This window comes from Salvia miltiorrhiza, chromosome 4 (assembly GCF_028751815.1).
Source record: "Salvia miltiorrhiza cultivar Shanhuang (shh) chromosome 4, IMPLAD_Smil_shh, whole genome shotgun sequence".
Taxonomy (NCBI): domain Eukaryota; kingdom Viridiplantae; phylum Streptophyta; class Magnoliopsida; order Lamiales; family Lamiaceae; genus Salvia; species Salvia miltiorrhiza.
In genome coordinates this window covers 36,564,483-36,635,591 of record NC_080390.1, presented here as the reverse complement: position 1 = coordinate 36,635,591, position 71,109 = coordinate 36,564,483, and the positions used below count along the sequence as shown (strand labels likewise).

At 42.5% G+C, this 71,109-nt stretch overlaps 4 protein-coding genes and 1 long non-coding RNA gene across 6 annotated transcripts in view; all 5 read left to right on the top strand.

Moving 5' to 3' along the window:
• Window positions 1-294, top strand: part of LOC131021407 (zinc finger BED domain-containing protein RICESLEEPER 2-like) — a 1,039-nt gene extending 745 nt beyond the window's left edge. Inside the window, exon 2 of the mRNA XM_057950593.1 lies at window positions 1-294. This exon is cut by the window's left edge and continues 188 nt beyond it. Coding sequence (XP_057806576.1) covers window positions 1-273 — 273 coding nt within the window. The 3' untranslated portion in view covers window positions 274-294.
• Window positions 295-16,502: 16,208 nt separating this feature from the next.
• LOC131023379 (uncharacterized) lies at window positions 16,503-19,357 on the top strand. Its single transcript, XM_057952918.1, has 3 exons — window positions 16,503-16,965; window positions 17,182-19,241; window positions 19,352-19,357. Exons 1-3 carry the CDS (start codon window positions 16,503-16,505, stop codon window positions 19,355-19,357), a joined length of 2,529 nt encoding a protein of 842 aa, XP_057808901.1.
• A 28,442-nt stretch (window positions 19,358-47,799) lies between these two features.
• LOC131021406 (zinc finger CCCH domain-containing protein 16) lies at window positions 47,800-52,207 on the top strand. 2 transcript variants are annotated; one of them, XM_057950591.1, is made up of 10 exons: window positions 47,800-48,311; window positions 48,963-49,173; window positions 49,342-49,439; window positions 49,541-49,636; window positions 50,186-50,279; window positions 50,414-50,616; window positions 50,719-50,822; window positions 50,899-51,121; window positions 51,441-51,501; window positions 51,879-52,207. In XM_057950591.1, the coding sequence occupies exons 1-10, from the start codon at window positions 48,268-48,270 to the stop codon at window positions 51,915-51,917; spliced, it is 1,173 nt and encodes a 390-aa protein (XP_057806574.1). In that variant the 5' UTR covers window positions 47,800-48,267; the 3' UTR covers window positions 51,918-52,207. The 2 variants fall into 2 exon arrangements, with proteins under 2 accessions (XP_057806574.1, XP_057806573.1); XM_057950590.1 differs by having other exon boundaries at window positions 47,803-48,311; window positions 51,441-52,207.
• A 5,540-nt stretch (window positions 52,208-57,747) lies between these two features.
• Window positions 57,748-59,199, top strand: LOC131021405 (uncharacterized). The gene is made up of 2 exons (XR_009100939.1): window positions 57,748-58,164; window positions 58,923-59,199. It is a non-coding gene; the product is annotated as an uncharacterized LOC131021405 (long non-coding RNA).
• A 5,225-nt stretch (window positions 59,200-64,424) lies between these two features.
• On the top strand, window positions 64,425-68,063 carry LOC131021404 (protein REPRESSOR OF SILENCING 3). The gene is made up of 4 exons (XM_057950589.1): window positions 64,425-64,729; window positions 65,648-65,869; window positions 66,063-66,527; window positions 66,626-68,063. The coding sequence occupies exons 1-4, from the start codon at window positions 64,535-64,537 to the stop codon at window positions 67,757-67,759; spliced, it is 2,016 nt and encodes a 671-aa protein (XP_057806572.1). The 5' UTR covers window positions 64,425-64,534; the 3' UTR covers window positions 67,760-68,063.
• Window positions 68,064-71,109: the final 3,046 nt, after the last annotated feature.

Sequence of the window (71,109 nt, the reverse complement as noted above, 5' to 3'; positions counted from 1 at the left end):
GCTGCATTGTTGGATCCGAGACAGAAGATAACACATGTGGAAAAGTGCTTGAAGAAAGTTTATGCTCCGCAACGAGCAATTGAATTGTTGGGGGAGGTGCGCAACTCATTGAATGAGTTGTTTGAGTATTACAAGAAACAACTTGCTTCAACTGATGAAGCACTTGCGAATGCACCTACTTCGGTTCAAATTGAACCTCGAGTTAGTAGTGCTCGAAGTCATGTTGATGTTATTTCTGATGATAGTGAAGATGAAGATTCAGGCGATATGTAAGAGATTACTGTGTACTTTGCTGAAAAGAAATACAAGCACAAAACTATTGAGAGGGATCAGTTTGATATCCTACAGTGGTGGTCCAAAAATAGCCCGCGCTTCCCTATTCTATCCGAGATGGTGAGGGACATCATGGCTATCCCTATATCGAGCGTTGCTTCTGAGTCTGCATTTAGAACGGGTAGTCGTGTTTTATCTAAATTTAGAAGCTCGTTGACTGTTAATATGGTGGAGGCTTTGATATGCGCTGAGGATTGGCTCAAATCTAGTTCGTCAGATAAATTTCTCCAAGATGAAGAAGATGTGTCTGAGACTGAGTTAGAGAAGGAGTTTGAATCGGGTGAGTACTTTAATGTCTTATAAACTATAAAATTCAAATCATTACAATTTACAAATATGCTAATTATTCTTTTTGTTTAATTTTAAAAAATTAACAGTTTTCACACAACTTGGGATGAGTGGAGGACATGGAGTTCGTGGAGAAAGTAGTGGAGATGTTCCTAGTCAGACAAGCCGAAGTGTCTTACCGTGAATCCATTTCTTTGTTGTTTGTGTTGACTGTTGAACTTTAGACTTGTGTTACTTTATATTATGTTATGTTTGTTGCCTTGTTGGTGGAGTTTAGATTAATTTTATTAGACTTTTTTTTATGGATTGAAAGTAATTGACTTATTATTGTTGTTTTTGGGTTTTGGCTATAATGTGAGTTAATATTGTTGTTTAGGTTGGGAATTAATTTATTACTCCCTCCGTCCGCCAAAATTATGTAAAATTGCTTGGGCACGGGATTTAATAAAATTTGTGATGATTTTGATGTAGTGGAGAAAGGGTCCCACCACTTTATGAGATGTGTGGTTGAGATTGAATTTTGAGTGGGTTTTTTGTAAATAAAGAGTGTTAGTAAGGATAAAATATTAAAGAAGATGGTGGGACCATTGCCATAAAAGGAAAGTGACATAATCTTGGCGGACGCCAAATATAGTAATTTTTACATAATCTTGGCGGACGGAGGGAGTATCATTGTTCTTTTTTTTAATATAAATTACATGTGTCTATAAAAAAAATTTGTTATAAATTATCACAAGTTATGAATTGGTGCAGTGGATAAGTTCTCATAGGAGCACTTAAATTCATAGGAGCATTCGATTCAGCTGTCAACGGCCTCTACATCCAATTCACAAGTAAGTGATTCTAACTCCAATGTGCAACACTTAAATTCATATGAGCATGTTAGAAATTAATCGTTGTATGGTGAATTATGATATCCGAAAAACGATCCACGTGAGGCTACATCCTTCACAATGCAATGTGATTTTCGATGGCGCTCTGTCCCCAGAAGATGAGGAGACAATTGAAATCTTTTTGGCAAGCTATGAGGAGACGAGTAAGGAGCACGAATGTCCATTTGAGGAACCATACAAGGCTCCTGTTCCGCTTAGGGAATACATCCCTAAGGCTCCGTTTCCCCGTAGGCTGATGAAGAGGGGGGCGTTTAAACCGCAATGTGTTGTGAAGACGGTCGAGAAGGTGAACACCGATGCGCCCAAGCTAGAGATCGTCCATAGCAAAAATGAGAATGAAGCTGCAAATTCCGAGATGACATAGTACGGACGTGTAGTGGAAGAATCGAACCGGCGTGCACAGCCGCGACTCATTAAAAGCTGCAGGGTGACGAGAAGATAGGTGAGATAGAAGAAAAAATTCCATCGGCACAAGATGTGTGTACTGAGCTGCCAATGAAGCTACTACCGAAGAAGGAAGATTTTGGTAGCTTCATTATTAAGTGCGAGATTGGGGAAGAGCTCTTTCCCAAAGCTCTTTGTGATCTAGGGGCAAGTGTCAATGTGATGCCCATCTCTGTTTTCAAGCGCTTGGGAATTGGAGATCTCAAGCCAACATCAATGGAGATTCAAATGGCGGACAGGTCCAGAGTGAAGCCGAGAGGAAAGTTTGAGGATATTTTTGTGAAGGTTGACAAGCTCGTCTTCCCTACGGATTTCTTGGTCTTTGACATTCCTGAAGATGCGAATCCACCATTGATACTTGGTCGGTCATTCTTAGCTACGGGGCGAGCTATGATTGATCTGCCGCATGAAAGCATCATTTTTCGCGCAGTTGATGCGCATGGGTCTTCTGTCTCTATTCGTGTTGGGCGGTCTGTCACGCCCGTTGCATTTGATGTCCATTGAGATTTTGAGGTATCGTCGAGCTCTAGACGTTAAATTAAGCACTTGTTGGGAGGTAAGCCAACCGTTTCTTCTTTGTTTTGTTTTTCTTTCTTTTAGTTTCTTTTTGTTTCTTTGTTTTATTTGTTTTGGAGTTTTAGTGCAGTTGAGCTTGGAAGATGCGGGATATCGCACCTTGTTCATACCACCACCATGGAGCATGTATTTTTGTGAGTAGTGACACACATATCATCATCCCCCCAAACTTATTTTCGAACTTATGTTCTGTAATAAGTTTGGGGGAGGGGTGAGAGTAGATATGTGTATCACTTTTATCTTTTTGTTGGCATTATTGTTTTATCCTGCTTGGTTGTGGTGTGTGATTGTTTTGTTTTTGAGATGATTATTGCTTTTCTTTGATGATTTGAGCATAATTGGAACTAATTTGCATAATTCTAGAGTGATTTTGACCTCGACTTTTGGACATTGAATAAACCTGTGAGATTTTGAGCTATAACTGTTTATTATACACAGTTTGTTCTTTGTTGTGAGTTTTGTCATGCATGTGGTGATCTTCTACAACTTGCCATAGTTCTTGGTTGAGATTGTTTGTTGTGCCCAGGATTTTGAGATGATTTTAGGCTCTCTTTCGTAAGCCACGTTATATCCTAAGCACTTTCCTGAAAATATTATTCCTTTGTTAACCGTGTTTGAGCCTATTTAGCCTTTATTCTTTAATCGGATGATAGGGGTGATGGAGTTATGGGGATCGTTGTGTGGTGTTTGTAGTGGGTTGATTGAAAATAAGGGGTGAAACATGATATTAGTCATTCTTATAAGCTCTAAAAGAAGAAGAAAAAAAATTGTTGAAAAAAGAAAAGAAAAGAAAAGTGTGAAGTCGAGTGTATATTGAAAAATTTGTTAGAAAATCGACTTTGTGTGTTGGAAATAAGTGGAGAGCATAAAAGAGTGTTTAGTTCTATTTGTGATTATTAAATCCCTTGAGTTGTGTTGATTATGGTGACATAGTTGGGAGGAAGATGAAATTTATTCCATACTTGATTTGTGAAGTTATAAGGTGTTGGTGTTCTTAATTATTTTGAGTCACTTAGCCTATATTTCCCTACCTTAACCAATGTCCCTACATTATAACCCGAAGAAAAAGACCTTTTTGATCTTAGTCCTGACACACTTTTAGCGATGGAGATTGTAGACGATTGGCAAGCTTATGGTAAGTGATCTACATTGTATTGAATTTCGATGAGAGTATACACGTCCCATTCCATCAAATTGAGAGTTGAGTGATACATATACTTGTGAGATTCAATAGTTTGGAATGTTGAGGTTGATTTTACTATAGGTTGTGTTTATTGGTGAATTTTGTGCTTGATTATTGAGGATTTGAGAATTCTATTATTCTTTATCTTTCGAGGGCATCGATGAGCTAGAGTTCTTACCAATTCGTGTTATTGATTGTGTTCTTCTCATTATTTGAGGACAAACAATGGCTTAAGTTTGGGGGATTGATCGACCCAATTTACTCTTTCATTTACTTTCAATTGCTTTCAATACGATTTTTTTAAAAATTGTTCACTGACTTGAGCGTCGGAGGCCCTTCCATCGACACCCCCACCGGTGCTCCAAGAAGGACTCTAACATTGTTCGTGTTTCAGGTTGCTAGTGCCCATCGTACCGGACGACCCCGACATCCTTATCTGTAGTCGTTGGATTCATCCCCAACAACCACTAAATTAGAAATCTTGCTTCATTGACAATATATATATATATATATATATATATATATATATATATCAACTTCGAAATCTGGAGACATATTGACAAATCTGGATATATATATATATATATATATATATATATATATATATACCAATTACAAAATCTTGAGAGTTGAGAGGAGGGAGGTAGTTTATACTCCCTCCGTCCCAGAAATAATGGCCCGTTTCTTTTGGGCACGGAGATTAAGAAATATTGAATTAAGGAGATAAAGTGATAGGCTATGTATTTAAAGATGTTATTAGTAAGATTAAATGTTAGCTAATCTATAACAATTGAAGATCCGGCAACACCAGCCGGATCGACCTTCTTCTTCAATACTCCGGCAAAAATCCGGCAACTTCAGCCGGCATTTTCCCCTCACTATATCCGGCGAAAATCCGGCAACACCAGCCGTCGGACCGACCTTCTTCTTCAATACTCCGGCAAAAATCCGGCAACTTCAGCAGTCGGGCAAACCTTCTTTTTCAGTATTCCGGCAAAATTAGCAAACCCAAAAATCTAATCTTCAAATCAAAATCAGCAAAGCAGCAAACCCAAAAATCCCATCTTCAAAGCAAAATCAGCAGAGCAAAAAAGCAAACCCAAAAATCTCATCTTCAAAGCAAAATCCGCATAGCAAAAAAGCAAACCCAAAAATCCCATCTTCAAAGCAAAATCGCAAAGCCTAGCAACAAGCAACAGAGGCACGGCCGCTGACCTCTGTTGCATTCCCTTCCCCTGCTCCTTCTTCCTCCCCCGCTCTCCCTTCCCTTCTCCCTCGTCGGTAGTCGCCACCTCTGCAAACCCTAGCGAAGCCAAGGCTTCCGCCCTCATATCCCGTAACGGCGCCGCCTTCTATCGATCTCCGGTGACCGCAACAAAGGCACGACCGCTGACCTCGTTCTCCCCTCTTTTCACCTTCACCTCTTTCACCGCCTCGATTCGACGACAACAGGGAGGTCGCCGCCTGAACTTCCTGTACCCAGCCCAGCAACAACCAAGTCACCACCGGTGAGAGGGAGAGAAAAAAGATGCAGGGTAAGATGAGGTGGTGGAGAGATGGCAGATGGAGGCGGTGGAGTGAGAGAGAAATTGGAGTAGATGGGGTTTTGTTGGGCATAATTAATAACTTTAATTAAGTGTTAATTTTAGCCTAAAATGGAAACAGGCCATTATATATGGGACAACCCAAAAAGGAAAACAGGCCATTATTTATGGGACGGAGGGAGTAATACGTAGGGGCGGAGGTAGGTGCGACTCGTGAGTGACTAGGCGTGGACGGACGACGAGTGGCAAGTGATTGGACAGCGGAATCGTGGGGCGGCCGGACAGCGAGCGACGAGTGGCTATAATCGATGGAATCAACTTTCTTTGGGACTTAGGAATCAACTCAACTGAAGCTGAATTGTTAGGGGAATTAGGGTTTAGGTAGTGTTTGGGCCTTAAGGTTTAGGTACTGTTTGGGCCTTTTTTCAGATATGATATGTTGGCACATATCTGATTTGGCTATCCAAATTCCATATTTTAAGGATATTTTGTGGGTATTTCACGGGTAATTGGCTGGTATTTTTGCGGATATTTTTCACGGGTAAACGGATTTCGCAGGTATGGATAGTATGTATTCAAACCTGATGAGGAGTGATATGTGCAGAGTAGGGAAATGATGCAAATCAGAGGAATCGGCCCCACCAGCGGAACGAGTATGGCAGAAGAAGCGCACTCGTCAGAGGAATCATCCTCACCAGAGGAATCATTCTCACCAGAGGGATCCTATTCACCAGAGATATCTCACCCACCAGAGGAATGGCTCTTGCCAGAGGAATCATGTTCGCCAGAGGAGTCACCCTCACTAGAGAAGTCATCTCCACCAGAGAAACTACATCCGGCAGAGAAGCTGTTCTTGCCAGGGGAATGCTCTTCAACAGCGGAGTCACTGGAAAGCGTGGGGAAGTCTCCCGCGTGAAGGCAAAGTTACCATTCTACCCTCAAACACGCAAGGCGCATGCACCACAGACGAATTTACCGTTTTACCCTTCATTTGTAATCTATAAATAGGACATACGTGCTCTCTTGTACTCTACGTTATCTCTCATTTTCGAATACAGCAGCAAATTCTCTCTTGTGTTCTAGCATTCTAATTGTTTTCTTCGTCTTCTTCAGCTAATCAAACTAGGTATAACTTACAATTATTGCTTTAGCTTAGGTGTTGGTTTCTAGTTTCACCAACTGGCGCCGTCTGTGGGAAAGTAACTGAGTTGAGATGTGAGTTTATGGTCGCCGGCGCATGTAGATCTGAAATTCCAATCGGGTTTACGTGTGTCGGTACCGTTTGAGCCGATAATTCGGGCATCCAGATGATTTCGATCCATTAATTGCGCTTTTCGAGCTGACGTGCTTTTAATCTTCGGCGATCTGTGATTAGTTACGTTTTTTATGCATGGGGAAAGGTGGTGAAGGTTCTAAATCATGAATCGGGGGGATTTGTGGTTATTTACCGATTGATCGGTCTCAATTGTAGGCGAATGCAGGATTTCTTCATAGAATTGGAGTTTTATTTACAGATCTGATGTTTATACCGGGGGATTGTGGGATAAGTACTCTGTTTTTGGTGGTGTCGAGTTTTTGCTGTTGATTTGTGGGATTCACACCGATGAAAAGTTGTTTAGTACTCTGTTTCTGTCATGCTGGGGTTGCGCTACTGATTTGCGGCTGTCTTTCGCTTAAGGGTGTTAATTATCGATGTTTTACATGTTTTTACGGCTAATTTTCGTCTTCTATCGGTGGATTATGGGGTGGTACTCTATTTCTGTTATGATTAGGCTTGCGCTGTGGATTTGTGGGTGTTTTTCGTTTAAGGGTGATAATTATTGGTGTTTTCCACGTTTTCTTTGGCTAATCTTCGTGTCATACCCTGTTTTAACGTGCTATGCTAATAATCCAGCTGATTGCTGTGATAACTCTGTTGTTTTTGGGTGTTGTAGTTCTTTTAGCGCACGATCGTGGTAATTTTGGGTTATGATGTTCGTTTGTTTGCATAATTCTCATTATATATCATGCCTAACGTATTGCGCTAACAAGTTTCTTGGTGGTTACTCTGTTTATGTTTATCCTTGGGTCTCTTACTTTGGTTCTCTTGACACCCTGTTTCTTCTGCCGGATCTTAACACGAGTTCACGGGGAAAACTTCTGTTATTCGGGCTCTGTTGTTCCAATCTATGCCCTGGGTTTATTTCCCAGGGCATAGAGTTATCTTGAGGGGAATTTTCTAACGGCCCCTGGGCCGGTGTTCGGGATTTCTTATATCGGGATTTCAATCAGTAAAGGAGGATCTATCCATTTGTTGTCTAGATTTCTTCTCACTCTGTTTATATGTAGGTACCATGGGATCTTCTGATGCTCACCGCACCTTGGAGAAGGAGTTCGACTCTGCTGCTCTTACCACTGAGGTGCCTACCTCACTGTTCAACAGCCTGCAGGGCAACACCACCTTCACTGTGCCACCAGGTTTTCCGGCTATCCCAGCCACTCTGCTGACAGGGTTAACGGGTACTTTCCAGAGATCTGCTCTGGTGACACCAGGATCAGACATACTAGGATTGGTCCCCACATCTGGTGGTGGGCAACTCAACTTTGGGCTGACGGAACAGATGTTGGCGCTGCTTCACTACTCTACCGTGCGTCAGGCACTGGGGACTCCCCTGTTGTCCACCGCCCCCGCTGTAACTCCCTTGGTAGGAGCGACCAATCTGCAGGGCATTGAGGCCCCACCCCCTGCAGCTCAGGAGGCGAACAATCCGATAATCAACAAACAGGCTGCGGCAATTGGGGAACTACAGAAGCTACCCACCGAGAGTGCACAAGAAAGAAGGCCAGAGGGGAGCCGAGCTCAGCTCAATAGCGTTGTCATGAAGGAGAGGGTGGACGAGTCTGATAGTCAGTCCATCTCCCCCGTGTTTGAGGAGGAGAGGCCGAGGGAGAAAGAGCGACTGAAGGACCAGGTGTCGCAATTGAAACACCAGCTGGAAGATCTGGAAGAATCACTGAGGGAGAAATCCTGGAGGGACGATAGAGGACAGAGGTCAGGGAAATCGAACAGAGCAGAGAAGTCATATAGGGCAGAGAGGTCCCATCGTTCAGAGAAATCACGCTATGTAGAGAGGTCAGAGGAACGGGAGCTGGAATATTCTACTGGCAAGCCAGGGCACAGGGTTCACAAGCGTCACGCCCATGACGCATCAAAGAAAAGAAGGGAGCATGGTAGACATAAGGAGGATAAAAGGGCCAAAACGTCGAGGTTCCATCCCATCAACAACCGCAGTCCTTCCTCCGACGATATTCTAGCAGATACTCTACCCAGAAGCTACAAGCCTATTTCTCTGGATTATGATGGCACCACTGATCCAGAAGTCCACCTCAATCGGTTCGAGGGGTTGGTCACACTGCATATGTATACTGAGGGCATCAAGTGCCGCATCTTCTCCACTACTCTCACTGGACCAGCTCAGCTATGGTTCGGAACGCTTGCCCCCAATTCTATTTACTCCTTTGAGGATTTACAGACCCGCTTCTTACGTCAGTTCGCAAGCTCACGAAGGGTGGGGAAGTCAGCTCTGTCGCTGATGGATATCAAACAGGACCAAAATGAAACACTGAGAGAATATACTGCCAGATTTAACTTAGCCGCTCTGGAGGTGCCAGAGGCGGAATCACAAATCAAAAATTGTGCCTATGTCAGAGGGCTCAGGCCGGGGATCTTCTTTGACGAGCTACAGATTCGGCCAGCAAAGGATTTTGACGATATTATGGCCAGGTTGCCAGGCTATTTACAGTTGGAGGATGCCAGGATGGCGAGAAAAGCGGAAAACGATAAACATAAAGCCAAAAGAGCTGAGGATGCACCAGAAAGACATCGACACCAGGACAGAGCACCGTTCAAAGGGTTGCCTCCGAGGGTACTGCCACCCCAGGGAGGAATGCCGCCCCATCAACAGCGTACTGTGAATGAGGTCACGCGATTTACTGAGTACACGCCTTTGAACAAACCACAGGAGGAAATCTTCCATTTGATAAAAAACCAACCGTTCTTCCGGGCACCAGGGACTTACCGGGATGGGCCGCCGCAGGAGGGGCCCAACAATAAGTTGTGCGAGTATCACAATGCCTTTGGACATTATACCAAATTTTGTGGCCATCTTAAACACCAGTTGAAACTACTGGTTCGTCAGGGAAATCTTGATCAGTTCATTAACAGAGGAAATGAGGGCCAGAGGAGGAATGATCAGAGGGATCATAGGGACCAGAGGGATCATCGGGATCAGAGGGATCAGAGAAATAACCGGGATCATCGACAAGAACAAGGGAATAATAGGGATCGCAGACCTGATGACAATCGGGATAACCGCAGGGAAGAACTAGAAAGACAAGCACCTCCTCCCCCGTATAGGAGAGAAGTTCATATGATTTGCGGAGAAAACGGGACGCCCACGTCAAATAGGGCTAAGAAACAAGTTGTGAGAGCAGTAAAAACATGATACTATCCTAAAAGGGTCATGGAGATCACAAGCGCGACAGAAGAGCCAACGATCACCTTTGGGGCAGAGGATCTACGTACACTAATGTACCCGCACGATGATGCACTGGTTATTATGGCAGACATTGCCGGCTGTATCGTTCACCGTGTCTTCGTAGACTCGGGTAGCGCGGTGAACATCTTATATTGGGAGTGCCTTCAAAACATGGGAATCGACATTCATATTGAGCCAACAAATGCCCCCTTGTTTGGGTTTGGGGGAGAAATGGTCATGCCTTTGGGTTATGTGGAGTTACTGTTAAATCTCGGCACTACAGCTGCTAATAGCAAAACTAGGATGGTGCGGTTCTTGGTGGTTGATATGCCAAAGCCCTCCTACAATGTAATACTCGGTCGGCCTGCCCTGATGGCATTCAGAGCGGTGATCTCTATGTTTCACTTGAAAATGAAATTCCCCATCGAGAGGGGAGGAGTGGGAGAAGTCTGTGGTGATCAAACAGCATCAAAAGCCTGCCACGTACAAATGCTTACACACTCAGCGGGGCAGAAAATGGAAAGATGTGACAGAGGGATCGGATACGCGGAAGAGGGGAAAAGTGGGCGAAGTGCATGCCTCGGCAGAGGAACGCCAGGAATTGGCGGATTTATTGAAAGACAGGGACAGTTCAGAAAAAACCGCGCTGGTGTCCACCAGTGATGTTTGCAACATGATCGAATTGTTCCCAGGTGTTTAGCCCTATTTTGTGATGATTTTGTGAGTTTTCCTGCTGTGCATTCGAGCTCGTTTCGTACCTTTTTGCTCTATATTTCACGTGCTCGATGATCTTTTTGGATGTACTATTGTCGCGTGCAGGATTCGCGAGTTGCCGAGCATTTTGGCATTGTTTCGAGCATGTTTTGGAGTCAGGCTCACGGCCGCCGTGGAGACGGCGGCCGTGGCCCCACGGCGCGGGCCGTGCAACCTTGGAAGAAACTGCGAAGACCACCCACGGCGGCGCCGTCCCACGGCGGCCGCTGTCCACGGCGCCGCCGTCTCACGGCGGCCGCCGTCCCTGGCCAAATCCGGTAGTTACGTTTTCACCTTTAAAAGCCGATTTTTAGGGTTTTGAAGACTGACTTCGACCCCAGCAGCCTCCTAGGCGATTTCCACTTGTTTCCCCTTAGTTTTAGAGTAGTTTAAGCATCTACAAACATCTTTTAGACTTGATGATTGAAGATTATGTTTGTTTTCACTACATAGATTGAAGATTTGGATCGTACTCGCTGTAAGAACTTGGTTATTGCTTTCTTTACACTTGAATGCTAGTCTTTTCCCTTCGCGTAGATTAATGTTGCTTCGAGTTTAATTGATGAATTGTTTGTTCTTTAATCTCGCCTAGATAACCGTTGCTTTATGATTGATTGAACTATCTAATGCTTTCTCAATTGCTAGTTAGAACCCTAGGTTTATTAGTTCCCTGCGTTCTTTATCTGCTTCCTATTTTTCGCCTAGATAGATTTATATGCTTTCTGTTGATTCTGCACTAGATAATTTTACAAGCTTTATTTAATTACGCCTAGATTTAAAGAGAGAGTGCCAGACCCAGCTATCCGATTAGAGTGTTTAGGTTTTATTTCTGTACTTGTAGTAGCACAATTGAAGCCCTGCTAAGTCTTCCTTGAGAGACGACTTGAGTCACCTTACCACCCTAGGACGACCTCGTATAAATTCGAGTCCATCCGTTAGGTGTTTTTGGATGAGTCAAATTTTGGCGCCGTTGCCGGGGAAGGCTTTAGGCATTTGATTGTGTTGCATTATTTTCTGTGTTTATTTTGTTTCTTTCTTTTGACTCGGTTATTTTCTCCCTCCGGTGCGTTTGATTTGTTTGTTCGTGTTGTGTATGCAAGGACGTAGAAGCTTGAAGAGAAAGCTTGCACCTTACTACGACAACATTCATCGATCTCGTGAGGTTCTTTCAAGCCTGGAGAAGGAGTCCGAGTCCAGTTCGAGAACCCTTGTGGAATCACAGTCTCGAGAGGGAGACCGTGAATAGAGAATCGCTTCCAACCCCATTCTGGAAGCCGTGGAGGATACACCTCCGTTGCACTCGGAAGGAGAAGAAGAAGCTCGGCCTAATCCTGACAAAGAAACCATGGCGGAGCAGAATGTCCAATACATGGGGGATTTCTCCAGGCCGGTCATTGGGAACACTAGCACTTCAGCGATAGTGTTGCCCACGGCGGTCCGGAATTATAATCTGAAGCCTAACGACTCGAACTTGTTGCCGCTTTTCCATGGGATGCCGAGTGAGGACGCTTTACAGTTCATCTGTGATTTCTGCACTCAAGTGCAGACCTTCCCACTGTTGGAGCTCACCGACGATCAGTTGAGACTCAAGTGCTTACCTTATGCACTCAAGGACCGGGCTAGAACGTGGTTGCTGTCCCTGCCGCCGAACTCCATCACTACATGGGGAGAGGCGTGTGAGAAGTTCATGCTCAAGTACTACCCTAATCACAAGACTCAAGAGATTAGGAGCCAAATAATGAACTTCATGCAAGGAGCTGACGAGCCTCTCCACGAGGCTTGGGAGAGATTCCAAGAGCTCCTCCGCCAGTGCCCATAGCACCAGTTAGCACCCGTCATGTTGATGCAGTTCTTCTATGACGGATTGATTCAGACGGCACAGTTTATGGTGGACAGTACAGCAGGGGGCAACATTGCCCGGAAGACAGCTGATGAGCTCAAGGAGATCTTCGAAACACTTGCAGCGAGTTCTCAACAGAAATCAGTTAGAGGAAGGAGGGTTGAAGCCAATGCAGTAGCTCCCAACAATGAGCTTCAGAAGCAAGTAGCAGATTTGATGAGGCAAGGTCAGCACCTCAAGATGAACCAGGCAGAGGCCCCACCAGTTCACGCGCCACCAGCAGAAGGATGTGGAATATGTGGCGATTTTGGTCATGGAACCAACGCGTGCCATCGCATGGGGGAATTCACACCTGAAGGAGAAGCAGAGGTCTATGCTGCTCAGAGCTATCCGGGGAGGCCTCAATTTGAACAGAGGCCCGTGTTTAATCAAGGGCAACAAAATTCCAACTCGGGTTGGAGAGCTCAGCAGCAGAACTACACTCAAGCTTATCAGCAGCAGCAGCCCCCGCAGTATCAGCAGTATCAACAATTTCCTATGCAACAAGGGAATTTTCAGCAGCAGCAGCAGCAATACCAGAATGCTCCCCAACAGTTTCAGAAGCAAGCTCAACCGCAGAAGCCGTCTCTCGAGGACACCATGCAGTCTTTCATGGAGATGACCAAACAGAACATGGAGTCTCAGAGTGCTACCATCAAGCGCCTCGAGACTACAGTTGGGCAACTTACAGGGGCCTTGAATCAGCTGCAGCAAGAACAGCCAACCGGGAAGTTCCCAAACCAGGACCAACAGCCGCATCAAGCTCATGCCGTGGCGGTAATCGAGGAGAATGCCCCAATAACCATGGGGAGATGGAGAAGCAAAACCGTGGAGGCAATCAAGGCTACCCAATGCCCCAGTGAGCCACTGCCACCTGTCACTGATGCACTAGACCAACCACCACCTAAGCAAGGAGATCCAGGTAGCTTTATTTTTTATATTAGCTTAGGTGGGGTTGAAAAGGTGTTTGGAATGCTTGATTTGGGCGCGGCAGTCAATTTGATGCCGTTTGATATTTTTGAAAAATTGGGTAATAAAAGGCTGAAAGGCACGAATTTGAAGATAGAGCTAGCTGACGGCTCTATTAGTAGTCCACGGGGCCTTGTTGAGGATGTTGAGGTTGTTGTGAGGGGGATTAGTGTCTTGGTTGATTTTGTTGTCCTTGATGAGGGAAAAGGGATTAGAGGCGAGAATGGGCATCTCGTGCTGCTTGGCCGACCCTTTATGGCTACCACCCATACTCGCATCGATGTGGGTACGGGAACTGTAAGTATGGTGGGGGCAGGTAGAGCGGTAACTTTCTCTGTTTTTGATAAAAAACCTGCTACCCCCACACCCTTAATTCAAATATGCTCGTATGTTGAAACATTTGACGCCTTGGATGAGGATTGTATTGTGCAGGAATTCCTTAATAAGTTGCAGGAAGAGGACGAGATTGTGGAGGAATTCCTTGCTAACTTACAGGATGAGGCTGACATTGAGCAGGAATTTCGGGATAAGCTGCAAGAGGAAGATGATATAGAGCAAGGATTTCTGTGTGCTTTGCTATTGGAAGAGAAGTTGGATGAGGTTGGGTTACTCAATCTCGTTGGATGCGTGGATAGAGGGCCATCCCAGGATATGAGCATGGAGGACTCATTTGGAGGACCCGCAGCTGCAATTCAAGAAGATGTGTTTATAAGGGCGCTAAGGCAGCTGGAGCTTCAATCGGATTTTGGTTAAGGGGTTCTCTTAGTCGGGCTGGCGACTTAAAAACTAGCGCTGCATGGGAGGCAACCCATGTTTTCTTGCTTTTCCTTATTTCGTTTTTTTTCTTTCGTTTTGTTTATGTTGTGTTTTGTTGTTTCTGTTGTTTGGTGCAGGTCGTTACGTTGGAGACTGCTTGTTATGGATGAGAGAGAGGCAGACATGGTGGGACACTACAGACTCACCACGGGATCGGTATTTAGGGAAGTTTTCTCTTTCACCCCTCTTTTTGTTTGCACTGAGGACAGTGCCAGATTTTAAGCGTGGGGGGGGTGTTTGTTGGTATTTGTAAATCCTGTGGGTGTTTTCCTGTTGTGTTCTTGGGCTTTCTTGTGTTGGGGTGAATGGTCCCCTTATCTTGTCTTCTTGCTTGTTTTTAAGTGCATCGCATGTTGATAGTGATTCATTGGCGATTCTGGATTGTGTTTGTGTTGTTTGTTGTCCTTGTCTGTCATGATTGATTTGTTCCCAACATGGTGTAATTAGCTTAAGGTTTTGGTGCAACACCCTGTTGAGCAACTCTTGACGTAATTTGTCCGGTAGATGCTAGGGGGAGTGTTTTCAGTGCAATTTCTTAATATCTTTCTCTGTGCTGAATTGTTTGGTTGGTTGTTGAGTTCTGATAGCTTTGGGTCTCTGCTCCTCTAATGGTTTCATTATGAGCATGGGAAACCACACGAGAATATTTTGGATCACCTCCAAAAGTTCAATCTCGTGAATTATGGCCCATCTATTAAGAGTGAAAATAGCTTGACCCCAAAAAAAAGAGAAGTGAAATGTGAAAAATGAACGAATGTGAAAAAGGAATGAGATATGATTGTAAAGGAAATTGCATTAGGAAATTCACCCCTAGCGGAGAATCGGGTCTGATCGGATTGAGTTGTATCACCTTGTTGTTGCATTTTTAAACCTTAACTTTGAACATCTGATTGGGGACATTGATATCTTGAAGGACTTGGATTGGTTAGTGTTTGCTTGGTGAGAAGAATCGCTTATGGATTTTCTGTCGATGTTGTGACTGTTGCTTGAGGACAAGCAAGGATTTAACTGTGGGGGGGTTGTTTAGCCCTATTTTGTGATGATTTTGTGAGTTTTCCTGCTTGTGCATTCGAGCTCGTTTCGTACCTTTTTGCTCTATATTTCACGTGCTCGATGATCTTTTTGGATGTACTATTGTCGCGTGCAGGATTCGCGAGTTGCCGAGCATTTTGGCATTGTTTCGAGCATGTTTTGGAGTCAGGCTCACGGCCGCCGTGGAGACGGCGACCGCGGCCCCACGGCGCGGGCCGTGCAACCTTGGAAGAAACTGCGAAGACCACCCACAGCGGCGCCGTCCCACGGCGCCGCCGTCCCAAATCCGGCAGTTACGTTTTCACCTTTAAAAGCCGATTTTTAGGGTTTTGAAGACTGACTTCGACCCCAGCAGCCTCCTAGGCGATTTCCACTTGTTTCCCCTTAGTTTTAGAGTAGTTTAAGCATCTACAAACATCTTTTAGACTTGGTGATTGAAGATTATGTTTGTTTTCACTACATAGATTGAAGATTTGGATCGTACTCGCTGTAAGAACTTGGTTATTGCTTTCTTTACACTTGAATGCTAGTCTTTTCCCTTCGCGTAGATTAATGTTGCTTCGAGTTTAATTGATGAATTGTTTGTTCTTTAATCTCGCCTAGATAACCGTTGCTTTATGATTGATTGAACTATCTAATGCTTTCTCAATTGCTAGTTAGAACCCTAGGTTTATTAGTTCCCTGCGTTCTTTATCTGCTTCCTATTTTTCGCCTAGATAGATTTATATGCTTTCTGTTGATTCTGCACTAGATAATTTTACAAGCTTTATTTAATTACGCCTAGATTTAAAGAGAGAGTGCCAGACCCAGCTATCCGATTAGAGTGTTTAGGTTTTATTTCTGTACTTGTGAGTAGCACAATTGAAGCCCTGCTAAGTCTTCCTTGAGAGACGACTTGAGTCACCTTACCACCCTAGGACGACCTCGTATAAATTCGAGTCCATCCGTTAGGTGTTTTTGGATGAGTCACCAGGGAAAGAGGGTTTTCAGACCAAAATTGGGTCTTCCATGAGTGATCAAGTCAGAGACGAGCTCATTAATTGCTTGCGCCGAAATGCGGATGTGTTCGCATTTAGTACCGCCGATCTCAAGGGAATAGACAGAGGGTTGGCAGAGCATTGCCTCAACGTGGATCCTAAAGTTAAGCCAGTAAAATAGAGAACACGGAATTTTGGGGCCGAGAAGGACGTTGCAATCAGAGAGCAGGTCCAAGGACTGTTGGAAGCAGGGCACATTGAGGAGGTGCAATATCCAGAATGGATCTCGAATGCTGTGATGGTACCAAAGAAAACAAACATTTGGAGGATGTGTGTGGACTTCAGAGACTTGAACGCTGCTTGCCCAAAGGATCACTATCCTCTGCCGAGGATTGACCAGCTGGTGGATGCCACTTCGGGATGCGCCTTACTATCTATGATGGACGCGTATCAGGGATACCATCAAGTTAAAATGAACAGAGGAGACGTTGCCAAAACGGCCTTTGCCGTCTGTTGCGGGGTTTACGGCTGGAGGAGTATGCCGTTTGGCTTGAAAAATGCGAGAGCCACGTATCAGCGGATGATGGAAAAAGTCTTCAAGGAACAACTTTCCAAAAATATCTCAGTGTATGTGGATGACATGCTCGTGCGGAGTATCAGGGCAGAGGACCATGTATCTGACTTGGAAGAAATCTTTACTGTTATCAGAAAACACCGGCTCATGTTGAATCCAGCAAAATGCACTTTTGGGGTCACAACAGGCAAATTCTTGGGCTACAAGGTTACCCCTGCAGGGATCGAAGTTAACGCAGAGAAGGTCAAGGCCATCATGGAAATGACACCACCCAGAGGGATCAAGGAAGTGCAGACTCTGAATGGGCGCATCACTGCCCTGAGCAGATTTATCTCACGGTCGGTAGAGCGCAGTATGCCGTTTTTCAAAATCCTAAGGAAGGGAACTAAATTCTTGTGGACAGCGGAATGCCGAGCGGCATTTGAGGATCTTAAAGTGTATCTAGCGAAGCTCCCGACTCTGACCAAGCCGGTCCCGGGAGAAACATTGTATCTGTACATAGCAGTGGGGGAAGATGCAATCAGCTCTGTGCTTATCAGAGAGGAGGGAAGTCACCAGAAACCCATCTACTTCGTCAGCCGAATCATCCAGGGTCCTGAATTGAATTACACAGAGATAGAGAAGGCTGCTCTGGCAGTCATGGTCACGGCAAGAAAGTTGAGGCCTTACTTTTTATCACATCGGGTAGTGGTGCGCACTGCCCTACCTTTTAGACAAGTGTTGGGACGGCCGGATTTGTCGGGAAGAATGGTCAAATGGGCTGTGGAGTTGGGGGAATATGATGTGGAGTACGAGCCAAGAACGGCGATCAAAGCACAAGCTTTAGCGGATTTCATACAAGAAACAACTCGCCGTCCTTTGCCAGAGTTTTGGGTTGCTTTCGTGGACGGATCAGTAACGAAGGAGGGATGTGGAATTGGGGTGTACATTACCTCCCCAGGTTATGGGACATATCAGTTCGCCATCAAATTCACCTGCCGGCTGTCCAACAATGAGGCTGAATATGAGACTGTGGTCAGAGGGGCGCATATTCTGTCAGAACTCAAGGCCGAATGTGTCATCATCAATACAGACTCCCAGTTGGTAGCTCAACAGTTGTCAGGGGCCTATAATGTCAGAGATCAGTGGATGAAGGCGTATCATTGCAAGATCAGCGAGTTGAAAGGAAAGTTCATGGAATTTAAGATTGAGCAAATTTCCCGGGAGGAAAACACAAAAGCGGACTTATTGGCATGCATGGCCAGTGCAGTAGAGCAGACGTGGAGCGACGAGATTATTTTACTCTGTGATACCAGAGAGATGGGGACTTCACAGGTCTTCTCCGTAGAGATCAGAGACGACTGGCGGGCTCCAATTATACACTTCCTTAAGACAGGGGAGCGGTTGAACAGAGAAACTAATCAGAGGGCCCGATACGAAAATTATTGCTTGCTTAATGACCAACTCTACAAACGATCCTTTACTCAGCCTTTACTAAAATGCTTATCTCCAGAGGAAGCTAACTTTGCTTTAAACGAAGTTCATGCAGGTTGCTGTGGTGGTCACACGGGATTCCGGGACCTTGTTCGCAAAATCATTCGGGCAGGGTTCTACTGGCCTAACATCAACAAAGACGCTAGAGAGTTCGTCCGCAAGTGTGAGGCTTGCCAGAGACACGCCGGGAGAATCAACATTCCAGGGGAACCTATGGGCGTTATGTACGCTGCATGTCCATTTGACAAGTGGGGTATCGACATAGTCGGGAAGCTGCCCATGGCACCAGGGGGCAAATGCTTTCTGCTCGTAGCAGTGGACTACTTCTCTAAATGGGTCGAGGCTGAGGCTGTGGGGAAAATCGATGAGGTGACTGTGGAGCGCTTCATTTGGCGGAATATATGCTGCAGATTTGGCGTGCCCAGGATCATCGTGTCGGACAACGGAACCCAGTTTACTGGGCAGAGGATTGCGGATTTCTGTGATCGGATGGACATCACCCAACGATTCGTCTCGGTGGCTCATCCACAAGCGAACGGACAAGTGGAGTTGGCCAACAGGACAATATGCGAAGGGATTAAGAAGAAGCTGAATCAAAGTAGAGGCAAATGGGTCGAGGAGTTAGACACTGTACTTTGGGCTTACCGCACTAGCCCAAAGACAGCCACGGGCGAAGCACCATTCACTCTGGTGTATGGATCTAATGCGGTGATACCAGCGGAGGCAAGGTTGGAGTCATATCGGATTACAACCTACAACACTGAGCACAATGCCGAACTTCGCCGAGCAGAGTTGGATTTGGTGGAAGCACAGAGGGATGAAGCCCGGATCCGAGCGGCAAAGTACAAGAGTATTATCAAGGCAGGATACGACAAGAGGGTCAGAGCAAGAAAATTATCCAAGGGCGACTTGGTCCTTAAGCGAGCGGATGCATTAAAGGCAGTGGGCAAGTTCGAAGCTAATTGGGAAGGCCCGTTCATCATCACAGAGGTCTTGGGTGGAGGAGCGTACATATTGTCGGATCCAGACGGCAGAGCTCTCCCTAGACCGTGGAATATCAACACTCTCAAAAAGTTCTATGTATAATTGCTACTCAGCAGAAATGATGAAATTGTAGACCGAATACTCTTTTTCCCCACAGAGGTTTTAACGAGGTTCGGGGCCATGATATCAATAAAATTGGATACGTGGTTCTAGGGAATTTCCCGGTTTTGTCTCGTGCATTTTTCATTATCATTTTTTCACATTGCATATTTTACTTAACATGTTCATGCAGAAGCATTGCACATGTCACCAGAGGGGGGAGTAGGGTGTATACCCGTAATCCCCAATTTACAAATTCAAAATTGCTTCTAAGCAAGTAAAGGGAAAGCAGAGGGATCATGCTGCCACCAGAGCAGAGGGATGTTATCGTAAGCCGTGAAAGTTGGTCGTGCCATCCGGGCCTTCCATGCTCCGCGCAGAGGGATCACGCTGCCACCAGAGCAGAGGGATGCTATCGTAAGCCGCGAAAGTTGGTCGTGCCATCCGGGTCTTCCATGCTCCGCGCAGAGGGTTACTACTTAATCGTAAGCCACGAAAGTTGGTTGCGCCGGCCAGGCCCTCCATGCTCCGCGCAGAGGTTGCACATAATCGTAAGCCACGAAAGTTGGTTGCACCCCCCGGGTCCTCCATGCTCCGTGCAGAGGTTGCACTTAACCGTGAGCCACGAAAGTTGGTTGCACCCCCCGGGTCTTCCATGCTCCGTGCAGGGGGTTCTTTTAATCGTAAGCCGCGAAAGTTGGTCGTGCCATCCGGGCCTTCCATGCTCCGCGCAGAGGGTTACTACTTAATCGTAAGTCGCGAAAGTTGGTTGCACCGACCAGGCCCTCCATGCTCCGCGCAGAGGTTGCACATAATCGTAAGCCACGAAAGTTGGTTGCACCCCCCGGGTCCTCCATGCTCCGTGCAGAGGTTGCACTTAACCGTAAGCCACGAAAGTTGGTTGCACCCCCCGGGTCTTCCATGCTCCGTGCAGGGGGTTCTTTTAATCGTAAGCCGCGAAAGTTGGTCGTGCCATCCGGGCCTTCCATGCTCCGTGCAGAGGGTTACTACTTAATCGTAAGCCGCGAAAGATGGTTGCGCCGGCCAGGCCCTCCATGCTCCGCGCAGAGGTTGCACATAATCGTAAGCCACGAAAGTTGGTTGCACCCCCCGGGTCCTCCATGCTCCGTGCAGAGGTTGCACTTAACCGTAAGCCACAAAAGTTGGTTGCACCCCCCGGGTCTTCCATGCTCCGTGCAGGGGGTTCATTTAATCGTAAGCCGTGAAAGTTGGTTGCACCCCCCGGGTCTTCCATGCTCCGCGCAGAATGCTCAGAGCTTGGATGGAAAGCAGCAAAGGAATGCTTGGATGATGAGCAGCAGCAAAATCCTCGCTAGAGGAGTCAGCAAAATCCTCGCCAGAGGAGTCAGCAAAATCCTCGCCAGATGAGTCAGTCATCAAAATCCTCGCCAGAGGAGTCATGAAAATCCTCGCCAGAGGAGTCAGCCAAAATCCTCGCCAGAGGAGTCAGCTAAAATCCTCGCCAGAGGAGTCATCAAAATCCTCGCCAGAGGAGTCAGCCAAAATCCTCGCCAAATGAGTCAACAAAATCCTCGCCAGAAGGGTTGGCGAAATCCTCGAAACAAGAGTGGTAGAAATCCAGGGGAGGAAGATCAGAGAAACGTTTGGAGTCAGTACGGAGGGCCGAACTAAAAACGTTCCCAGCAGAGAGGTCATTCAGATTTCAACAAAGACAGAAATCAGCATCAACATCAAAAATGACATAAAGCATGAGGGAAAGCAGGATCAATACAGAAAATTTAAAGACGAGACAAGTAGGGAAGAAATTTCATTCAAAATGCCAAGGAGGCAGAGCTGTACATCAAACATTAGAAACAAGTACCAAGTTTTTTACAGACTAAAGAATTACAAAAATGTTCGTCAAAGTCAGAGGGGGGAGAATGGGGACATCAAGAGGGAGGAGCAGATGAATCTTTAGCAGGAACAAAGGAGACTGGAGCAGAGGTGACAATTGTGGGGACCTGGCTAGCAGAGGCTCCCTCTGTAAATACCGGCAGCATGCCAGTTTCCTTCATCTTCGGGAGACGGGACTCCATGTCCAGCAGCTTCACAGCTTCTCGTACATATGTGTTTTCGTCTCTATACAGGGTAAAAAGCTGATCCACCGCGGAGGAAGAGGAAGCAGATCCCCCCAGATCAGAGGGCAGGGGAGGTTCCATGCTGTATTGAGAAAATTTCCGGGTGCTGTTGCCAGTAGGATCCCGTAGCCGGTTCACGAAGCCCACCAGGGAAGCAGAGAAGGCAGGCATATACATGGGAGCAGAGGGCAACGAGTCAAACCCAACCCCAAAGGCAAAATAAGGAAGGGCCTTCTCCAGCACTGGATACCACCACCCCGGCTTCCCCGGGGAATTCTCAGGGATCCCCATCAGCTTGTTTATGTCCTCATCCTTGAGGTTCTCCATCAAGGCTCGCAGATCCAGAGTAGCAAGCTGCTCCGGAGATGCCCCCGCCATCTCTAACGCCTTCGTGGCGGATTGCTTTATCACGTAAGCAAAGAGGGGCCCGAAGTCTTCCAGATACTCGGGAGTCTGCTTGAAGGCCTCCAAGGTGCCCTCCAACATCACCCCCAGGAAGTGCTGGCCTTGTGGAGATAAAAAATACTCCAGACGTTGATCTCGCGCCCCTAGGACATAAGCACGGTTCTGAGCCTCCACAAGTGTTTTTCTCCAGCCACACCTGGCCTCCCTGTAGTCATTTTCGTACCCCGCCTTGAATCTGATAAGGCTCTCATGACTCTCCCTCGTCACCCTTGCCAGTTCGGAGGCCAGGGATGACTTTTCCACCTCTACTTGGGCCAGCTTGGCCTTCAACTCAGCAATTTCCGCCTCAGCTCCGCTCAGACGTTCCACTACCCCGGTGACGTCGTCATCACGCTTGGCTACTGCAGCCTGCTCTTTCTCTCTCTCTTTCTCCAACACATCATAATCGTGGATGCGCTGGATAGCTCCCCAGAGCCGAGACTCCACCTGCAAGGAAATAGAATGGATCATGTCAGAACAAAGAAATAATCTTCACCAAAGGAATGATTTTCTTCAGAGAAATGGGTTCCACCAGAACAGTCAAGAGGTTAATAACTTAAATTTTTAGATAAGAATACAAGCTGCAAGGTACCTGAAGAGCCAACTGGCCAAGCTGACTTGCCAGAGCCCCTCGTGTCAAGTTCTCTACTTTCTCCTTGTCCTTCGAGTGGACACGAGACGACAAGGCATCAATAAACCCCTGCCCCGACAAACTCGAAATTGGGCCAGGAATAGTATCCTCTGACTCATCAACAAGAGGGACCACAGCCTTGCCCTTGCCCTTTCCCCCAGCAGAAGGGAGGACTTTCGAACCACCAGCAGACTTCTTTGCTGGATCCGCGGACTTGCTGGCCTTTTTCAGGCTCTCTTGTCTCTCACTCTCACCCACAGAGATCAGGGAGCCCCTTTTCCTCTTCTTTGTGGACCCGGGAGTGGCAACCTCGGGGACCGAATCGGGAGAGGCAGCTTCATCAATAATGTCCACAACTTGGACATCTTTTCCACCAGCACCAGAAGCGTCACCAGTACTGGGGCAGTTGGCGCCTATGAATAAGGCCACCAACATCAACCTCCTCCGGGCTGAATGTGCGCAAGGCCTCCGTGTCTTTCTCTGGGACCTCTACCATAGAGAGAGTGGTAACCATCTCGGACCCAGTTGGTTGCTCCGTCGGGCCCGTTCGGGAAGCAGAGCCCCCCGAGCCGTGTTCCCCGCTGCGAGCGGGAGAAGCAACGACATCCAAATTGACCCCGCACTGTTTCCTCCAAGACATGTCTGCAAATAAAAATTCTACACTATTAGAAGCCGGGTAACAAAAGCTAATATATTTTCTAACTCATATTTTTTACCTATTGATTTCTTTGGATATAGGGGAAATAGGCCATTATATGCCAGAGCCGAATTGTTCTCGGCAAGATATCTACAAGGGAGGGGCTCGGCGTTGTTCATGATGTTAAGGTGGGCTATGACACTCAGATCAAATGCAGTGGGGACATCGGGAGTGGCGGGTTTATAGGTGGTCCGCGGGTTATGCCATTCCAGTTCCAAGGCACCATAGTCGCGCCAGGAACCAACAAGGGTGCGCACGTAACAGTAGTTAAATAAAAAAATTTTATCAAAGGAATTTAAGGAAGAAAGGAAGGTAGTGGGATATTTCTGAAGACCGGCAAAGCTATACAGAGGACTGCCCTGCATACGAAGAGACTGGATCTGACAAAACAATTTGGCAGTATCTCCGACACCATGGGCGCGGCATAGAATGTGGAAAGCGTATAGTCGTCGGATGGCAGAGGGGGTGACTTGGTAAAAAGGGATACGGTAATGGTTGCAAACACTGACTAAAAGGGCAGGGGGAGGAAGCCGTAGACCAGCGTCTATCTGGGCTTGCCAGACGGCTATTATTTTATGGTCACGAAGTTGTTCCGGGGGTTTCGAGGCTTTAGAGAAGGCCTCGAATCTTAAGCCTTCAGGGCAACGACACTTGCTCCTCATCTTTTCCATTGCCGCGAAGCTAAGGCGAGATTCGGGAACAGGTTTAGGGGGCTGGGGCGCTTTTTTAGTTCTCTTCTTAGGCCCAGAGGGACTCAGAGTAGCCTGAGAACCATGCGAGACGGAGGGGGAAGGAAGGTTTTCAAGACCCTGAGGCTGGGGGGATGAAGATGAATAATCTCGGGGAGAGGGCGACCGCGAGGGCTGGGGAGCGGAAGTGGAGGCCATTGTCGGAAATTTTAATCCTAGGGTTTCTAGCACGCTCAATCAGAGCACCAACAATTACGCCACTACGCTACAACTAATCACAAATATTGGGAGAGGAAGGTACGCGAATTACCTAGGTCAAAGAAAGATTGACTGTAAATGCCGGAACGAAAGGGTCGCTGGAAGTACGCCGGAACAGGAGGGAGGATCGCCGGAAATTGCAGATGAAGGAGTTCGGAAAAATTGGAGAAGAGGAATAGTGGAAAGTAAAAGTTCAAAACTGAATATGTAACGTACGCGGGCAACCATCAGTATACGGGATGAACGACACGTGACCCTAAAAAGCAATCGACGGTCGAGGATTTCTACGGGGAGGCGAAAAGACGCGAAGGCTGAAAAAGTAACCTCGGGATACGGAAAAGGCACTGTAGAAGGGACGAGCATTTAATGCTGGTGACATCATCCACGCGGGCGAATCCTCTGACTAGTTGCACCGTTCCAGAGCGAACTAGTCAGACCAGAGGGGGGAGTAGCAAAAATGCCAGAGAACAGTTTACAGGGCTTACCTTTACCTTCTTACAATATTAGAATTCTCGTGTCTTCATGATTTGCAGGGACCAAGGAAAACAGCACAGCGCTGGCTTTAATAATACTTCGGTGGTTGAACATGAAGAATACCCGGTTCAACCAGACTAGAGGGGGGAGTGGTTGATGAGGAGTGATATGTGCAGAGTAGGGAAATGATGCAAATCAGAGGAATCGGCCCCACCAGCGGAACGAGTATGGCAGAAGAAGCGCACTCGTCAGAGGAATCATCCTCACCAGAGGAATCATTCTCACCAGAGGGATCCTATTCACCAGAGATATCTCACCCACCAGAGGAATGGCTCTTTCCAGAGGAATCATGTTCGCCAGAGGAGTCACCCTCACTAGAGAAGTCATCTCCACCAGAGAAACTACATCCGGCAGAGAAGCTGTTCTTGCCAGAGGAATGCTCTTCAACAGCGGAGTCACTGGAAAGCGCGGGGAAGTCTCCCGCGTGAAGGCAAAGTTACCATTCTACCCTCAAACACGCAAGGCGCATGCACCACAGACGAATTTACCGTTTTACCCTTCATTTGTAATCTATAAATAGGACATACGTGCTCTCTTGTACTCTACGTTATCTCTCATTTTCGAATACAGCAGCAAATTCTCTCTTGTGTTCTAGCATTCTAATTGTTTTCTTCGTCTTCTTCAGCTAATCAAACTAGGTATAACTTACAATTATTGCTTTAGCTTAGGTGTTGATTTCTAGTTTCACCAAAACCCATAACCACGAACTAAATGGATAGTGAATTGTAACCACGAAACTATCCGTGGATATCAAATGCTTCTCAAACTCGCACCTATTAGGGTCGGGTTTTCGCAGATATCCATTAACTGTGGGTAAATTGCCATCCCTAACTATGCTAGCAACAACTTGACTTTAATGAAGCTAATCTATGAATATAAAACATACAAACCTACCAACTAGCCCTAACAAATGAGTCTCCCACTCAATGTGTGTTTTGAACTAGATGTTGTGTCAGATGTTCGAACATTAGCTTCAAGCTCATACTCTTGTGTTTCTTCGTGTTTGGACTGATACCGAATGAATTGAGCTCTGCCCCTACTTATAGATTCAATATATGCTTGGTGGACAAGAGAACACGTGGTTGATAACATAGGATATGGACGTGGCTACTATGTCAAACCTGGAGCTCAAGTTTAGGTGTTGGTTAAGAGGTTTAACCAACATCCATAAATCCAAGGAAGACCAAGTCTTCTTTCTTCTTATTCACTATTTGGCAGCCGATATCTTTCCTTGACTAAGTTTTTAATGTAATCCTCTTCTCCATACTTTATATTATATAAAATATCTAATAAATCAATGTAGATTTAATTTTGTTTCCTCCATACTATATGATATTTGAGTATACAAAAATATAGGAACATATTAATTCTCTTAAAAATGATTAATGAAGAAGTTAAAACTAAGGAATTTATTTAACAACTAAATAAATAATTATTAGAGTTAAAATAACTATAACAGTATCTATGAAGAGAATTTTATTGTCCATAGCCTCGTGCTTGAGCCGATTATTTTCCCTGTTGACTTTGGTGACTGCAGCGAGATTGGCTTGAGTCTCACCTAAAAAGTTTAAGACCTCAGCGGAGGGCAACGGGGCTTGCCTTCACCACCTTGTTACCTATTGGTCGGGTAGATTAAGCTTCTTCATCAAACACTAATATCGTGAAATTGCCACTCTCCGAAGTCTTTGTCCTCTTTGATGCATGAATATCGCTCTTGTGATATAACAATTTCAACTTTCGGTTATGTCGTAGAATCTTCCACTCATTCCACCAATAAAATGAAACGCCCTTGTTTCTAGTTGTACACTAGGTTTGCATCTTCTCACTGATCATATCGTCGCTATGGCCGCTTGGTTACTTCGCATGAGCTTTAACCCATGTAGCCTTCCACATTTTCACTTCAGAAGTGACACAGCCTCAATGACTTTTTCACTTGTCTATGCATGAATGGCTCGAGCATCTTTGTGTTGATTCGCTTCATCTCTCTTTCCAATAGGCTTTATTTTTTGGTCGACACCATAATGGCATAGTTCGTTTCCTCGATCCAAATTTAGACGAAGAGGTCAGTTTCTTCAACAGTGTACGTATGGCGCTTTCTGTCGGCCTTTACTCTTTCTTTTGTGGCTGCCCTTTTTCACTTCACCGTTTTCCCCTTTCGCCAGCATCGGTTAAGGCTTGACCAAGCCGACACCCTCTTTTCTTTCAATTTTTTTTGCTCCCTTTAGGATTTGAAGTTTCGAACCAAGTGATGTATTCATCCAGTAAGATAATGTATCAACTGTTGTTGGGAACTTAATGAAATATCCTAATCCTAGTTTTGATGATACCAAAATCAATAGGTTTCACTTGTAATAGACTAGAACTGTTCGAACTCAAGTGTTAGAGTTCTTTTCTAGTTTAGTTGTTGTTCTGAAGACTGAAGACTGAAGACTGAAGCCGGAGGACTGAAGACTAACGACTAAAGTTGCCGACTGTTGACGATTTAAGGCAAAGTCAAATACCGATATTTGACTAACCAGTCCAAGAATCAGTTACGACTGATTACTTAATGCGAGCCACGTGGATTCAGCGGACTTATACTAAAGTCGAGTATCAGTTAAACATTCTTCATCGAACTGAAGCTCCAAAGCTTAAAGGAAGCCACGCACTCCAAAAGTACAGCCGCATTAAATGCAGAGATTTCGAGGATCGTCCTTTCTCTGCAGATACTTTCTTTTTGGTGATTACCTTTTCAGAGACGTCGTATCTCCTGCTCTCAAAGTAGTCGTTCTCACCAAACAAAATAACCTCGAAGATTGAAGCCTCAGCAAAGTTCAAATCTATCTCCAACGGGTGAATTCTTGAAGACCATTTCAGCCAACGGATCTATTCAAGACCTCTCCTATAAATAGAGCTCGAGGACCACTTCAATCTTCACCGATTCAACTACATAAGCTGAAACGCCGCTGAATTCGTCACTCAGCAATTCAAAGCCATTCCAAAGTTTGAATCGAAGAAGAGAATCACAAAGCTAAAAATCAATCACTGCTGATTACATACATTCTCTTAGAACCTAGGCAAATATTGTATATCCAAAGCCTAGGTATAACTGATTACAGAGAACATGTTCTTTGTAATCTAGTTGGCAAGTTTTCGAACCTCTTTTCAACCGACCGAATTGAGAGTTTGAGTTGTAAGGAGTTCAGACCAGTGTTCTGACTCCAAGAGATCTTAGTCTTTGCGGAAAGACATAGTTTTGTCTCAGTGAAGCTAAGAGTGAGAAATCCAACCCAGTGTGTTGGTACTGAAGATTGGATCTTCAGTTGTTTAGGTTTGTTGTGCACTCGTAAGCACAAGCCCGGTGAAGTTGTCAGTTTGATCAACTGACCGCGGAAGTAGGAAGTGTTTTCCGAACCACGTAAAAATCCCTTTGTTGTTTATCGCTTTTAGTATTTATCTTTCTTATCTATGCACAAACATTTTATCAACTGAAACTGATTAATAGCAAAGTGAAACATAAACCTTGACAACTTGTTTAATCACAAAGGCTATTTCGAAAGAAAAGTTTTTCGCTGCCAGTAATATTAGTCGAACTGATAAATCTTCGGATAGTCAGTGAGATTCATATTACTCCTCTGTTTTACAAACTCGACTGAAGCCTAACGTCAGAACCGATCACCTACCCACCGTGGGCATGCATAATGTGCCCACCATGATGTGGCAATTGTAATTATAGTAAGACAATTTTAATTAGAGTAAGATTTATTAGTTATCTTTCCTAATTAAAATTGCCACATCAATGGTGGGCACGTTATGCTTGCCCACGGTGGGTAGGTGATCGGTTCTGAGCCTAACGTGTATCAGTTAAAGTCTTTGACTTAACTGATAACTCCTTATTGAAGAGTATTCAGTATCAGTCGCCAACCTAAGTCTTGTTAAACTCTTTTAACTGAAAAAGGTTGTGTTAGTTTGTTTTCGTTTGAAAAATAGCCTATAGGCGTATTCCCTCCCCCCCAATACACCTATTCGAGACCCCAAGGGACCTAACAACTGTAAATTTCGAAATACTCAAAATGATTCTTCATTCTCATTTTATATATTGGTTATCATTTGATCCCCTCCTTAAATACTCCCCCTCGTCCATAAAAAATATGTCACTTTTATGTATTACTAGTGCCGCACCCGTGCTATGCACGGGTTATGAATCATAAATTTTTTGTTAGATAAAATACTTAATATATTTTTGGGTTAATTACGTAAAAAATCATGAACTTTGGGTCGATTTTGAAGTTTGCCATGAACTTTTTTTTTTATCAAATTTTTTCTGAACTTAACCAACTGATCAATTTTGCATGGTTTTCAAAAATCCCCAAATTGAGTGCTGACATGGCACTTTTCAGTGACCTGAAATATGACATGGCGCCACCGGACGGGAACCAAAACGACGTCGTTTAGTTGGGCGTAAAACGACGTCGTTTTACCTCAAATTCTAGCCCCCGTCTTCTCCTCTATGCTACTCAACCAACATTGTATAAAATTACACAAGTTATAAGCTCTAAAACAATTAACTTCCTCTATAGTACTTTTTTTTTTCTTATTAAAAAAGAAATTTAACTTCCATTAATTTTTTTATATTTTCATTGCATTTCATTCTCACTTCACACAGATAACTTTCTGTTTAATATTTCAGCTGCATTCTAAATGCTAAATCCAAAACTCGAGCCCATATATATTATATTTATGTCACATTAATATTTGTACGAAGCTAAAATATCTAAAGTACGCATTATTTTGCTATAGGTTTCAGAAATAAAACATACATTTTAAAAACAAAATTAATTGCTTAATACAAAGTGTAGAAAACTTAGCAACTTAATTTATCTATATCTATTTATATCTACGAAAAAAAATACACAGAAAAAAAGATATGGAATCCCTCTTTTTTCATCTCTCTTTCATTTTTTACAGCTGTTTCACAACTTTGATTTAAATCACATTTACTCCCATTTTCTCTTTCTTCTTATACTATGTTTTCATGTTATCTTATCTTATATCTTATATCTTCTTTTTTATATATATTTACTAAGACTATTTATTACTCCATCCGTCCCAAACGAAATGTCATGTTTTCCTTTTTGGGCTGTCCCAAACGAAATGTCCTGTTTCCTTTTTTGGCAATACACTCTCTCTCTATACTTAATATTTAAATAATTTTCACTAACCCACTTTATCTACTTTATACACATTTCATAATCTCCGTGCCGAAAAGAAATAAGACATTTCGTTTGGGACGGAGGGAGTATTATATTACAATATGCAAGTATTAAACTTATTTAACTAATTTTGAGTACTTTACATTATCAATATTTATTACAATCAAATCTCTTGTATAATCAAGATTGATTTCGCTATGCAACCATATTTATTTTGAGAGATTTATGAATGACTACTAACCAATAAAAAAACCACTAATATTTTGTTTCAGACATTTTTAAACAATCTTTAAAAAAAAATTACTATCAAACACATCATTAATTATTATCGAAATTCTTTTACAATATTTGGAATTTTTAAAATTTGTATCAAAGGTCAATAAAAAAACCACTAATATACACTACTAACTTTGCATACATAATTTGTTCCTTTATATTTGTTATACTTGACATTCCGTTATTTATTTGTAGAAACTCTAATATATATAGATATTTGTAAACTTAAATCAAATTATTATTCGAAAACCAATATTTATTTATTATAAATTTAAATCATTTTATTAGTTCAAACTTACATATGATTCCAAAATAAACTTCATAAATCACACTCATTTTAAATTGATACTTTAATAAAATTCATAAATCACACTTGTAAAATGTAACTCTATCGAAGTATAGTGCAAAAAATGTAAAATGTAACTATCTCGAAGTATAGTGCAAAAACTCCCAACATCCCGTGGACGTAGGTCTTCTCGACCGAACCACGTAAATCCGGTGTCGTTTACTGCTTTATAGTTTAGGTGTTGGTTTCATGTTTCACCAGCAACAGATATCATTCTCATTGCATATTAGAAAATAAAAAATACAATAACTGAGCTGGTGAAACATAATCGAGTGGGTATAGATTTTATCGGTGAATCACATTCGCCAGAGGAATCATACTCGCCAGAGGAATCATACTCGCCAGAGGAATCACACTCGTCAGAGGAATCACACTCGTCAGAGGAATCATACTCGCCAGAGGAATCACACTCGCCAGAGGAATCATACCGGCCAGAGGAATCACACTTGTCAGAGGAATCACACTCGTCAGAGGAATCACACTCGCCAGAGGAATCATGCTCGCCAGAGGAATCACACTCGCCAGAGGAATCATGCTCGCCAGAGGAAGCACACTCGCCAGAGGATCGTACTCGCCAGAGGAATCATACACGCCAGAGGAATCATACTTGCCAGAGGAATCATACTCGCCAGAGGAAAGGTCCTTGCCAGAGGAATCAGACTCGCCAGAGGAATCATACTCGCCAGAGGAATCATGCTCGCCAGAGGAATAATACTCGCCAGAGGAATCATACTCGCCAGAGGAATCACACTCGCCAGAGGAATCATGCTCGCCAGAGGAATCATGCTCGCCAGAGGAATCATACTCGCCAGAGGAATCATACTTGCCAGAGGAAAGGTCCTTGCCAGAGGGAAGGCTTGCGCCAGAGGAATCGTCCACCTCACCAGTGAATCTACCTTTTTGCCCCACACCACGCGGAGTGCATGTTCTTAGATAGGAGTTTACTATTTTGCCCCCGTCCATGCGAGGAGCGTGTTCGGGGAGCGAAATTACTTTCTTATCCTTAGCTTGCATTCCTCTATAAATACTCGTGCAGGCACACGCTGTAGAGGGATCAATTCATTTCATCACTTGTAAGCTGTAAAATACTCTCTCATATTATAGTGGAAAAGCCCTAAAACCACCGTGGACGTAGGTCTTCTCGACCGAACCACGTAAATCTTGTCTCCTTTATTGCTTTCTAGTTTAGGTGTTAGTTTCATGTTTCACCACACGGGAATTAAGAAATGTGTGTTTTGTGTGTAGGTAAAAAAAAGTGAAAAGGTGATTTTGCGTAAATAATGTATTTTTAAATTTACAATAATTCCAAATGTACAAAAACACACTTAATAGATGATTCTAAATAAACTTTCAATTTTTTTCACTGTAATCCTTCATTTGAGAATAAAAAAGAATAGAGTGCCACTTAAACTATTCTATTATATTTATCATTCCATAATTTAAAGTGGAGGCCCAAAACAAAATAAATAAATAAGGCCCAATCTCATTTTCTCATCAAACATGTTCACACTCCATCTCTATATCAAAACACGCTACACAGAAAACTCACACACATGGCTCATCTCTCTCGCCCCACCTCTGGCCGACGTCGGCTGCCGCCGCGCCTAATCCGGCGAGGCCGCCTGAGTCCCTCTCATCTTCTCTTATTCTACTCCCTTACCAATTTCCGTATTCGTGAATCACCAAGCCGAGCTTTAGTTTTTCCCCTAAAATTTAAATTATGGCCAGTTCCAGCCCTCTCATCCGTCCGATTCTGCTACCGGCGCCGCGTTGCCTACTTCTCCGGCAATTGGCGGTCGGCTATCTGTTGGCCCCGCCGTTCTAAGCATCACATTCCCCCTCATCTCTCAATTCCACGCTCGAGGGGAAAAAAGGGGCGAGCCCTAATCGTCTCGTTCTCTGCTTGAATCCGGCGATATCACCGTTCCAAGGTGGAGACGTTCAGTTCCGTCTCTAAGCCTCACGTTCTTAGGAGTAATGATTCTTAATTTGGTGAGGTTTTTTAATTTGCAAGATTTGTTTGTAAGATATAAACCATTTTATTTGGTGAGATTTTCAATTTCTGAAATTGAATTGCTGATTTTGAATGTTCAATTGTGGTTGAGCTTTGAATTGAAAAAAATGCAGATTTTTTTTCTTTTTTTTCTTTCGAATGGTATTCTTTCTGATCTTGAATTTTTTTCCCTGATTTTGAATGTTCAAAATTTCTTTGAATGCAGATTTTCGAATGTTCAATTTCTTTCATTTTGAATGCAGATTTTGAATGTTCAATTTCTTTCTGATTTTCAATTGTGGTTGTTGGGTATCTTCGCCTAGCCAGGGTTACACCTCTTGTTTCCCGAACCTCCTGTCTCCCCCACTCGTGCTCAAGCACTTGATCTTCCTCTGCTCTGAAGTGTTGACTCCTCTGCCCTGGAGCTTCGACTTCTCTGCTCTGGCCTTCGTCGACTTCGCTGCGCTGGCCTCGTCGACTTCGCTGCGCTGGAAGACTCAGCTTCGCTGCTCTGAAGCTTCGATCCCTCTGCTCTGAAGCTTCGATCCCTCTGCTCTGGTCCTCACTTCGCTGCTCTGGAGCTTCGATCCCTCTGCTCTGAAGCTTCGATCCCTCTGCTCTGGTCCTCACTTCGCTGCTCTGCAAATCACAAAGGGAAAAACAGCAAGTAAAGAGAACAACAGAAAACTTACAGAAAGAAAGAAAGATAGAAATCAGAGGAAACTCGATGTGGGAAAAATGTGTCCTCGGGACACTTTGGCTTAGATTTTTCCCACAGTAGGCAGGGCCCTTCCGGCAGCTCAATGATCACGGCACGGTGGAAGTAGAACAGGTAAACTCCCAGATCTCAGAAGTACAGCCACCAAAGTATAAGTTTTGCACTTTCATCATTATCATAAACTTGTCTGATGTATAGATTCTAATAATTATGTTTAGCTCTGTTTTTGCTTAGAAGTGCATAAAATAGGTAAAAAACAATCTAAAAATATGTAGTGTAAGAAACGCATAAAATAGGAAGAAAAAAAAGAAATAAATGAAATAATCTAAAGAGTAATAAAACATAAAGAGACACATAAAATAGGAAGAAAAAAAGCTTAAGATTTGAAAAAGAAATAAAAAAAAGAATCTAATGATGTAGTAAAACAAAAAGAAACACATAAAATAGTTATATAAAGACAGAGCAAAAAGATGCATAAATACAAAGCAAAAAGATACACATAAAATAGGTACAGAAACACATAAAGAGAGAGAAGAAATAAAATGATGTAAGATGCTATTATAAACCAAAGTATAGATACAGAAAGTCAAAAAGATGCAGAAATTGATGCAAGCTTTTATGAAGAAATGAAAAAACGAAAGCTAGAAGCTTAGAGAAAAGAAATTGTAGACATTCAAGCAAGAATTTACCAACATTAAAGATAGAAAAGAAGCTTCTTGAATCTGCTGACAAAAAATAGAACGTGCAGATACTGAATCAAGAAGTTGCCAAAGAAAAGAAGAGGAGCAAAAAAGAAAGTGAGCTGCTGCACACATATAAGCAAGAAACTGCTGAAAAAGAAAGAGAGTTGCTGCACACATTGAAGCAAGAAAAAAAGAAAGAGAAGCATACAGAGAAAAATGGAAGTTGCCGAAAACAAAAGAAAAAAGGAAGAGAAGCATGAAGAGAAAAATGGCTCGTGAGAGGGGAAATATAAAGAAGATATCTTGGAGGCTAAGTTTTGTATCAATGGTGCTCTGCAATACTTGTCTTGAGCCCCTCAATTTATAGTTTTAAATGTATACTTGTATATTATATATTTATATTATATAAGGTATGGCAGCAATTATATAAGATAATGAGTATTTATCGGAGAAGAAAAAAAAATATGGAGATGTATAGAGAGAGTCCTTTCTCGAGCCCAACAATGTGCAGGCTGCAGCAACATTAATTAGTGTATACATGGAAGGCACATGCAGCACACAATACATATATCACGCAAAACAAAAAAAAATTGTGAGGCTAAAAATAAAAGGCGGGAAACTGTGTGGTGTTTTTACACTAATTCACTATGTATTTTTGTAAAAACTATCCTGGCTTTAGATAATAAATAGATTAGTATGTCACTTTCATTTACAATTGTACATAAAAGTAACATACTTTTGGTAAACAAAGACAATATACAATTATAATCATTTTATATAGAAGAGCACATAGTAATAAACTAAACTCATACACAAGTATAAAACATTTTGTTTTCAATTTACAAAGGCCAATTAATAATTCATGAATCTGCAGATTCATGTAGGGCTAAGCATTCGGGCGATTCATGCTGAAATCGAACCGAACCGAAAAAAAAAATTGAACCAAAATTGGCCCTAAGTTTCAATGGCCAAAATCGAATCAAACCAAACCACAAATATTCGGTTCGATTTGGTTTAGTTTGACATAAACTATTGTATTTTTATTTTTACTTTTTTTATCAAAAACCTATTGACGGCCAAAAAATTGAATAAATTCACAAAAATCCACACCTTCAAAACACAAGTTCACCACAAAATCAAATCCACAAATACATACCTAGAAAATTTAAAGTTCACCACAAAATCAAATCCACACAACCACAAGTCCACATGTTGGGAACCTTGTGGAATATCCTAACCCTTGCTTTGATGATACCAAAATTCATAGGACTTATATGTAATAGACTAGAATCGTTTTGAACTCAAGTGTTAGAGTTCGTTTCTAGTTTAGTTGCGGTGTCGAAGACCGAAGACTGAAGACTGAAGAACGAAGACTGAAGACTGAAGACTGCAGTTACCAATTGAAGTATCAGTTGAAGACTGATTATTTAATGCGCGCAAAGGACTGATACTAAAGTCAAGTATCAGTTGAACATTCCTCCTAGGACTGATCTTCCAACGTTCAGAGGAATCCACGTACGCACAAGTACAGCCGCATTAAATGCAGAGATCTCAGAATATCTTATCTCTGCAGAGGTCATTCCTATCTGGTGGTTACTTTTCTGAGATGTCACATCTCCTGTCCATCAAAGAGAGCCGTTTCCACACAGACAAGGAACCTCGAAGATTGAAGCCTCAGCCCAAATTCGAATTGCTCTCCAACGGAAGAAATCTTGAGGACGATTTACGCCAACGGATCTATTCAAGAGTTCTCCTACAAATAGCGCTCGAGGATCACTTCAATCTTCACCGATTCAACGACATAAGCTGAAGCTCTGCCGAAATTGCTACTCAGCCTAAAGCTTAACCGCCCAAAGCTTGAATCGAAGAAGAGAATTCCAAAGCCAAAATCAGTCACTGCTGATTACATACATTCTCTTAGACCCTAGGCATATATCTGTTTACCCAGAAGCCAAAGGTCAAACTTGCTTCAAAGAACTTGTTCTTTGTAAGTATAGTTGGCACTCATTTAAACCTCTCCCCCATAAGAGTGTTTGAGTGATTCGGAGTTCAGGAAGGTACTCTGAACTCTGAGTGAAAAGTCTGAGCACGAGGTGTGCTTAGCAGGGAAATCCTACGCGAGGTGTGTGGGTGCTGAAGAGGGGTTATCTTCAATTTACGGTTGTGTGCACCAGGCAAGCACACGGGTACGGTTTGCAGTGCACCAGTGAAGCACTTGCGGAGTGGATTGTTGGTCTGATCAACCAGCCGTGGATGTAGGAAATGGTTTTTCTGAACTACGTAAAAGTCTCTGTGTTATTTACAGCTTTCAGTTTTATATTCTTACTTGTGCTATTTCAAATTGATAAAACTGAACACTGACTAACAGCAAAGAGAAACCTTAATCCAACAACCTGCTCCACCGAGGCAATTACAAAACTAAGTTTAATTTCCGCTGCGTATGATATCAATCTGACTGAACTATCCTCTGATAGTAAGGAAGAGTGATATCATCTCTATCTTTGCAAACACGATTGAAGCCCTTACTTGGATCAGTTAAGTTCCAGCAACTTAACTGATAACTCATTACTGAAGAGCTTTCAGTATCAGTCGTCAACCCTGTTGGTCAAAACTGTTTTCAGTAAAAACAGGAGTCCTTGTTTGCGTGCAAAGTTTCGTTTCAATCTCTGACTGAGATCCCTCTGATTGAGGTCAATAGATTGTTGTAAAAATAGCCTATAGGTGTATTCCCCCCCCCCCATACACCTATTCGAGACCCCCCGGACCTAACACCACAACATAATGAAAGCTAAAATGTGTCACAAATTCACAACAAATATAACATAATAATAACTCCAAAAGCAATACAGCAAGAATCATAGATGCATCTTCTTTTATCTTCAATCTTCATCACTCTACTTTCATGGAGTCCAAAGTGTTCTCAACGTCATCACTTGTGGTAACATTCTTCATAACTACAAAAATAAAAACAAACATAAAATGAAATCAAGTATTAAAGAATATCACAAAATATTTACAATATTTTAACCTTCTTCAAGTTTTTCAATGCTTTCTAAATCTTCTTTTATTGAGATTCGTTATCTTGATTTTCTAGTCACTTGACAATTTTAGGAGTTAAAGAACTCCTAAACAGATCAAGCACTCGAGTTCCGGAGCTAAAAGCATATTTTGAAGCAACCGTGGAAATTGGCATTAAAAATACATCTTGAGCAAAATGTGAGAGAATGGGATATCTATGTTCATTTTTCTTCCACCAACTAATTAGGATACTAAAGCAAGCATGTCTTCAAGGTATATATCTAACTCACTCTTGCTTGCCATCCTTTTGCATCTTTATTTTTTTGAATCTATCACCCATACTCATAGATGACGGTGAAGTGAGGCCATACATCAGACATCTGCTTCATAGTCCCCTTGTTTGTGTTCATTGTTGATTCATCAGCTGTCTCAACTTGAGGCTCTATAGGTTCATTTATGTTAGGTCCGGAGGGTCTCGAATAGGTGTATGGGGGGTGGAATACACCTATAAGCTATTTTTAAAACCAGAAGGATCTCAATACAGAGATCAAAACGAAACTTTAATCACGAACACAAACACCTGTTTATTGAAAAGAGATTTGACCAAAACAGGGTTGACGACTGATACTGAAAGACTCTTCATTAAGGAGTTGTCAGTTAAGTCACAAGAACTTAACTGATGCATGTAAAGGCTTCAGTCGAGTTTGATAAAAACAGAGATGTTATAAATCTTCCTGACTATCAGATGATAGATCAGTCAGACTGATAACATACGCCGCGGAAATACTTTTGTTTCGCAATAGCCTTTGTTGAGCACGTTGTTAGTCTTAAGTTTCTCTTTGCAATTAATCAGTATTCAGTTTATCAAAGGTAAGAACACAAGTAGGAAAGTAAAACTGAAAGCTGTAAATAACACAGAACCGTGTGCTTGCGGGTGCACACAACCGAATCAACTGAAGATCCAATCTTCAGTACCAACACACCTTGTTGGATTTCTCACTCCTAACACGAACTGGCACTAGGATCTCATGGAGACAGAGTACCTTCTTGAACTCCTTTGCAACTCAAACACTCGATTCTATCGGTCGAAGGGAGGTTTGAAATCTTGTCAACTAAACTTCAAAGAACAAGTTCTTTGGAGTTAGTTTTGACCTAGGCTCTGGGTAAACAGAGGTTTGCCTAAGGTCTAAGAGAATATATGTAATCAGCAGTGACTGATTTTTGGCTTTGGGATTCTTTTCTTCGATTCAAGCTTTGGGAATTTGAGCTTTGGGCTGAGACGCAATTTTGGCAGAGCTTCAGCTTATGTTGTTGAATAGGTGAAGATTTGAAGTGATCCTCGAGCGCTACTTATAGGAGAAGTCTTGAATAGATCCGTTGGCGGAGAAGGTCTTCAGGATTTCTTCCGTTAGAGAGTAATTTGAACTTGGGCTGAGGCTTCAATCTTCGAGGTTCCTTGTTTGGTGAGAACGGCTATGTTGAAGAGCAGGAGATGCGACGTCTCTGACAAAGTAGTCACCAAATAGAAATGACCTCTGCAGAGAAAGGATGATCCTGAGATCTCTGCATTTAATGCGGCTGTACTTTTGGAGTACGTGGCTTCCTTTGAACGTTGGAGGTTCAGTCTGAGGAAGAATGTTTAACTGATACTTGACTTTAGTATCAGTCCGCTGATTCCATGTGGCACGCATTAAGTAATCAGTTCAAGACTGATTCTTCAACTGATACTTCAGTTGGCAACTTCGGCAACTTCAGTCTTCAGTCCTCCGTTCTTCAGTCTTCAGAACAACAACTAAACTAGAAAAGAACTCTAACACTTGAGTTCGAACAGTTCTAGTCTATTACAAATGAAATCTATGGATTTTGGTATCATCAAAACAAGGATTAGGATATTCCATTAAGTTCCCAACAATTTGTTTGTGGTAGCTTGTCTTTAGTTAGAGCTTAGTTATGCCATCTACAAAAACATAGTTAATCTATCAATCATTGCCCCATGCCGCATGTATTTCTCTACAAAATCAACAACAATAGTTAATCCAATTTAAGCACGAATTCAATTTAGCAAAATTAAACAAAAATAAGGATGGGACAAAAGAATTAATTGATTCTCCAATCAATTAATTCTTTACTTCACGCTTCGTTAACTACTACACCACAAGATTCATGACCCAATAAAATTATAACAATCATTCACTTTGATGATGACAAAAATATGCACCCCTATTTTTCAGAATTTGGAGCTATCTTGAAGACTATCAGATTGTAGATAAAGAAGGAGATTATCATGGAAGAGAGGATAAATATGAAGAATTATAGTGTTATTATAAGTCTTAATAGAGTCATTTTCCTATTAGATTTCTTAATATTTTGCCTATAAATAGAGGCATATATTCTCATTATTGATTCATTTGGGCATGACCGAAACCGACCGATCGATCGATCCAACTATCTACGATGTAATCTCTCCCCGAAAGATAGTGAAAAACCCTCCAAAACCCCGTGGATGTAGATCTTTACGATCGAACCACGTAAATTTCGTATTCATTATTGCTTTTTCGTTATAGGTGATTTTTTAGGGCACAACAATGATCACTATTTTATTAGCAACAAAAATACCGCAACTAACACGGTGTAATCGTAGTATAAACAGCAATCGAGTATCGTATCCACAGGGACTGAAAAATCGAAATCACCCTAGCTATCTCCTAGACAAACTATAACAGTAGACAGACAACAGAAAGTAGAGATTGATTGACTTAAACTAAAACGCAGATAGCAATAAATAAAAGCACGTAGAAAAATCAAATAAGGAAAAACAGCTGATCCTAGGGTAGTAAGTTCATTAATTAAATCTACGTAATTAATCTATTAATCCTATGTACCATTTTAATCCAGTTATAATGAGAGATCACTCAATTAATCAATCACTCTCGCTAGAGCAGTAACGATCGTAGATTAGTAAATTATCTATCTCCGCTAGGTCTCAAGAAAGTCTACTAACTCCCAATAGCTCCTAAGAATAGCTCCCTATGATCCACTTATCTCCGTTAGGTCTCAAGGTTAAGATCATATCATACATTCCTGAATCTGCTAAATAGTTATCACCGCTAGGTCTCAAACCGAAAAGCTAAACATGCAAACTATTGATCAGATAATCCACAAGAAATCAAGCACCAGGAATTATGAATCATAAACTGGAAGGCACAAAGGTATTAACAAATAAATCACATAAATTCAATCAACTATTTACAAACCCTAGAATCAACTAAACGAAACTAGCCAGACATAGCAAAAGAAAGCATAAACATAATTAAAAAGAAAGCAATAATAAAAACTTAATTAAATAAAATCCGGAATGAATGTTGAATGACAGCTGAAATCTTGGAGGAAAAATAAAGCTAATGTATGGAAGCAATAAAATTCTAATAAAAAGAAGAAGAAAAGAAATAAAGAGATGTAAAGAGATGTAAAAAGATGTGTCTATTAGGTTAAGAAAAGGACCTATATATAGGCACATGAGATAAATACAGTGTATAACTCGAAAATACTGACAAAATATAAAAAAAAACCCAAAAATTCCCGAAAATTCGGAAATTTCCGTCAACACTATTCACTGCTGTGCGCGACTTTATTGTTTTGGCCATATCCTTCTCGTCCGAACTCCGATTTATGATCCGTTTGTGCTCACAAACTTGTATCGAGACGATCTATAACTTTTATTTCAGACAAATTTTCCAAATTCGAACTCAATAAACCTGAAATTTCCTTCAAAGTTCGAGTAAGAATCATGTTTCACAAGATAAAGCAAATTAAGCACAAACCAATCATCCAACACTCAATTTCCTATAAAATTAACATCATATAAACACTAAAAACAATGGAAACATGAGTGTTATCAAACAACTGGCGCCGTCTGTGGGAAGTCGACACTCGAGCTAGACGTTGATAGGATTTCGTTCCGCTTTGTTAAGAATTTTAATTTTCTCTACAGCTTTTGAAGAAAAAAAAAGGCAAAAAAGTGAAGAACTCGGTCAACCCTTTTTTCTCTCTTAAGAAAATTCACGATGAGCACGATTCTCTCTCTCCCTTCCTGGGTGAGCCCTGCCGCTACTTTTTCCAGCCGTCTCCGTCGTCGGCGAGACCGACACGCTTCCTTCTGCGTCGGCCGCCCTTCTCCTTCTCTCCTGGGCCCTAAACCCACGGAGATCTCTCGGCTGCACATGCTCAGGGTCAAGGCAAACCCTATTTTCCCCTCTTCCGTCTGAAATCGCCGCCTGGTGAAGTATAATCGAACGGATACAGATTTAATCGGTGATTTGTTATAGAATTACGAATTATACCTAGTGTTGTTTGGAAAAGCGAGAGAGAAAAGCAAAGTTGAGAGCACGAAAATCTGATTGCTGTAGTATTGCAAGTGAAGTAAGCGTAAATTACAAAGGGTGTATGCATGGCTATTTATAGATTACAAGCTAAGGGCAAAATAGTAAATTCAGTGCTAAAACATGCGCCTCGCATGGTCGAGGGCATAGTAGTAAATTTGCTCCCAAGCGAGAGACTTCTCCGCTCCTTTGGTGATTTCTCTGGCAGAGGCCATTCTTCTGACACGGGCCACTTCTCTGGCGGGTGTGGCTTCTCTGACAGAGGCCATTTCTCTGGCGGGCATGACTTCTCTGACGGAAGCCATTTCTCTGGTAAGGCTCATTTCTCTGACGACACCCGTTCCTCTGGCAAAGTCCGTTCCTCTGGCGAGGTCCATTCCTCTGATAAAGCTCATTCCCTTGCTCTGCATATATTACTCCTCATCACCGCCACCTTTTCCGGCAAACCCGTCGTCGGCCGCCGCTGACTCTCATCGGCTCAGCTCTCTCGCAAAGCCCCAAGTTTTCACCCAACAAAATCAAGCCCTGATTTTTCCAGATCATAGATCGCGTCACCGCTTCAGTTGAAATCCGGCGATGAGGCGCCCTCATCTCCGACCTCCACCTTCTCTCTCATGGTCGGACTATCATACTCCTCAATTGGTGGCCCCCTTTTCCGAGATCGATCCGGCTGAAGCTCTGTAAAATCTGGAATTCAAATAGAAGACGATTCCAAGAACTGATTTTGAAAGCCATCAGCCTCCGCTGAATCAAAGCTGATGCCGTCAAGTGCATGCTGTCGCACACCAGACTCCAGCGCGACAGCTCCAGCATCCGCCGTTGCTTCCACGCGGCCACGCCCGCTAAGTCCTCTGCCACTCTTTATGCCGGCGTATGTCACGACGCCATCGCTCGTGGCGGCCGAGGAGTACAAGTACGATCTCATGGACAGTGATTTTTATTTGCTAGCGAAGTCCTATTTTGACTGCAGGGAGTATAGGAGGACTGCCCATGTGCTTAGGGGTCAGACCAGCAAGAAAGCCATGTTCTTACGTTGCTGCGCGCTTTATTTGGTCAGTGAAAAGCAAAAGGAAGGACTATGATCCAGGCTCGACCGAACAGGAGCAGTCACCCATGTCTCCTAAAGCTAAGTTCTCTAATCTCTTTTCTCTTGGACTGCGTCATTAAATTTTCATAGCATCTTGTATGAAAAGTATGAAATCAAAGTATGCAAAGGCATCATGTGTTTTGGGTATGGAAAAATATGCAAAGGGAGACTCCAAAGTATCCAAGGGCAAGATCCAAAGGCATGATTTGAAGGCAAGATTCAAAGTAAAGAACACTTTGGAGTATCTAATGCATATTTGAAGTGCCTAAAACAAATAAACCAAAGAACGAAACAAAACGAACAAAAGAAGTTTATTTTTCAATTCAATACAAGACTGTCCAAAAGTTTATTTTTTGCAAGAATCGAATCAAGAACGGCCACAAAAACACTAACTCTCTAGTCCAGCCAAAACACATAGTTGCCATGTTTTGACTAGATTAGAGGGAGATGCTGATGAGGACAAAAATATGCACCCCTATTTTTCGGGATTTTGAAGACTATCAGATTGTAGATAAAGAAGGAGATTATCATGGAAGAGAGGATAAATATGAAGAATTATAGTGTTATTATAAGTTTGAATAGAGTCATTTTCCTATTAGGTTTCTTAGTATTTTGCCTATAAATAGAGGCATATATATTCTCATTATTGATTCATTCGGGCATGACCGAAACTGACCGATCAATCCAACTATGCGTGATGTAATCTCTCCCCGAAAGATAGTGAAAAACCTCTCAAAACTCCGTGAATGTAGATCTTTACGATCGAACCACGTAAATTTCGTGTTCTTTATTGCTTTTTCGTTATACATGATTCTTTAGGGCACAACACACTTCTATTCACAAGCCATTATAATGCCAAAGATAGCATAAAACAACCATATAATTTCATTGGTTCACGGACCATAATACACTAATTCTACAAAAGAATTCAGATTTAACACTGTACAATTTCAGAGATTAAACTTAGCACAATTTCAACTTAACACTGCACGATTTCAGAAATTAGCAATCAATTAATTTTACAGTTTGGACTGAACGAAAATTAAACAAAACACACATACACACACACACACAGAGAGAAAAAAATTCAGAAAGCAACAATTAAATAAACGAAACAAAAATAAAAAAATTAAACAAACGACTCACCCTTTAAGGCGAGGTTGGCGTCAGGCCACCAGAAATGGGCTTTCGCAGTGGCGTCTGGAAGTCGACGACGATGGAAATAGAGTAGGGAGAAGGGGCGACGGTGTGGGTGGGAGAAGGAGTCTAAACTCTAAAATCTGATATGTTCTAACTTCTAAAGTGTAAAGTGTAAATCCTACTGTTTAATAATTATATATATATATATATAGGGTGCGGTTATAATGAGAACCACAATTATCGTGAGAACATAAGAACCAATAAAATTATTGCATGTCTATACAAATTAATGCATCTGCTATTAAATTTAATGCATCCGAAAAAAATAATTTTTGCTCCCTTCAGGATTCGAACCCAGCACCTGCATCCATCCACCAAGATGATGCATCCACCGTAGATCTTGATGATCGAATGGCTTAAAATGGTTCTCCGTTCTTATTTTATTAGTGGTTCTTATTTGAACCTCTCCCTATATATATATATATATATATATATATATATAATATTAATAATATTTGATTCGAGTTGGTTCAAATTGAAAATGGCACCATTTTTCTGACCGAAAATTTCGATTTAATTTTTAAATTGAACTGCATTATAATCATAATACATGTATAAATCAAATCAAATCTTCATTTTCGATTGGTTTAGTTCGATTTGACAATTTCAATTCGATTTTGCTACCTCTCGATTCATATATGGATGCTTTCATGAAGTTGAAAATGCATCTTCTCCTTGAATATAAAAGGGTTAATTACGCCAAAATACTATACCTCCATTTCCAACTTTTCCATGAAATATTCTTTTTTAATCAAAAGTTCTCTAAATTTAATGTGTTGAACAATTTTTCCATGACTTTCAAGAATTCCCAAATTGAATGTTGACATGGCGTCGCCAACAGTGAATCAAAAAGACGTCGTTTAGTTGGGGGTAAAACGACGTCGTTTTGAGCCCCAACCATGCCTCCTAGACGAAAAACTCACTAGACGTCGCCGGGACTGCTTGGAGGTGGCAGCCTCAGGTCTGCTCCTCGCCAGAGTCAGATTTCCAGGGTTGGAGGAGAGGGCGAAAGGCGGTTCTGAACGCCGCCGTCGCCGCGATTCTGATTGCAAGGTCGCACAGCGCGGCCTCTTCTTTTCGCCACCAGGTCGCGCGCCGCCGCCTTCTGTAGTCCAGCTGAAATTGACCTTGACCTTAGATCTGTAGTCCGGCTAAAATCGAAATTAAGAAATTAAGATCTGTGGCGCGGCGGTGGGATGAGAGAGGTGGTCCTAGGGTTTCGATTTGGGAGTAAGAGGAGGGAGGGAGGCGGTGTAGGGTTAATCTGCATTTCGGGTCCACTTTTGGCCCTAGGGGTGGGGAAACCCATGGAAACGCGGCGATGGCGCCGGAGTTCGAAGGCCGAGACGGCGGCGACGTTTTTGATGGAGAAGCTAGGGCACGAGGTTTGTGGGAGAAGAAGACCCTAGGCGGCGCAAACCCCAGAGACGTGTTAGGTTGGTGGCGCGAGGGGGAAGATGAAGGCGGCGGATCTGGTGCAGTGGTGGAGAAAGGCAGCGGAGGGGGCGGCAGAGGGTGACGGATCTGGTGATGGTGGTGGGGAAGGGTGGTGGAGAAGGGCAGAGAGGCGGGAGGCAGAGGGCAACGCCATGTCGGCGCTATGTCATCTCGTAATTGCCATGTGTCAATTTTCAGTCATAGTAGGCGGCGCCATGTCAGTTCGTAATTGTCATGTCAGCTCGAAGCTTCATCGAAGCAAAAAAGCATGGAAAAATTATTCAATCTTTTATATTTAGGGAATTTTTTATTAAAAAAAAATTCATAGAAAAGTTGAAAATGAAGGTATAATTCATGGTTTTTGGCGTAATTAACCCAATATAAAAATAACTCGTAGGAGTTGTCGTCATTATACTGAAGTAGTCTGTCAAATCTTTTAATTTGTTGTCTTTTTGCAGAATTTTTTTTTTTTTGAGGTAGAATGAGAAACTATATTAAATCACGCGAAGCAATATCTGTGAGCCAAGCAGGAAAGCTTGACTTCCAGATCATTACACCAGAAGAAGAAGCGGCAAAGTTCGCCAAACAATGTGCCGCCCGGTTAGCTTCTCTCCGGGCATGGCAAAAATCAAGGACAATGTGGTGTTTCGCATGAGCGAACGCCTCAAAAAGGTCGTCGCAAAGAGAGTCAGTTCCTCCTCGATCCTCATGAAGCACGTGCATAGCAAGAAGGGAGTCGGTGAAGACCAGCAGCGGACCAAGCTCATTCTCCAAACAAAATCCAATGCCAAGCAACAAAGCATGGAGTTCGCCCATCAGTACGGTCTCCGTCCTCCCCACACGGTGAGCAACCGCTGCCACAATCCTTCCAACCGAATCCCGAACAATAAAGCCCACACCCGTAGCCTCCCCATTCCCATGGATCGAAACATCCGAATCCAACCTGAGCACACCAGCAGGGGGAAGTTTCCAGCACCGCTCTCCTTCAAAGGGCAGCAGTCTACCTTGTGACAGCACGTTTCCACGAGCCTCAAGAAAGGAACTCAAGAAATCCGAGCAACCTGCTCCCAAATCCAACTCCAGATTGCAATCCGAATTGTGTTTGATTTTGCAAAGCCAACACCATGTCCACCACAATGACACACAAAACAGATCAAAACCCGCCGCATCGGAACTCTCCATCACCGCCCGGCAAATATCATCAAGAGGAAGAAACTTTTTATCTTTAAGGACTAACCACCACTGTGTTTTCTTCCAAGCTTTTCTAGTTTTATCACAAAAAAAGAGACAATGACCCGAGGATCCCCAGTCCTTAAGGCACCACGAGCAGATTCCCGAAGTCGAGATATGTCGCCGGAAGAGATTTAAATCCGTAGCGATCAAATCTTGGGAAGCCCTCCACAAAAAGATCCTCACTTTAGGAGGGATGTTTGTAGCCCAGATGCAATTCCACCACTTTTTTTGACTGTTGGAAGAAGTCGAAACGTGCTCGGAAAAAAACCCCACCTCAAAAAGATATCCAGATTTTACCGAATAACGCCCTTTCTCGTCGAACTTCCAGAAACGCTCGTCCCGGTCCCCCGGTTTTTTCCTATCAATTGTCAAGATCGCAGCAACTTCATGGGGAAGAAAGGAGGAGGCCAACTTCGTGGTGTCCCAGCCCTGCCCCTCCTTGAGAAAGTCGGCAACGACCACCGGAGAACCCCCCACCAACTCCCTACCAGTCGGCTGCCCAGAGACTGTAGGAATCCAAGAATCACCAAACGCTCTAACCGCAAGCCCATTTCCAATCTTCCACCTTAAACCTCCCTTCAGCAGCCCGCTACCCCAACAAATAGATCTCCAAGCAAAAGACGCATTACAGGAAATCTTCGCTTCCAAAACATCACCATCCTTAAAGTACCGCCCCTTCAAAATCCTTGCGATGAGAGAGTCAGGGAATTTGATGAGCCTCCAGGCTTGTTTAGCGAGAAGAGCCCGATTAAAAGCAACAAGACGCCTGAACCCCATGCCCCCCTTGAACTTCTGATTACAAAGCTTCTTCTAGGACAGCCAATGCATGGAGTTCTTGTCACCTGAACTGCCCCACCAAAACTTACAACAGTCCCTTTCGATATCTTGACAAACCGCTTGGGGAACGCGGAAACAGCTCATTGCATACGTGGGCATTGCTTGGATAACGGATTTCAAAATAATTTCCTTCCCTCCAGCCGAAAAAAGCTTACTCTTCCAGGAACTGAACTTCTTACTGACACGTTCTCTGAGATAATCGAACTGGAGCTTCTTTCTTCTCATAATAAAGGTAGGCAACCCCAAATAGATGGAGTGACCCTCGGTCTCTTTAACCCCCAGCACCTTCACCACATCATTCATGTCTCCTCTTGGGGTGCACGGACTGAAAGACACCGCAGACTTATCAAAATTAACTAACTGGCCCGAAGCCCTGGAATAGGAAGCAAGGACGTCTCGGATTGCCTTTGCACCACTTGCATTAGCATCAAAGAACAGTAAGTTGTCGTCGGCAAAGAAGAGATGGGACACCATTGGGCTCGCTCGAGCCACACGAACACCCTGAAAAAGAAGTCTTCGAGCTGAATCATGAAGAATAGCTGAAAGCCCCTGAGCACACAGAACGAACAAGAAGGGCGAGAGAGGGCATCCCTGGCGGAGGCCGCGGGAGGGAGTAAGCGCCCCATAGACCCTGCTGTTGACAACGAAAGAAAAATTAATAGAAGAGATGCAGTCCATAATCACCTTCTGCATACGCGGGGGAAAACCCATCGTTGACATAATAGAGTCCAAGAAACCCCATTCAATCCTGTCGTAGGCTTTGCTCATATCAAGCTTGGCCGCCGCAAACCCATGATTCCCATTCTTTTGATTACGGAGCCAGTGCATACATTCATAACCCACTAAGATATTATCAGAGATCAGCCGACCCGGAACGAAGGCGCTTTGCGTCTCATCAAACACACAGCCCAGAACCCTTCTAATCCGATTAGCCAAAGCCTTGGTAACAATTTTGTAGATGGTGTTGCAGAGACTAATAGGGCGGAAGTCACTCACTTTCTTCGGGCCCTTCACCTTTGCAGATTAAATTAGCTTGTTTCCTTTCCAAATCTAAACCGGCATTAGTGGCGTCACCGTGACGCAACGGAGTTCCTTCACGATAAACCCTTGCCTTCCTTCGTCTTACAAAGTATTAATCCCATTGGTAAAGAGTGTATTTTCCCTTAAACCCTAAATTTGATCATGCCTCCTAAGGAAGAAATCTGTAAGTATTTTCAGCGTGGCAGGTATGCTTTTCTCCGCAGTGCCATTATTCCTAACTATTTTTCAGTATTTTAGATTGATTTATTTTATTCTATCATCTCAATTCGGGGTGTATTTATCTGTGTTCTTGGTTGGTTGAATCGATTAGTAGGTTTCTAGAAAGATTAGTTCTTTCGTTCTTGAAAACCTAAATTCGTTTGGACACTATAATCGAGTTTATATTCTTTAATTGCTGAAAATAATAAATGATTATTCATCAGTGTTACCGTTAAAACAGTGTGGATGAGAATCATTATAGGGTATTTATGAATGCGAGTTGATAGAGGATGATTTTGAGATGTAGTAGTACCTCATTATGCATGAGTAACCCTGGCGATCAGGGATTTGTTGGAAGACTAGTCTTTGATATGGAAAAGTAGAAATTGAAGGGATAAAACTAGAAAAAACGTACTCCTTATATTAAACTAGCTAATTATTTAACATGTTCGCTAATCAAAGAAGAACTTGTCAGCTCATTTTCATTTTGTACTCTAGGCATTCATCTTCTTGTTGTCGATGCTTTGTTATCTTTTGCTTTGTTTTGGGGATTAAAATGTAATGACTTCATATAATAGGTCTATTGCTGCAGTTGCTGAATGCACTATCTAATGAGTGGCTAGTTTCTTTCACTTCAGCTGTCGGTATGGCACCCGTTGTAAGTTTCTTCACCGCACGCCACAACAAAGTCAGACCAACCCTTTCGGATTTGGTGCTCAAACTAGTGGTACTCCAACTCAGCACCCAAATCCGCAACAGCCGATACGAAACCCTTTTGGTTTTGGTAATCAGAACAATTCTCATTCAAGAGGGGGTGATGGCTTTGGATCCAAACCAAGTCAAGTCAAGGTTCTTTCTGTGGTTATTCAAGCATCTAATTGTTTTTGTAGTTTATAGGGTCAAAATGTTATCTTATGCTGGTTATTATGTTTCAGATTTCATTATATTTTAGTGACAGATACTTTGAAAAATGCATTGAATTCTAAGTTGTTGGTTTCCTTGATATCTTTTTTTCAGCCATTTGAGAATAAGTGGAGTCGTTTTTCCAACATAAATAATAGTAGTGCCCCTGCTTCAAGGCAACCTAATAATCAGCCTCCAGCGGCTAATCATACGTGAGTAAATCCTGTGTCTTTCAGTTTTAAAGCTTATTCGTTTCTCTTTCTTAAATTATTATTCAAGTTTATCGTTGGATGTGGTTTGGGTGCATGTATAGGTGCACTGATCCCGAGTCCTGCAAACGGGTGATACTGGAAGATCTTGAAAATGAGAAGCCCCTATGGAAACTTACCTGTTATGGTCACAGAAAAGAGTATGTTCTTTCTTAGCTCTACCTCAAGCATCTTGTACCTCTTTGCAAAATGATTCTCAATAATGGATAATTTTGAACCCTTTGGACATTACCTGAAATTCATCTTATATTTCACATTTCGCCTATTGTTGATAAAGTTAAGGTAGTAGGAATCAAAGAACTGAATCAATGAAAATAAAAACCACCTTCCCACGAGGTTAACCGGAAAACTCCTGCCATGACTAGGCTGTTCCAAACAATAGTGATCCCGAAAGATGAAATCCTAAGCTGGAACATAACTATTTTATTCATGCAGACCTGCTGAGACTTGGCCTGTGCAATGAGCTTTATTAATTAATAATAATTAATCCAATAACAATTAAAGACTACTAAGGATATAATTGAATCAAACTTCTGCGTTCCTCTTTTGCCTCATGTACACCTTCGAGGGTGGCATGTTCAGTGCCACTCTAACAATTGGTCCTGAATATTTTGCTTCTGTTATTTGACTTAGTTTTCAAGTCACAATCTTGGCGTATTTCTCTTACTAAAATTTCCTTTTATCTGCAGCGGTCCCTGTGACGTTGTCGGTGACGTCAGCTACGATGAGTTGCGTGCATTAGCATATGATGATGCCAAACATGGAAAAAGCTTAGTGTCCATTGTAGGAGAATTCGCGCTTATTAATTCTCATCTGTGTTAGAGTCTTACTATACCTCCATAGTCTTTCTTTCGTGCTGCTTAAGAATATGGTAATTGTGCATATATTTGTGACTATTGGTTGCTCCTATTGTTCAGGTTGAGAGAGAGAGGAATATGCTTAATTCCAAGTTAATTGAGTTTCAGAACCTTGTACAAAAACCTTACACGGTTTCCTCAGCTCCTACTCCAAGCTCTCAGAATTTGTTTGGTGGAGGCAGTACAAATGCTCCAGCAGTCAACAATGGTTTTTCTCCTCAGGTCTCAAGCTTTAGTCAATTGAGTGGATCACTAAACACAAGGTCTTGGATGAGGCAACTTCTGTCCTTTTACTTAATTTTAATCCATTCATGTGCATAAGCTTAGCTTTCACTAAAAACTCCTGCGTTTAATGTTGGTTCTAGGCCTGCTGCTGCACCCAGTTTTAGCTTTGGTCAATCAAACGTGTTCCAGAACAATAGTCAGCCATCTGGCTTTCAGACAAACAATTCACCTTTCAACACTTCAGGTTCTATTTAATGTGCAGTTTATGCTATTGAAGTAATGATCTCAAATGCACATTTTTCTTCCGCATTATCTTTTAGGCACTTTTCCTAGCCAACCTCAACATTCTATTCAAAGCTTCTCTTCCTTTGGTACAACAAGCTCCAACAATGGTGCAATAAGTGCTCAGCGGAATCCATTTTCAACTCCGGTCAGCTTATCACAGACAGGAAATGGGGACTATAAACAGTTAAATTTGTTCACCAATGATCCAAATTCAGCTTTCAGTGCCATTGGACAGACCACCACTAGCACCCAGTTGATGTAAGTTCTTCTGACATTTTCATTGAAATTGAATATGTGCTGTCACTTCGGAGAAAAGGATAGTTAGAATCAATATGCACGATGCACCACACCATCCTAAATATGCTTCTGCATCATCTTTTCCTTTGTTGAATCTTGCCATTCCATGTTGCCTCTAATTGGAAAATTTAGCACTGTTGCTTTAATTCTTTTCCATGTCTGCCTGTTCGAGTTATTATGCTAGAATAGACGCGTTTTATTGCCCTATTGATTTATAATCTGTCCAGTTACCCAAAGTACTTGCTTTTTTGTGCTTTTAATGCCTTTCATTCTTGTCCAGCAACAACATCGCTAATGTGGATGGTAGCATTTGGTCAAAAGCTGAATGGACTGTCGGCGAGGTATTATGCTTTGTATGCTGGTTGAACCCATCTAAGGTTTCCTTGCTCTGGAAAGGATCTTTACTAACATTTTTAGGGTTGACTATGGTACGAGATATTTGTTGTGGATATGAAAAATAAGATTGAGTTGGGGTTTGGCAAGTGGCTGTTTACAATCATGGTGAACCAGCTAATGGATATAGCTGCACCGGTTATGAACCCCATCCTAGAATTTGGGAGTAAGGTCTCCGTACAGATAGATAGTTAAAACATACAATTGAGTATTTGAAGCATTAGGTGATCAAACATGTTTGATCCATCAAAATAAATGGTAGATTAGCCTATATTGTCTTTATCTATCTAAAAGCTCTAATTTATATCTGCATTTGGATTTCTAGATCCCAGAAGAAGAGCCTCCATCGATTTACATTCAGTAGAACTGATTGAGCGGAGCTTCATGTCAGATGTAAACTACAAAATGGCCTCAGGTAGTTGATACAAAGTTTCTGCGAGTCGGATGATTTGCATGTGAGGAAATGTACACCACGAGAATCCATCAAAAGCATAAGTTTTCTGAAAGCATATAAATGCTACTTCATGTATAGGAATCTGGCATGTCTTGATGTATACTGAATTTGTGATCATTTGGATATGAACCTGAGAAATAGGGTTCTTGTATTATCGCATTTTATCTTTCATCTCATAATAGCAACCGTATATTACTCTCTTTCTTTGTACCCTCAAGATTTATGGCCTAAAACAAAATCAATTGAAGTGGTATACAATTATGGTACACATTTGCATCGTCACGAAGCAGCATGGTGTAATCCATTTTATTTACCACACTAGATACTACTATTTGCGTTGTAGCTTGGAACTTAATTTTATATCTTCTTTTTTTGTTCAATTTGAAATATAAAATATACTCTCTCCGTCCCATTAAAGTTGGCCACATTTCCTTTTTGGGCGTCCCACTAAAGTTGGCCACTTTCTAAAAATGGAAATAATTTAACTTAATTAGATCATTAATTAAGTTACTAATTAAACCCTCAATTATGTTTAAAATAAACATACACACACAAACACACACATAGAGAGCAAAGAGCAGCCGCCTCTCTCTTCTTCTTCTCCGGCGGGATGCCACCCCCATCGCTGCCGCCGCCGCTCGCCTCTCCGGCCACCGCCGCCTTTCGCCCATTCGGCCGTCGCCGCCTCTCTCCCTCTCTCTCGCGCTACAGATCTCGTGATCTCTCTCTCCCTCCCTCTCACCGTCGCATCCTTGGGCGATTTGGGGGATTCGAAGCTCGCCGCCCAAATGCGTGAGGTCGTGCGCCGATTTGGGGGCTAGGGCTCGCCTGCGCCGATTTGGGCGAGGTCGTCGTCCTCCCTCTCTCCCTCTATTCTCTTTCAGATCTAACAGATTTGGGGGCAAGATCTGGTTTGGGGGCAAGATCTGGTTTTTGATTTCTGGTTCGCCTGCGCCGCCGCCTCTCGCCTCTCTCCCTCTCTCCCTCTAGGGCTCGCTTGCGCCGCCGCCTCTCGCCTATCCGGCCGCCGCCGCCTTTCGTCCTCTCTCTCTCCCTCTATTCGCCTTCACAGTGTTTGGGGGCAAGATTTGGTTTTTGATTTCTGATTTTTGAGTGGATTTTGAAGGGGTTGGCGGCGGTGGTGGTTGTTGGCGACGGTGGTGGTGGTTGTTGGCAGATTTGAGGGACAGAGGGGGTGGATGATGAGGGAGACGAGGGGGACAGAGGGAGACGAGGGTGGCAGCGACTTCGCTGGAGGAGGGGGTGGCTGATGCCGGCGACTTCGCCTGAGGTGGGGGTGGCTGATGCCGGCGACTTCGCCGGAGGTGGGTGGCAGTGGATGAAGAAGAAAGTGAAAGGAGGAAGAAATTATTTTAATTAACTCAATAATTTTGATGGGCCCCATTCAATTCAAACATAACACTCCATTTCTTAATCTTCGTGCCGAAACAAACGTAGCCAACTTTAGCGGGACGGAGGGAGTATGTGCATTAGGCAATATTTTATGTTACTTTCTTTGTCTCATTACATATATCTTATTCTTTTTTAGCACGGAGATTAAGAAAGAAACAACATACTCGTATGGCCATTTTGAAGAAGGAAACACAATATTTGACCATTAATTGAAAAAACACAAAATTTGATCATTTTTTACGTTTTAGGACTGTTTTGCCCTTAATTAGGGCTGACCGGATTCGAGTTTGCGCGCGTGTTAGGCACACATGACATTATTAGTGCCAAAAGTACCAAAAAAAAAATCAAATAAATTGGTATACTTGGCACTATTAGTGCCAATAGTACCATGCACAAATGGTACTAGTGATCATATTAGTGTCAATAGTGTCATATACTTGTGCTGATACACTGTCTTCTCTTATATAGATGAGTACAGTTATATGATCATTTTGAATACTTTCTCGTAGGGTTTAGATTATCCATTTAGGGTAAAGGTTTAGATTATCATTTAGTGTTTAGATTCCTCATTTATGGTTTAGATTCTCCATTTAGGGTGTTGTACAAATGGTACTTATGGCCATATTAGTGTCATTAGTGCCATATACTCTCTCTTATTGTCACTAGTATCATTCGTGCATGACACTATTAACACTATAGTGCCAAAAGTAACAATTTACTTAGATTTTTTTTTTGTTGGTACTTTTGGCACTAATAGTTCCATATGTGTCTAACCTGCGCGCAAACTCGAATATGGTCCGCCCTAATTAAGGGCAAAACAGTCTTAAAACGTAAAAAATGGCTAGATTTTGTGTTTTTTCAATTAATGGCCAAATATTGTGTTTCCTTCTTCAATATAGCTATTTCAAAAGTACTCTTATTAAGAAATGTGTAATTAGTAAATAAAGTGGATTGGTGGAAATTATTTAAATATTAGGTATAGAGAGAGAATATGTTGTCAAAAAAGAAATGAGACATTTGTAATGAGACATCTCATTATGAAAACTGGAATATTTATAATGAGACAGAGGGAGTATAATATTCCAACTTTACTCTAGTCGCAGAGAAAAAATAATGCAAGGGTCCAAACAATTTCTAACTAGTAAGACAATATATTTTGTTTTATTTAAAATAATGTAGGCCTATATATTCACCAAAATTGCTACACTTGTTTGGACACGGATGTTAAGAAATGAATAATTTATAATAAAATAGGATAGAGAAAGTATTATTGTTGATGATATATGTGTCCAAAAAGTAGGAGAGAGAAATAAGAAAAAAATAATTATGTGTGAAGTACAATGATATTTGATGTAAATAATAAGTTATGTTGAAATATTTATTATGTATTGACTTCCCATTTTAGGAAGTAACCTTGGTCTATTGAATTGAGACAGAGAAAGTAAAAAGTAGGGTGGATGAGACATTTATAAGTGGTAGGATACAGTTTAAAAATAGGTAGAAGTTCTTTTGTGAATGTTCCAAAAAAAAAATTAAAAAATTCTTTCATAAACAGAATGAGTATATATTTTATTTCAAAATTAAAAAATAATGAAAAAATCATAATTAACTTAAAATTAATGTATTTTATAGTAAATAACCCATTTTCTTTGGGATAATTTTATTCACAGCCCCCATTTTACTCATTGTAGCCCTTTATATTAAATAATATTAAAAAATATTTGTAGATTTACTATTTTATCCTCTTAGTTATGACTTTCAAATAAAATATCACTTGTTTTTGGAGCTACTGCATATAGCCTCCTTCCGAGAAATAATCAGCAGAACCCTAGTCAATCGTCTTTACCTTCTCCCGGTCCGAACAACAACAATGGCGAGCAAAGTCGCCATCACTGCGGTCCCAACGACATTTGCGCAGTTGACAAGGCACAAAGATGCGAGTGTTTCAGAGGATTTTCCCCCAAGTTTAGGAAGGAATGAGAGCTTCAGGACTGGTATGGTGGATATGGTAGAGTTAGGGCGTTGAATTGCGAGAGTGGAGATGGTTTTGTAGAGGTTAGAGGGGTGAAGCATCTTGATCTGCCGACATACTGGTTGAATACTAGCATGAGCCTTAAGCAGTGCAAAGCTGAGTGCTTGAGAAACTGCAACTGCTCTGCTTGTGTTAACCCTTACGTGTTAAATCTGCCACCGTTGATTTATGCATAAGAAATTTGTATAAATCTTAACTAGTGTGCATTTTCTCTGCCAGACGTAATAGTAGTAGCTATGTGACCTATCCCCCTTTTCTCCAATAACTGGAAACCCAAAAAACAGAAGGCATAATCATTGTTCTTGGTGATTTTAAAGTACATGATGCTGATTTAGATAAAATAACGAAGCTCGCCATAAACTTTATTTATTGTAGAGTATAACTTATGATTGCATGAGGTATATGTAGTTTAGGGCTATACAAAAAATTGAATTTTAATTTAACTATAAAATAAATTAATTTGAGGCTATATAAATTATAAGATAAAATTGTAAATTTATAATTATTTTTTATTATTATTTTATATGAGTGGCTATATTGAGTAAAATGGGGGCCGTGAATAAAATCACCCTTTGCTTTGAGGTAGTCTACGTAAAACTGTAAGGGCCTCCACTATGGGGGGGTTCCCAAATCTATGTGTCATGCTTTGGAACCGGTAGCACCATAGTGGAGAAGAATAAATGAGGTAGCACAAAGAAAATGGGTACCAGCAGTGGGAGTCGGTTCTTGGCTGACGCGGTGAGAGAAACTCGCCCTCAGCGCGCACAGCTGGAGTGCGTGCAATGCACGCGTCCACTGTGCGGCTGGGCATTGAATAAGGCAGAAAGGCAGCTCCCCACAATGCTTTTTCTTTTCTTTTCTTTTTTTCTTGTTTCAATTGTGCATGTATTATCTTCTCTCTTTTTTTTGTCTTTTTCTTACTTCTTTTATACTAGATAAATATTGGAGGCTAAAAAAAAACTGATTAATATTGAAACTTTTGACAGTTAATTTTTTTTCATAATTTTTTTTATAAAATATGCTACATGAAGCTACAAAAAGCATAACGAGCAAATGAACAACAATCAAATTTTTAGATTATAACGTTCAAATAAATAACGGCTAAATTTGTAACAGTCGTATTTTTTCCTATAAATAACACCACAATTTCATATCTTTCTTGCATAACTCTCTATACTTATTTCTCAAATGTTCTTGCTTCTCGAAAAATTTCAAGAACATCATGAGTGGATTTTTAAATTGGTTTGATCCCTATGGATTAAATTCTGCTTCTCAAAATTCTGACAATCCTTCTCAAAATTCAGATGTTCCTTCCAATTTTGCAAATTTCTCGTGGCCAAATATGCCTAATCCTCAAATATATCGTAACAATCCCATGAATCAATCCGTCCCCCCATTTCAATTTTCATCCCAAGGGCATCCACCTCAGGGGTTTCAGCCATATAGATATCCCCCGAGTTGGTATGCCCCGCCAGGGTTTCCCCCTCAAGGATATCCTTCGCAAGAGTTCATATTTACAGACTCATCTAGGAAGAGCAGCATAGATGGGAGTGGTACTGACAGAGGGACACCATCATCAGGAAAGATAGTTCAAGGTTTGGAGAATATAAATCTTTCTGTTGAGCCACAATCCGACGATGATGATACCAACAAGCCACGGGCATTTTATTCAGATGCGGAAAGTGGGGTTCTTGCGCGATGTTGGATTGACATTAGCATCGATTCGGTGGTTGGAAACGACCAAAAGAGCGAGCAAATGTGGAAACGTGTTGCAGAACCTACAATGCAAATCGTCCCGCCAGCACTCCATCTAGGAAATCCAATCAATTGTAGTCTCATTTCTACAAGATGCAAAAACATGAAAAATTATTTTATGAATGTTACAATAGGATTGCAGGCATCTGGAAGAGCGGTGCAAGTGATGCAGATATTATGGAGATGGCACAAACTGAATACAAGCAACATCACGATACACAGGGTTTTAAGTACATTGGAGTTTGGAAAAATTTGTCTGAAGTTCCCAAGTTTGCCGAAGTTCAAGGGAATGTTCAAGCATCTAAAAGAACGAAAAATACAGAATGAAGAGCCTACACATCATCTTCTACAGCTGAAGATACTCCCACAAGCCGTCTAATGGGGCAAAAAGCGACAAAGAAGAAGCCGAAGGGAAAGGGAAAAAAGAAGACCTCGGTGCACTGAAGGAACTTGCATTTTAAATACGAAACGGTAATCGTTGCATTCTCCAACAGCCAACCCTTATAGATTATAAATACATGAACCATATACTTCATTCTCATCATCTAGGGAAATTTCAGTGATGTCTCCATCTTCTTCTGAGCATGATGCTGAAGACACAGCCGCAACTACAACTAAAGCTGAAGCCTTTATGGAAGAGTACATGTGCCAATACATGGAGGATGATAGTAACCATCAACGTGTGCTTTGAGCAATAACGTCAAACACACGTCACACGAGAAGATATGTGCAACGAGATCGGGAAGGAGCACACGAGCGACTCATGCGAGATTATTTTGATGATAATCCAACATGGGGTCCCAACGTATTCAGGCGGCATTTTCGGATGCGGAAAGAGTTATTCACTCGCATAGTGAATGCTTTGGAAGTCCACAACACATGGTTTCAACAAAGACCCGATGCCACAGGGAAGAAAGGTTTCACGCCACTACAAAAATGTACAAATGCGATTAGACAGTTGACATATGGTGGCCCAGCTGATCACTACGATGAGTACTTGCGGGTTTCTTAAACAACAGGGTACGAGTGCTTGCGCCACTTCTATCGAGGTGTTATTGAGGTTTTCTATGCACACTACTTGAGCCGACCAATCGTTGATGACTATCAGCGCTTGATGGAAATGCACGAGCAGAGGCATGGCTTTCCTGCAATGCTCGGGAGTCTTGATTGTATGCACTGGACATGGAAAAATTGCCCAGTAGCATGGAAAGGCCAATTTACCCGTGGCGATCATGGAGTTCCAACAATTATACTTGAGGCGGTTGCATATCAAGATTTGTGGATCTGTCATGCTTTTTTTGGAGTTTCAGGGTCCAACAATGATATAAACGTGATTAATCAGTCTCCACTATTTAACGACGTTCTACAAGGGCAAGGAAATGACACATAATATGCCCATGGATACTACCTAACAGACGGTATATATCCTGAGTGGACAACTTTTGTCAAGAGTTTCCAACATCCTCAAGATCCAAAAAGAAAGAAGTTCAAGGAAATGCAAAAAGCCGCAAGGAACGATGTAGAACGCGTATTTGGGGTTCTCCAAGCTCGTTGGGCAATGATTAGAGCTCCGAGTCGCCTCTGGTATAAAGAAAACATCACTGACATTATGTATGCTTGCATTGTTTTACATAATATGATAATTGAAGATGAAGGGGAAATGACAAGCCAATGGGTCGAAGACGAACCAAGCACGTCGAGCAACAATATTGCAGGGAAAATAAATCGTGGTTCGGTAGGAGGATTCAACGAGTACCTCAGAAGGGGTGCTAAAGTACGTGACAAAATAATACATCACCAACTTCGATCCGATCTGGTTGATCGAGCACGTGTGGGCGCGATTCGGCGATGATTAGTGTCACAATTAATTTTTTTCGAGTTTGTCATTTGGTATTTAAATGAAGATGTTGTGTGTATTTAAATTTGTGTTTTTCATTTTAGTTGTGTATTGTAAGAAATTAATTTTCAATAAAATGCGCGTTTGAATTTTAATTTTTTTAGCATAATTATATTAATTTTAAAAGTACATGTTATCATTTAAATAAATTAATTAATTCACATAATTAATTTAATTAAAGTAAAATATAATACAAAATTAAATACACAAATATATATATATATATATATATATATATATATATATATAGTGGTAAAAGTAATAATAATGATAGTGGGGTCAATGAATAGTTAAAAATGAGGTAGTTCTATTGTAGAAAAAATATGAAGTAGAAAGTAATAGATGAGGTGGCACACATGTGGCATCCACTATGGTAGCACCATAATGGATGCCAAGAGCTTCCACTATGAGAGGAAGTTTCAAGGTTTTTAATAGATAGCATCATAGTGACAACAAATTGAAGAAGTTAAAAATTGAGATAGCAATTTTGCTATCCGGGAAGCTTCAGACGGGTGGTGGGCTCCACTAAAAAGTTTGTCAACTTTTTTGTTTGTTTGTGCATTATTCCCCATATTTGTTTGTCCACGTGGACATGAAGCTTGCTGAGCTCCAAAGTGATTTACTCAGGATTCAGGATTGTATTTCTCGAGAAGGGTACACGGACGCCTATTTCGATGAGGAGATCTCGAAACAAGCTGAGATAAGCACGATGCTCTCTAGAAAAAATGTTCACATGCAGCAGCAAAGTCGGATTGCTTGGCTTAATGATGGAGATCGGAACACTGCTTTCTTTCACAGAATGTTGAAGTATCGCAACTCTGGCTTGATGATCAGTCATCTTTACATTGGTGGAGTTGCTGAGTACGATCAAACTGCTATTGAATCTCACATTGTGGATCACTTCACTACGATGTTTTCTCAAGCGGAGGCGGATGAGGTTGATTTGGCTCATCTGGAAGCTAATATTGATATGCAGGTTTCTTTGGAACAGAATAAAGAGTTGATAGAGATTCCCTCGGATTTGGAGATCTCAAATTCGGTCCTTAATATGGACGCACACAGCGCCCCAGGCCCTGATGGCTTTGCTGGCATGTTCTATCACAAGTGCTGGAGCATTATTAAGGAGGATATTATTAGAGCGGTCCGTTGTTTCTTTCTCAATTCGTACCTGCCGAACGGGTGCAATGCTAACACTCTCATTTTGATCCCAAAATCGGATTCGGTTTCCACGGTGTCGGATCTTAGACCGATAATTCTCTCGAATTTCTTTTTCAAAATTATTTCCAAGATTTTGGCGGTTCGTTTAAATAAAGTTGCTTCGGCAACCGTCTCTCCTAATCAATTTGGGTTTATTGGTGGCCGCTCTATCCACGATTGCATCATGTTGGGTTCTGAGAGCTTCAACTGTATGAACCGCACGAACCGTAAATCTAACATGGCGTGTAAAATTGATATCAAGAAGGCGTTTGACACTATGAGCTGGGATTTCATTCTTAAGATGCTCCGAGTGTTGGGTTACCAGGATATTTTCATTTCTTGGATTGCTATTATTTTCCGCTCGGCAAGAATTTCTATTCTTTATAATGGGCGTCTCAGCAGTTATTTTCCTTGTACAAGAGGAGTTCGTCAAGGTGATCCTCTTTCGCCTATTCTCTTTGGTATCGCGGAGGATATGCTCAACCACTTTTTCTTAAACTGTGTGGCTTCGCGCCATTTAACTCCTATGAGTTATAGCAGGAGCATGGATTTTCCGACTCACTTGCTTTATGCGGATGACATCTTGCTTTTTTGTCGGGCCTCGGTTCGCAACGCCAAGAAGATTAAACATATCTTAGAATATTATTCCAGTTTATCGGGTCAAAACTGTAGTCTTGAGAAGTCGCGCATTTATTTTGCCATGAAGAGAGGCATCAATCGAGTTTTGGGTTTCACACAAGGTGGAGACCAGGTGACTTACTTGGGTGCCCCTCTTTTTGTGGGACGTCCTCGTGTTTCTCACTTTATGGGGATAAAGGATAGAATTGTGCAAAAGTTTTCACGTTGGGCTGGTCTTAATCTCTCGATGGCAGGTCGGCTGTGCCTTGTTAAATCTGTGATCCAGAGTTTGATCATCCATACCATGATGGTGTTTCGTTGGCCGAAATCGTTGCTCCGTGAGTTGGATAGGAAATGCAAAAATTTTATCTGGACAGGTGACACGGAGAAGAAGGCCTCGTGTGCTGTTAAATGGGATCGTTGTTGCGCTAGTTTTGAGGAGGGTGGTCTTGGCATTCGGTCCTTCTCTTTGATGAACATAAGTTACCTAATGAAGATGGCGTGGAATGTGATCAAAAAGGGCACTCTAGCCTCCAACCTTATTGCTTCGAGATATCTTACCTCTCACGGGTATGCGAAGAAAAATATGGCTAATTCTTCCATCTGGATTGGGTTAAAACAGGAGGTGATTGACCTCGTGAATAATTCTTACACGGCGCTAGGAGATGGTCGATCCACACTGTTTTGGACTGACAACTGGCTTGGGTATAGATTGTGCGATAAGTTGGGTATCCCTAGTTATCTGCTTGAGCGGCTCACTTACACGGTTTCTGATTATTTCTTTGAGGGTTCTTGGCATTTCTCGGAGAATTTTGTTGTGAATTTTCCTGATGTCGTTTGTGACATCCTTCATCTTCCAATGAACAGTGAAACGGATACTCGTTTCTGGAAACCTTCGGTCCATGGTAACGTCACCTCATCTCTTGCTTTTGCTCATATTAATCTTCGCTACCCAAGGGTGGCTTGGGGGTCGTGGATTTGGGATCCAGCCATTCCCGTGCGCCGATCTTTGGTTTGTTGGCGTCTTATTCACGGGAGATTGCCTACGGTGGATTGCTTGAGACGTCAAGGCTTGATGACTCCTAATGTTTGTCCGCTTTGTTGGAATGCAGCAGAGTCTATAGACCACATTTTCTGGCAATGTCGGATGGTGGCTCCCATTTGGCAGATCTTTCTTGAATGGTTTGGGAAAAACGAGCTTCTTGATTGTCCGAATATTTACTCATTCCTTTCTTTTGCTTGGAATACCACGTTCAGTTCCCTCTTACAAAAGCTCTGGAAAATTGGTGTTATCAGCCTAATTTGGATAATCTGGACTAGCCGCAACAATGTTATCTTTGAAGATCAAGCGTTTAGCGCAGTAGCTATTGTGAAGTTTATTAAGGTGGTTTATAAGGAGACGGATTGCATTAAGAAGCTTGGGTTTATGAATAATATTTGGAGTGACTATCTTACTCTACGCGGTCTCGGAGTGAAGTCTAGACCCGCTCCCCCCCCCCAGATTACATCTCCGTTTTTTGGTGGCCGCCTGACATCAATTGGATTAAGGTTAACACGGATGGTTCCGCTTCTGGAGCGCCGGGATTAATTTCTGCTGGTGGGGTCTTTCGAGATCATAAAGCTGACGTTTGTGGCTGTTTTCATATCAAGGGCGGCACTGGCTTCGCGTTCGAGGCTGAGCTTCTCGGGGTCATCACTGCCATCGCCATCGCTCACAATCGAGGATGGCGTCGCATGTGGATTGAGGCTGACTCCTCCTACGTGGTGAATTTGTTACAGAGAAGATGCATGGATGTGCCTTGGAGGTTTAGGAATTATTGGTTGGATACTCTCACGCGTCTTGAGGATCTTTCGTTCACCGTTACACACATTTATAGGGAAGGGAATGCGGCTGCGGACATCATGGCCCACTCGGCTCGCCGGGAAGGTTGGTGGCCTCATGAGATAGAGGAGATTAAGGAGGCGGTGCGGTTGGACATGTCGTCGCACAACCACACTCGTCGTATTTAACCTTTCTTTAGGGCTGGGCGGTTGTTAGATCTCTTGGGGAAGGAGTGAAACGTTGGCGCTGGTGTGTTTGGTGTTGGGGGGAGTTTCGGTGGTTGTGCTCTGCTGCCTCGGCCGAAGCTGTCCCGTCAGAGAGTCATTTGGTCGAACACCTGGGGGACGCTGCTGGAGCGTGGGGGTGCGCTTAGTTGTGGAGATGAGGGGAGGTTGGGCTGATGGTTGCCTCTGCTGCCTGGGTCGGTCCTGGTTCTTGGTGATGGCCTTTTCTGATGTTGCAACTGGTGGGCTTTGGGCGGCGCTGCTTTCCGCGCTGTCTTGCGATCCTGCCGGGGTTGGTCCGATCGGCCCCTTTGCTGCTTCGGTTTTGCTCTGTTGAGCCTTCTGTGGACACACGGCGACGGCGTCTAACCGGCCGTGTTGGTCCTTTGTTGGTGGTTGGGGAGGCTGAGCTTGGTGAGTTGGCTTTGTGGAGGGGTTTTCATGGTTGCTGGCTGCGGTTGGATGGCTGCTGGTTTGACACCAGCTTTTCGTCGAGCACCTGGCGGGCGTCCAGTGTGGTCGGGCGACAAGGGGTCTTGCTGCTGCGCTGAGCGGGAGGGGGTCTTCAGCATGGCTGCGGTCTTCTTGGCCGCTCAATTTTGAAGGGGATCCAAAGAGTTGTGGTTCGTCTTTTTGGGGTGTTGTGATCTGTGGGGTAACACCGGCGACGGCGTATAACCGGCCGGGTCTTTGCCTTGCTTATGTGCTCTTTGAGTTTGGTGGTTTTGGGAAGTTCACGGCGACGGCATCTAACCGGCCATGTAGTCTTCCTTTTTTCGTTTGGTTTTTGTTTTGGTTTTGCTAACGGCGACGGCGTCTAACCGGCCGCTTAGCTTCTTCTGGCTGGCTTTTGGCGACGGCGTCTCACCGGCTATGTTCGGTTTTTCTTGTTGGGGTGCGAGCCGGGATTGTTTGGGGACGATGGTTAGGCCGGAGTTCCGGAAACTTTCCCTTCCGCTCTCCCCCCTTTTTCTTTGGTTTCCGTTCGTAGACGGGTACTCTTTTTCTTTTTTACGGTTTTTCCCTCTGGTTTTCCGTAAAAAGGTTTTAATGAGGCTCGGCCCTTAGTTTGCTTCTTGTGCCTTCAAGGGTTTTAGGTTTTTCTTTCTTTTTTAATAAAATCGCATTTTATATATATTCCCCATATTTGTTTGTGCATATGTATATAATGGTAAATACAAGCGGTGCGATCTCTTGTGTATGAACAGTGGAGTCTCGGGTTCAAACTCCACTGCTCCTCCTCCCCAACTCCCCCAAGTCAAAAAAAAAATAAAAAAAAATAGTGCTATAGGGAAGGAAATATGAGATAGTTGAAAAGGAAGGTAGTTGTTGAGGTGACACACATGTGGCACCACTATGAGGTAGCACCAATGCACCATAGTGATCCAAGTCCACTCACAGTTACACGTCATCGTTTTCTTTTCTTTTTTCTTATTTTTTTTTCTTTTTTTTTTATCAAAAAATTGGATATTGGGGTCTAGGGTTTTACAACCTCCAAAGAAGACGTATATTGAAAAACGGAGACTGTAAGAAGTTGAAGTGTTGCTGTAGTGCGATCGAATTGAGAGGATGGGAGACAAATTGAGGCTTCATGTAGGAGGATTGGGTTCAAACGTGCAGGTATCCGATCTCGAGAAGACCTTCACCTCACCGCAGTTGGGTGATGTTCAATCCGTCGAGATTATTCGCACGAAAGGTCGCAGCTTTGCTTACTTAGAATTCGTTCCCGCTTCTGATAAAGGCCTCGCCAAGCTCTTCAGCACGGTCTCTCTCTCTCTCTCTGCCCGTTTCATGTGGGATCATTTCATTTGTGTTTCATATTGGATTATTACATTTGTGTAGGAAAATGTGATATCATGCGTACCTAGGTCCGTCTGTATAATATTGCATATTTGATAGCAATAAGCTTATTAGAGTTTACCCTGGGTAGGCTAAATTGCTCCAACCTTAAAAATTTCTCTATTTTGTGTTGTCTAGGAGATATTTACTGACTCGGTTACATACTAGTCTTGATGATTGGATAAGTTAAATTCAGACTCTTGAAGGTAGGCTGTATGGATGTTGAAAGGTGAATTGGCCAAAGTTAAATGTAATTCAAATCAGATGTTAATAAGATACGATATAAGGTGAATATCTTTTCTTGTTAGGGTGCATTCTCTTTGGTGGAAAACATATATTTTCACTCTTTATTTTCCACTCTTTTCACATGTTCTGTAGTGTGGAAAATATTCTCCGGGCAGGAGGAAAAAAAAAGTCATTTTCCCTCCTTTTCACTCCAATTCATGTACTAATATTATCATGGGGTATTGGTGCGATAAAATTTTCCCACCTTTTTTATTCCTCAGGTTTCTCATGATAAATTGCTACCAAAGAGAACACACCCTTAGTGTAGCAGCATTTATATGTTTGAGAAAACTTAATTAGTCAGACATGAGGGGCAGAGAGTAACTGCAGCTGTTTGTTGTGGAGAATGATCATGATTGTTGACCTAGGTAGAGCCTTAGGGGAGCAAAGCAGTTAAAGGTCATACATTGTTATAAATTGAGCTAACAGCATTCCCTCGAACTTGTTGTTTACATGTCTTATTATTCTATACTATTGCGTTAATCATTTACACATATGTTGAGTTTGTTACATGATAATGGTTCTTACTGTTGGCTATCTATTGTTTAAATGTTGCAGTATAATGGGTGCATGTGGAAGGGGGGGAGACTTAAACTTGAGAAGGCCAAAGAAAACTATCAAAGTCGTTTAAGACGTGAGTGGATGGAAGATGCTCAACATGAGACTAAATTGCCCAGCCAGAATGTTGATGCTGATGAAAGTGGATGTGCAATGCTGAAACCCAAGAAAGAAGATCTTGAAAAAATGCAGCTCAAGATATTTTTCCCCAAGTTGAGAAAGGTAAATCTGGTCAAGCATTGAAGTATTTTCTTTTTCCTTGTTCAGGTTCATAGATTTCTTATGATTCATGCACATTATTCTTCCTATGAGTCAAATTACATACATCCTTCTACTATACGACTTATTTTTTTCATTAGTTATTGCTGATTTTATTCTGATGCATCCTGTCACTATCTGTCGTATTGCCTTGAAGCTAAAAGCTATACCTCTCAAGGGAACAGGCAAACACAAGTACAGTTTTCAGCGTATTGAAGTTCCGCTCCTCCCCACCCACTTCTGTGATTGTGAGGAGCACTTTGTACCTCCGGAGCCAGCTAAAAGAAATTATTCTAGACTCCCTGGGCCAGCAAAAAGGAATAATACTGTTGATCGCGAGGTAGACAATTATGGGATGAATGAGGAGGAGCTTAACATGATGAAGTCAATATTAGACAAGCTCTTAGAGAAGGAAATCCGCTCAGAGATTGTGTCCAGTGAAGCTGAACCTTCTGAAGAAATACAGCATGATGCATCTGTAGTGGATAAATGTCAAGTTGATGACAATGAGGAAGATCAAGATAGCGATGAAGATAACCTTGTAATTAACATTGTGGGCAAGCCAAGTAAGAGAGATACCTTGTTTGAGGATTGGGGGCAGAAAACAAGTATCACAAATCAGGTAAACACAGGGCACACTGAGTAGTTCTATACTAATCTCTTGCTATTCTTTGTGTGCCCTTAATGACAACTCTGTTTTTCTCTGCCACGAATATCCAGGATTCCTTGGTAAGTGGGCCCAAGTCCTTGAGTAATACCAATTCCAAGAAGCAGGAAGCAAAAAGACCAAACCAAATGTTTGACAAGAAGAGAAAGCAGTCTGTCCGTGAAGATAAATCAATTGATACAGTACCTTCTAAGAAGAAAGGAAGAACTGGTTTTTCTCATAACAGCACTGATGATCAAGTTGCTATAGATAAGAAACCAGTAGATAAAGATTCAGGCTCTATACGGTTAAGTTCTGATGTGGCTACCTTAAATAAATCAGCCTGGAAAGCCCTGGTCAGTGAGAAGGGAAATACTGCTTTCAACATCTCAGATATCTTGACGAACCATAATTCTGATATTGAAACTGAACCTGGTTCTGATATTGGAACCGAACCTGGTTCTGATATTGAAACCGAACCTGGTTCTGATATTGGAACTGGACCTAGTTCGGATATTGAAACCGAACCTGATTCTGATATTGAAACCGCACCTGGTTTTGATATTGCTACTGAATCCTGCTCCAATGGAAATAATGGCCAGAAAGATCAAACAAGCAAACATGAAGAGTTGGAAAAACTTTCTGATGTCCAATCCACTGAGCCAACTGCATCTGAAGATTTATTAGCTAGAGGCGCTTCATGGAAACGGAAGTCTTCATGGTTGCAACTAGTTGCAGATACAAATGCCAGTGCCTTCAACCTTTCACAAATCTTGCCTGATGTAACTTTTCAAAAACAAGCGACAGAACAGTTCAAGGTGATTGACTTTTCCAATTCGAGTAGGGCAAAGCAACACAAGTTTGTGGATAAAAAATCTTGTGCTGAAGACATTGGTGAGCCTCAAGGTCCTGCTAATAGAGATATTTATGCTAATACAAGTAATCAGAATGAGGATGTTTTAACCAAGGAGCAGAATACCAGTGGTCCAGTTTCTCATTCAACGGAAAAGGTTGGAGAGGACTCCTCCGCTCCAGTGCTTGGCACAAACCTGATACCAAGTAACAGGCCTATGGGAGACATCGTCATCAGTGAAACTTGCCCATTCATGAAGAGTGCTGCTTCAATGAAGGAGTGGGCTAAGTCTAAGGCAGCTTTAAGTGGTTCACATAAAAGAAAAGGCAAGGAAACAGAGTCCCTCAAGAATTAGGGCGACAAGTGATGTATCTGTTTCCTAGGTTTTTCCAGTGAATCTAGACGACTGATCTCTAACAGATGAGTCAATTGATTAACTGCTTTGGCAGGTAAATTTATATGTTGTGCACATTCCATGAAGTGAGAAAATTTTCATTAATATTTGGGAATATCATTATTCCAGTGAGAAATCATGTTGCTATCAGGGGTATGGATGGATTCTTTTTGTATCAGAACTATGCTAATGCGCCAATATTTGGCTGCCTTGCTTGCATTATTTTGCCTATTGTGAGCTACGAGAGTACAAATTCACTTTCAAACCTTTTTTTTTTAAAGAAAAAAAAAATCATTTTGCCGTTCTATAATGATAGCAAAAAGAACTCGTCCAAGATCATTTGGTTAATCTCGTTAATATAAACAAGCATTTTAATTTTCTAAGCATACGAAATTACAAATTCATTTTTTGCTGTAAAACGTGTCAAATATCGATTAAAGAAAACGTTTGAATTTATCTAGTTAAGCTCATTGTCAGGAGCTGCATTTAGCCGTTAACTGCTGCTCCGCAGAGGCGGCGTGAGCCAAAGAAGAGGCAGTCGCAACAGGGCGAGACTAAGCTAGAGAGATGTCAACAACAAGCAAGCGCGGAGTGAGCCAAAGAAGAGGCAGTCGCAACAGGGCGAGACTAAGCTAGAGAGATGTCAACAACAAGCAAGCGATGGTGAGGCATCGAAGGCGAGTAGGGCGCTACGTGCTAGGCAGAGGGCGGCGGGGTGATAGAGTGAAGGGATTGAGATAAGTAGATAACAAGAGAACTGAAATAAATACTGAACAAGAAAAAAATGAGAGTAACCCTCCTATTGCAAAGCCTACAACGAGAACGTTGTTCGAACTCCTCTTGTGAGACCTACAACAGAAGCTGTCCAGAATAATACTGCAACGACAATCCTAATCTTAACTCATTAATAACTATTTAAAGACCTACCGAAACTTGAGGCCCAAGAAATATCTTGGAGCCCACACAAAAGCTTGGCCCATTACTTGATTGTAACTCTAAATAATTTAAGCCTAAATAAATTAAAGAAACAATATATAAATAGGGAATGGTTTCAATGAGATCCTCATATGTGATGAGATCTTAGATTGATTTGTAGGTGTTGATTTAATGTATGCTATGACTGATACTCCCTCCGTCCCTAAAAATTGAGACCCAAAGGAGATGATACGGGTTTTAAGAAAAAGTGTGATAGTTGTGTTTAAGTGGAGATTGAGTCTCACATCTTTTAGTAAAGGGTTAAGGTGCAGATAGGCCCCTCAAGTGGAGGCCCTTAGAGCGTTTCAGTCCCCTTACTAACTGTGTGTGCAAATTGGCCCCCGAACTCAAAAAAACGGTGCAGATCGGCCCCTCTGACTTAACACCGTTATGGGTCGTTAGTCAAGGCGGCGATCTACACCGTTTTTTCGGAGTTTAGGGGCTAATCTGCACCTTTTAACTTTTTAATTAATTCATCTCTCTCGCTCAAAATTTGATCGTCGTTGTCGCTGATTCAAGCTCCGGCGAGGCCGGCGGAGGGCGCCGCCCCTTTCTTTCTCTCTTGGGCCCTAAACCTCGGAGCTCGCTCGACTGCACACGCTTAGCGTCAAGGATGAGCCCTAATTCTCCCATTCCGTCGAAAATCACCGCCGCAATATCCGGTGAACCCGCCGCCTAGCTTTTCTCGATGAGGAGTCGCCTAGCTTTTCTCGATAAGGAGTCGCCTCTTTCTCTCAAATCCGGTGAAATCCGATGATAAAGGCCGACGATGCCCGTCGCCATCTACACTATCGGCGTGCTGTTGAAGAAGGACACCTTCAAATCAGAGACCATGGCCAACATGATCTCGATCTCGATTGGGGTCACGATCATCGCCTACGGCGAGGCGAAGTTCGATTCGTTGGGGGTGATTCTGTAATTGGGGGCGGTGACGTTCGAGGGAGAATTCGAGTTTCCATTTCGATTATGTGATTTTCGAGAGCAATGACGCCGATTTGGAATTCCCGATTTGGGGCTTGGGAACTTGATTTCGTGATTTTCCTCATCTGACGGCGATTGACATCGGAAAAGTTGGTCGGAGAAGATGAGATGTGATTTTTTTTAATGAACGGTGTGCAGATTAGCCCCCGAACTCCAAAAAGGGAAAAGGTGCAGATTAGCCCCTGAACTCCAAAAAAACGGTGCAGATCGCCCCCTCTGACTAACGGCCCATAACGGTGTTAAGTCAGAGGGGGCGATCTGCACCATTTTTTTGAGTTCGAGGGCCAATCTGCACACACAGTTAGTAAGAGGACTGAAATGCTCTAAGGGCCTTCACTTGAGGGGCCTATCTGCACCTTAACCCTTTAGTAAATAATGAGAGGGAAAGTTTGTGGGGTCATTTTCAATTAAGGAAAGGTCACAATTTTCAGCGACATCCCGATATAGTAATAAGGTCACAATTTTCAGGGACGGAGGGAGTATTTATCTTGAGGGGGGAATTTTTTTACTTGGGGTTCGAATCTTGGAGGGAGCAAAAAGTTACTAATTTTTTTTGAATATTCTTATTCAACACTATATATTGTCTTATTCATCACTATATATTGTCTTATTCATTAGTCTCACATCTCACGAAAAATAACAATTTCACTAGAACATAACCCTATATACTGCCTATAATGATCTCACTATAACTAAATAATGATCTGTATCAATTCCTTCGCTCTTCAAAATAGCCTTGTCCTCAAGGCTGTAAGCACTTCAAAAGGCATCCCAAATTTGCTATTTCTTCAAGCTATTTTGATTAGGAAATCCATATTCCCCTTGCTGCACGGTGATCTATGGAGAGGGTGTATATATTCTGCATAAGTTTATGGTATTGAAAAACTCCTTAGTTAATTGACTCAATCCCTTCCAATCTCGATAAGCAACCCTTGAAAGAGGTGAAGTTCTTGTAGGGAGACAAGCAACAAGTATATTTGAAGGGTCGGAAGCTACCATGACCACTGCATCTATAAGGGAAGTATGTGTCGTCATGGAAACAAGAGCCAAAGGCGGCGGCGACGTCGGGGAAACAGGAGGCTGAGGCGGCAGACTTGTCACTGAAACAGGAGGTGGAGGTGGAGGTGGCAGAGTCATTATGGAAACATGACGTGGAGGCAGTGGAGCATCACTGAAATAGGATGTGGATGCGGCGTGGCTAATTTGGCACTATCTTGGCTACATGGAATGGGAGAGGGCTTCATTTTTCCTGATCGAATTGTCAGCAACTCCTTAATGCGATAGAGTTTCTCCATTATTCGATCAAATATTGTCAAGCTCGAGTCAATAGACTCAACACCCTTCTCTATCGTCTT

What these genes read in the sequence shown, in the direction of transcription:
- LOC131023379 (XM_057952918.1), top strand. Translation starts at nt 16,503, where the DNA reads ATGGTACCAAAGAAAACAAACATTTGGAGGATGTGTGTGGACTTCAGA. An exon ending in CACTTTTGGGGTCACAACAG is followed by an intron (nt 16,966 to 17,181) that starts GCAAATTCTTGG and finishes TCTTGTGGACAG; the next exon opens with CGGAATGCCGAGCGGCATTT.
- LOC131021404 (XM_057950589.1), top strand. Translation starts at nt 64,535, where the DNA reads ATGGGAGACAAATTGAGGCTTCATGTAGGAGGATTGGGTTCAAACGTG. An exon ending in TTTTCCCCAAGTTGAGAAAG is followed by an intron (nt 65,870 to 66,062) that starts GTAAATCTGGTC and finishes ATTGCCTTGAAG; the next exon opens with CTAAAAGCTATACCTCTCAA. An exon ending in AAACAAGTATCACAAATCAG is followed by an intron (nt 66,528 to 66,625) that starts GTAAACACAGGG and finishes ACGAATATCCAG; the next exon opens with GATTCCTTGGTAAGTGGGCC.
- LOC131021406 (XM_057950590.1), top strand. Translation starts at nt 48,268, where the DNA reads ATGCCTCCTAAGGAAGAAATCTGTAAGTATTTTCAGCGTGGCAG. An exon ending in AGTGGATCACTAAACACAAG is followed by an intron (nt 50,617 to 50,718) that starts GTCTTGGATGAG and finishes TGTTGGTTCTAG; the next exon opens with GCCTGCTGCTGCACCCAGTT. An exon ending in TTCACCTTTCAACACTTCAG is followed by an intron (nt 50,823 to 50,898) that starts GTTCTATTTAAT and finishes ATTATCTTTTAG; the next exon opens with GCACTTTTCCTAGCCAACCT.